Source organism: Beta vulgaris, chromosome 2, assembly GCF_026745355.1.
Source record: "Beta vulgaris subsp. vulgaris cultivar EL10 chromosome 2, EL10.2, whole genome shotgun sequence".
Classification (NCBI taxonomy): Eukaryota; Viridiplantae; Streptophyta; class Magnoliopsida; order Caryophyllales; family Amaranthaceae; genus Beta; species Beta vulgaris.
Window position 1 is genome coordinate 36,585,148 of NC_079203.1, and position 67,568 is coordinate 36,652,715.

At 34.9% G+C, this 67,568-nt stretch overlaps 4 protein-coding genes across 7 annotated transcripts; 2 read left to right on the top strand and 2 right to left on the bottom strand.

Moving 5' to 3' along the window:
- Window positions 1-19,516: 19,516 nt before the first annotated feature.
- LOC104886818 (serine carboxypeptidase-like 26) lies at window positions 19,517-27,218 on the top strand. Of its 2 annotated transcripts, XM_010671341.4 has the most exons (8): window positions 19,525-20,057; window positions 21,690-21,785; window positions 21,969-22,147; window positions 23,101-23,361; window positions 25,204-25,334; window positions 26,309-26,404; window positions 26,580-26,685; window positions 26,811-27,218. In XM_010671341.4, the coding sequence occupies exons 1-8, from the start codon at window positions 19,637-19,639 to the stop codon at window positions 26,973-26,975; spliced, it is 1,455 nt and encodes a 484-aa protein (XP_010669643.1). In that variant the 5' UTR covers window positions 19,525-19,636; the 3' UTR covers window positions 26,976-27,218. The 2 variants fall into 2 exon arrangements, with proteins under 2 accessions (XP_048494938.1, XP_010669643.1); XM_048638981.2 differs by lacking the exon at window positions 23,101-23,361 and having other exon boundaries at window positions 19,517-20,057.
- Window positions 27,203-31,869, bottom strand: LOC104886817 (serine/threonine-protein kinase RHS3). The gene is made up of 3 exons (XM_010671339.4): window positions 30,372-31,869; window positions 28,403-29,154; window positions 27,203-28,106 (listed from the first exon to the last, which is right to left on the bottom strand). Exons 1-3 carry the CDS (start codon window positions 30,468-30,470, stop codon window positions 27,230-27,232), a joined length of 1,728 nt encoding a protein of 575 aa, XP_010669641.1. The 5' UTR covers window positions 30,471-31,869; the 3' UTR covers window positions 27,203-27,229.
- A 1,976-nt stretch (window positions 31,870-33,845) lies between these two features.
- On the bottom strand, window positions 33,846-40,583 carry LOC104886816 (hypothetical protein). The gene is made up of 6 exons (XM_010671338.4): window positions 40,114-40,583; window positions 38,385-38,438; window positions 37,025-37,105; window positions 35,990-36,059; window positions 35,827-35,915; window positions 33,846-34,205 (listed from the first exon to the last, which is right to left on the bottom strand). The coding sequence occupies exons 1-6, from the start codon at window positions 40,267-40,269 to the stop codon at window positions 34,071-34,073; spliced, it is 585 nt and encodes a 194-aa protein (XP_010669640.1). The 5' UTR covers window positions 40,270-40,583; the 3' UTR covers window positions 33,846-34,070.
- Window positions 40,584-49,345: 8,762 nt separating this feature from the next.
- On the top strand, window positions 49,346-58,726 carry LOC104886815 (magnesium transporter MRS2-I). 3 transcript variants are annotated; one of them, XM_010671336.3, is made up of 12 exons: window positions 49,346-49,525; window positions 50,549-50,842; window positions 50,998-51,027; window positions 52,619-52,760; window positions 52,882-53,003; window positions 54,236-54,310; window positions 54,667-54,888; window positions 55,054-55,098; window positions 56,195-56,239; window positions 56,352-56,381; window positions 58,122-58,241; window positions 58,329-58,726. In XM_010671336.3, the coding sequence occupies exons 2-12, from the start codon at window positions 50,588-50,590 to the stop codon at window positions 58,413-58,415; spliced, it is 1,173 nt and encodes a 390-aa protein (XP_010669638.2). In that variant the 5' UTR covers window positions 49,346-49,525; window positions 50,549-50,587; the 3' UTR covers window positions 58,416-58,726. The 3 variants fall into 3 exon arrangements, with proteins under 3 accessions (XP_010669638.2, XP_057248583.1, XP_057248584.1); XM_057392600.1 differs by lacking the exon at window positions 49,346-49,525 and adding an exon at window positions 49,567-49,650; XM_057392601.1 differs by lacking the exon at window positions 49,346-49,525 and adding an exon at window positions 49,567-49,650 and having other exon boundaries at window positions 58,144-58,241.
- The last annotated feature ends 8,842 nt before the right edge of the window (window positions 58,727-67,568 follow it).

Genomic DNA, 67,568 nt, shown 5'->3' on the forward strand with positions numbered 1-67,568 from the left:
CTACCTCCCTCTTACAAGCACTTTAGAAATTATGTTAATGTTAATAATGGTACTTTATCTTGAAGATGAGTCTAATTTACTCTCAAAAGAAAAATTTGACCTTGAAGTGCATACTAATGATAAAGCCGAAGGTTTAAATGTAAGAGGGAGATCACAAGAAAGAGGAAGTACCCATAAAAAGAAATTTAGATCTAAATCAAAGGGAAAAATCGAATATAACCTGTCGTTATTGTAAGAAGTCAGGCATGAAATTTCTGAGTGTTATAAGTTGAAAAATAAAAAAGAGAAAGAAGAAATATCAAAACAACCTCAAAAATCCGCCGAAGCCAGTTTCATTGAAACTGACTTTGAAGGTGACTCAGTATTATTGGTAACTTCTGAAAAGAAGGGTCTTCATGAATGAATTCTTGATTCTGGTTGCACCTATCATATGTGCCCTGATAGGGACTGGTTTACCACTTATTAATCTGTTGATTATGGTACTGTCTTAATGGGAAATGATGCTCCCTGCAAGGCTATTGGAATAGGCTCAATCAAAAATCAAGACTCATGATGGCGTTGTCAGGACTTTAACTAAAGTTCGTCATATTCCTGACTTAAAACACAACTTAATTTCACTTAGCACTCTTGAGTCTCTTGGTTATAAATTCTTAGCACAAGGTGGAGTTTTGAAGGTTATTAAAGGTGCCCTGATTGCCATGAAAGCCTGTAGATATGGAAGTCTGTATGTCTTGCAGGGACATACAGTGACAGGTTCAGCAGCTGTTTCATCCTCACTCTCTGATTTCGATCTCACTCAGTTGTGGCATATGCGCCTTGGCCACATGAGTGAGAAAGGCATGAAAATCCTGAGCAAGCGTGGTCTTCTTACACCTGGTACTGGTAAGCTGGAATTCTGTGAGCATTGTGTTTATGGGAAACAGAAGAATGTACGTTTCTCTACAGCTACTCACAGTACCAAAGCTATTCTTGATTATATTCATTCTGATTTATGGGGACCTTCAAGGGTCACATCTTATTCTGGCAAACTTATATGATGACCATTATTGATGACTTTTCTCGTAAAGTCTGGACATATTTCTTAAGACAGAAAAATGATGCCTTCCCTACTTTCAAAAAGTGGAAGGCTCTTGTTGAGAACCAGACTGGCAGAAAAGTCAAGAAGCTCAGGACTGATCGGGCTTGGAGTTCTGTGATGGTGAATTTGAAGAATTTGCGCACAAGCCGGCATTGCTAGACACAAAACATTACCCGGCAAGCCTCAACAGAATGGTGTAGCAGAACGTATGAACAGAACTCTTCTTGAGAGAGCTCGTTGTATGCTCTCTAATGCTGGATTGTGGCATCGCCGTGATCTATGGACGGAAGCTATCTCCACGGCTGCTTATATTGTCAACCGATCTCCACACTCTTCTATCGACTTCAAAATTCCAGGAAGTATGGTCAGGTACAACTGTTGACTATTCTTCTCTAAAGTATTTGGTTGTACGCTTATGCTCATATCAATGATGGAAATTAGCTCCTAGAGCTGTGAAATGCATTTTCATTGGTTATTCTTCTGAATCTAAAGGTTATAGATTGTGGTGTCTTGAAACTAAGAAAATTATTCTTAGTAGAGATGTCACTTTCAATGAAAATGTTATGTTAAAATCTTCTGGATCGGAGTCTTCTATTTCTTCTCCTAGCACAGGTGATCAGGAAAGTGCAGGCGAAAAGGTGGAGTTGGAGACAAGTAGCCAGTCTCCCATAGTTGATGTTCACTCTTCCTCGACCCCACAATCCAGCCATGATGCACACGATGATGATCGTGCTCCAGGTACCACATACACTATCCAGCCACAACAATCGGATTATAATCTCGCACGAGATCGTCCGAGAAGGCAACAAGTTAGATCCACGAGATATCCTGAAGAGGAGTATGTGGTTGCTTATGCATTAACGGTAGGTGAAGAAACTCCAGTCGGGGTCGAGCCATCTACTTATTCTGAAGCCATCTCGACCAAATCATCTAATTGGCTCGTGGCTATGAATGAGGAGATTGAAAGTCTCCACAAGAATGGCACTTGGGATCTGGTAGAGCTACCTAAAGCCGAAGGCGCTTACATGTAGATGGATTTACAAGCAAAAGGAAGGAATTCCCGGGGTCGAACCTGCAAGATGGAAGGCACGCCTTGTTGTCAAAGGCTGCAATCAAAGAGAAGGTATTGACTTTAATGAAATTTTCTCTCCTGTTGTACGTCATACCTCTATTAGAGTCCTTCTTGCATTAGTTGCTATGTTTGACATGGAGTTAGAGCAACTCGATGTCAAAACTGCTTTTCTTCACGGAGATCTTGAAGAAGAGATATACATGAAGCAACCCGAGGGATTTGTTGTTCCTGGAAAGGAAAACCTTGTTTGTCGCTTGAAGAAATCCTTATCCCCAAACAAGCTCCCAGACAGTGGTACAAGAAATTTGACTCTTTCATGATTGGACATGGCTACACACGCAATCAATATGATCACTGTGTTTATTTCCAGCAGTTTGATGGAGTATATGTCTATCTATTGTTGTACGTGGATGACATGATGATCTTGTGATAGGTCTCTAATCAACAACTTAAAGTCTCAACTCAGTAAGGAGTTCGAGATGAAGGATCTTGGTGCAGTAAAGAAAATACTTGGCATGGAGATACGTCGAGATCGACAAGCCGGGAAATTATACTTATCACAGAAGAATTAGATAAAGAAAATTCTTGATAAATTAGGCATGAATAACTGTAAGTCTGTCTCTACTCATCTTGCTGCCCATTTTAAATTATCATCTACTTCATGTCCACAATCAAAGGAAGAAAAAGAAAAAAATGTCTAGCATTCCCTATGCAGTGCATTGGTAGTCTCATGTATGCCATGCATAGACCTGATCTTACATATGCGTTAGCATGGTGAGCCGGTATATGCACAACCCCGGAAAAAGATCATTGGAATCGTTAAATGGATATTCCGTTACCTAAAAGGTACCATAGATCTGGGGTTGGTCTTTGATAGGACCCTAACATCTTCAAGTGATGTTGTTGGGTTCGTTGACTCTGACTATGGTGGAGATCTTGACCGTCGAAGGTCACTCTCAAGTTATATCTTCACTTTATGTTCTGGTGCAATAAGTTGGAAGGCTTCGTTGCAATCTAAGGTTGCTCTCTCTACAACAGAATCAGAATATGTTGCAGCTACTGAGGGTATAAAGGAAGCTACATGGTTGCGAGGTCTTGTTACGGATCTTGGTGTTCCACAAGGTGTCACTACCGTCTTCTCTGACAGCCAAAGTGCTATCTTTCTCACCAAGAATGATGCATATCACTCCAAGACTAAGCATATTTCTATCAAATACCACTATGTCAGAGATACAATTGCTGAAGGTGAAATTATTGTCAAAAAGGTTCACACTTCAGATAATCCAGCAGATATGCTTACAAAGCCACTTCCTACCACTAAGTTCGATCATTGTTTGGACTTAGTGGGCATTCACTCTTTCTAGGCCTTGCGGGCTTATACGACGAGTACATAAAATTTGGTCCAAGGTGGAGATAGTTGGGTTAATTGTGGCCCAAATTCCTATGTTAGCCCAACTCATATGTCGGTTGCTCCTACACATATTATGGCTTAATTAAAAAAAAAAATCTTATCATGATTTATCTAGAAGTCTATGGATATTTGATGAATGAATGTTTCACAAAGTTTATGGCGGCAAAGTAAAGAAACTTCTACACTTTGATGGATTCTTCATCTTGACCGACATAATGCCACCATAAATAGGAGTGGGCATTGCATTTGGGAAATCATCCAAGAAATACACAAGCCTCCAAACTCTTAAAATCTTTCACTACATACAACTCCTCCTTGTAATCTCCTTAATCCACTACTCTTTCTAAACTTATCCTTAATAAGTTTATTTTTATTATTGTGAGAGTTGTAATATTATTTCCCTCTAGCAAGTTGGGGTACTTGTACTCTCATAATTTCATATAGTGGATTTTGGGTACTCGTCGTCCGTGGGTTTTTTACCTCATTTAAGAGGATTTTTCCCACCTTAAATTTTTTGTGTCCTTTATTGCTTTTCTTGCATTATTTTTCTTATTAATTTCTCGATCTTATTACGTTTCCGCTACGCTCTCATAATACCTAACAAGTGTATCGGAGCACCACCGACGACCACAACAACTGGCGGACGCGCGACTGAACCACCAGCAAGCACCACTCAACTTCGATGAACAGCGAACCACTGCACGACACAACTCCCACTCGAGCCACTCACGCCCAGCCTCGCGTGACACACCCACACGACTACGCGAAACTCAAAACCCGAACTGATGTGCAGCACCAGCAAGAACTCCGACGAGAACCTCCGACGAGCAAGCGCAACCTCTGGCAAGTGAGTTTCCCATACGCAGGGGAACAAGAAAGAGAAAATAGGGGAGAGAAGGAAATAAAAACCGCTGGAGAAGAAAAGAGGATGAGAGAGAAAATTTTCTCTTCAGGTAAAAACCACGCTGACTTGAGTAAAAGGAATAATATTATTATTATATTTTTTTCCTTTTCTTTTTTCTTATTTATAGCATGATAAACCTAGGTTTAATATGATTTGTTTCCAACTCAAATTATTATTTCTTATTTTATTTATTTGGAAAATAAAACAAAATCGAATTATAATATATTTAGGTACAAAAAGTAGGTTGTATAGTGAAATTAGAATTGTAGGCTTATCTAAACTATATTTTTCAGTAAATAATATTAAAAACACTTTCAATTGTATTCTAAATATTTTCTTATTTATAAAATTACTCCAAAAAATATGGAGTATTACAGTGGCACATATATAGCTTCGAAAAATTAGCCAAATGCTCAAGGGGGCACTTATGAGTCATACCCTCATATGACTCTTTTTTTATCATGCAAATAAAATGTGGAGAAAATTCAAAGTTGGCAGTCGTAGTTACATTGGGCGATGAATACCGCTTTTGAGTTTAAATGTATCGGGATGCCTAAAATCCTGTAATGCTCTAAAAGCCTCATCCCTCATAGTGCTAGAAGTAGTGGAGATAGATGACTCTTATTCAAAACACGGTTGTTCAACGATCGATGGTTGAGGCGTGGATTCTCTAAAGATTCTCCTTCATTGCGTAAAAGTACTTTCAAGGTTTTGATCGATGGGGATGGTTGAATCTCCCCTCAATCGTCTTGACATGCAACCAACAAAGCTAGGAGAATATTAGTAAAAACAACAAAGAGGTAAACACGCTACAAGAAGGAAAAAGAAAAAGACAATTTAGTTTTAAAACTAACAAATTAGCCAATGTTAACCACTACTTCTCGGGCAACGACACCAAAATTTGACGGGTTGTTGTATACACACCAAATATAACCTAAATGACCCTAGATATGGTAAGTATAGGGTTAAATCCATAAGGAAGTAAGGTTAATCAAGGGTTAATTATAAAGTTATCATAAGAACTAAACCATAATTATGAATCTGATTTCTTTTACTTGTTCTGTACTTTTTTTTATAATTACAAAACTTAATTAGAGGTACAAAAGAATAACAAAATCAGATTTTATAATCTAATTTGATGAAGAAATAAGAGAAATCTATATTTTTTATTAATGTATACTAGAGCACCACCGACGACCACCATAACTAGCGGACGTGCGAGTGAACCACCGGTAAGCATCACTGAACTCCGACGAACAGCGAACCACTACACAACGCAACTCCCACTCGAGCCACTCACACGTAGCCTCGTGTGACACACCCGCACGACTACGCGAAATTCGAACCTCAAACTGATGTGCATCACCAGCAAGAACTCGGACAAGAACCTCCGGCGAGCAAGCGCAACCTCTAGCAAGTGAGTTTCCCATACACAGGGGAACAAGAAAAAGAAAATGGAGGAGAAAGGAAATAAAAAAACGCTGGAGAAGAAAAGATGATGAGAGAGAAAATTTTCTCCTCGGGTAAAAACCACGGCTGACTTGAGTAAAAGGAATAGTGTTATTATTATATTTTTTTCTTTTTCTTTTTCTTATTTATAGGATAAAAAATCTAGGTTTAATATGATTTGTTTCTAACTCCAATCATGATTTCTTATTTTATTTATTTGGAAAATAAAACAAAATCGAATTAGAATATATTAAGGTACAAAAATTAGGTTGTATAGTGAAATAATAATTATAGGCTTACCTAAACTATATTTTTATGTAAATAATATTAAAAATACTTTTAATTTTATTCTTAATATCTTCTTATTTATAAAATTACTCCCAAAAATATGGAGTATTACAGTGGCACATATATAGCTCCGAAAAATTAGCCAAATGCTCAAGAGGGCACTCATGAGTCATACCCTCATATGATTCTTCATGCAAATAAAATGTGGAGAAAATTCAAAGTTGGTTGTCGTAGTTACATTGGGCGATGAATACCACTTTTGAGTTCAAATGTCTCGGGATGCCTAAAATCCTGTAATGCTCTAGAAGCCTCATCCCTCATAGTGCTAGAAGTAGTGGAGATAGACGACTCTTGTTCAAAACACGGTTGTTCAACGATTGATGGTTGAGGCGTGGGTTCTCTAAAGATTCTCCTTCATTGCGTAAATGTATTTTCAAGGTTATGATCGATGGGGATGGTTGGATCTCCTATCAATCGTCTTGACATGCAACCAACAAAGCTAAGGAGAATATTAGTAAAAACTTCCAAGAGGTAAACACACTACAAGAAGGAAAAAGAAAAAGGCAATTTAGTCTCAGAACTAACAAATTAGCCAATGTTAACCACTACTTCTCCGGCAACGGCACCAAAATTTGACGGGTCATTGCATTTTCACCAAATCTAACCTAAATTACCTTAGATATGGTAAGTATAGGGTCAAATCCACAAGGAAGTAGGGTTAATCAAGGGTTAATTAGCCAATTATAATGAGCTAAATCAATTTTGGGGGGTTTTATGAAGGTTTGACAATGATTCTAAAGTCTAAATAAACTAGGAAATCAACAAATTAAATCAAAAAGGAGATAAAATAAGGGTAAAATAACTAGGGGATTAAGGATTCACAACCATTCAATCCAATAATCCAATCATCAAAACCAATGGGAAACAAATGAGGGATCACAAGGGAAAAAAATCATGCACATGGGAAGTCTAATTACTCTATCGAGCTAATTAGAGGAGCTTGATTAGTCACTCATGACCTATTCTCATGGCATGAGCAACCAATTAGCCAAATCAAGTACAATATGATTAATCAAGCTTCCCTAAGCTAGAAAATGCCTATTTTCATGGATATCCTAGTCTAGAAACCAAACTTAGTTTATTCCTAGCTTCATCTCTCCTTCACTAGGAATTCCAAATATGCAAGTTAAGTGGTGATCAAGCACCCAAGAAACCAAATCAAGCAATTTTGATCAACAAGTTCAACCCCAAAAGTTAACCCACTAACTTAGATTTAGGAATCAAAGAGTAAATGAACACTAGTAGAATAATTGGTTATTGTTGCGCTGGTATTGCTGCGGTTTTACCCATACGCCGCAATATATCACGTAAAAAAATATATAAAATAAAGATATTGTTGTGGTTTCGGCCTAAAACCGCAGCAATATGATATCACAGAAAAATATTTTGAAAAAAAATTGACTATTTGACTAGACATATTGCTGCGATTTCTACAAAAACTGCAGCAATATATTAAAATAATATTAAAAAATAATATTTTAAATATTGTTGCGGTTTTTAATAGGAATCGCAGCAATATAATAAAAAAAAAAGATATAAAAGACATGAGTTAGGATTTTTTTTTTTTTTTGTTTCCTGGCTTTCCCTCCCACACGTCGTTCTCCCTCTTCTCCTCTCATCTCTCTCAACCTCTCTCTCGTCTCTCTTCAACCGTCGGTCATCTCTCTCTCAACCTCTCATCTCTCTTAACTTCTCTCATCTCTCTCAACCTCTCTCTCATCTCTCTTCAACAGGTTGGTCTCTTCTCAACCGTCGGTCGTTATCCTTCGTCGGCCCACCGGCCTCAACGCCTCCCGTCAATCTTCGAAGCCAACGAATCGAAGCGAAGCTGACGAAGCCGCCAGGCCCACCGGCCTCGACCGCAAGTCGCGAATCGCTTCGTCGTTGTCGCTCCTCTACTCTGCCGTGCAATTTAACTTTTCGTCGACCGCCAACGATTGAGATCTGGATCATGGGTCGAGTGGATTTGTCGCAGTCGAGTGGATTTGTCGCCATTGACGGAAGTTTTCCGGCGACTGTGTGGATGTGTGTGAATGTGTTGGACTTGGATCATTGGAAGTTTTACCGTTCGACCGTCAAGTTTCTATTTTCAGTTTCTTAGTTTTTTTTAGGACTTTTTTGATTTTCAGTTTGTTTTTTTTTAATATATTTTTTATTTTTATTATATTTTTTGGAATTTGTCATTTAGTTATTGTTTTTATTTTTGCTTTCCATTTTACTGTATTTTTTGTATTATATATTGAAGAAATTCAAGTCATTTTATTGAGTTATTGTTTTTTCATTTTTGCTTTTCATTTTACTGTATTTTTTGTATAATATATTAAAGAGATTCATGTCATTTTATTGAGTTCAATTTGGTGGATAATGGAAAATATTTAAAATTTGATTGCAAAATGCAAAAAAAAAAAAAAAAAAAAAAATTTACCTGTACCTCGACCTATTGCTGCGGTTTTAGGCAACAACCGCAACAATGGACCAAGATATTGCTGCGGTTTCAAGCCAAAACCGCAGCAATACGTTGTACCTTTTTAATAAATAATAAACGTATTGGAGCGGTTTTGGCTAGGAACCGCAGCAATATGTTGTAATGCTTCAACCTAAGTCTAGTTCCTTTAACTTATAAGTTTAGTGTCAATTCGTATGTTCCTTATCAAGGAACAAACTATCATTCTCCAACAAAACTGCCACAGTTCCTTACCATGTTTACTCGTTCCTTTACAATGGAACTAGAAATAAAAAGCCTCGCTTTATTATTCTTACTCCAATGCTGCTCCAGTATCAAATAGAGAAACATCTTCACTTATTCTTTCAAAATCCAAACTTGATTTCTTCCTCGACTTAGTATCCTCTTTGTTCCTTTCAATGATACCTTAAAATTCACGTACTTAAATAACTCGTTAGTCCAGTACTTAGTTTTCATCTTTGTTCCTTTGTCATCATCAAAACTAGGGTTCAAAATTTTCCCACTTTTTGATGATGACAACAAAGATATAAGGTTACATCCCTTCCCCTAGTAGGAAACTACTCGCACATTATGGAAATAAAGCAAAATAAAGGTTGAAACAATTTCAAACAATTTCATCACCATAGCCATGAAAATCAAAAACTAATAAACAATATCTAATCAACAAAACAATGAAAATAAAAAAAATTAAACAAAAAAAGGAGAATTAAACAAGAAATAACCATAAATGAAGGTGCACTTGAATTTCCTCCCTTCATTTACAACCTCTACTTCTGCATGAATAAGTTGGCTTGTACACTCTAACACATTCACATGAAAAGCACTAGGATGCCATCCTAATACAATCCTCCCCTTACCATGCCACTGATTATTTATAGTTATGCACCACCCAGGACACACATTAAGATAAAAGTCTCCTAGTGAAGGAGCTTTTATCTTTGTTTCAAGGAAACTAAACAACTTGATGTTGTGAGTCACTAGAAACTGCCTCACTTCTCCTTACTTCCTTCTGTTGTTTAGTCCCCTCACATTCCAACTAACTATATTATCCATCCATGGTAGGGGCACCCCCCTCCCCCACCATGTCCCACCTCCATGTGCGCTACCTCCATCTCCAATATCTCCCCACCTTCATTGATCTCCTACAACACTGCAAATGAGTTACCAATTGTAACCTGTTGTTGTGCAACCTGAACCTTAGTATTCTGTGTTGCCACCCTTTGGAAACCATCTGCCTCCACCTTATTTTTTTTTTTCACCCATTGCTTAACAACAACCTGTTGTTTCTGAGTCTTACACTCCTTCATTACATGCCCAATTCCTTTACACTGGCTTCCATTCATACTTCACATATTGTGTCATAATCATCCCTTTTTCATTCTCAAAAGTTATGCAATCAGGAAAATCTTGATTCATCCTTGCCTCCACCATTACCCTTGCAAACTGCAACCTATCTTTCTTACTTGTTGCCTGGTCTAACTTTAATGGCTTCCCAATCCCAGATACTAACTTGAACAAGGATTTTCCCCCCTAATACTTCAAGTCAAGAGATGACAATTGAATCCACATTGGCACTGTTTTAACATCTTCCTTTTGAACATTCAAATCAGAATTCCATTTCTTGACTATAAGAGGTTTTCTATCAAAAAACTGAAAATCATCATTCAAGATAGCATTCCGTTGTTCAATATCATGAAATCGAGCTAAAAAAAGTCCTTTCTGAACAGCCACAATTTTATCCACCCCCTTCTTTTCCCAAATTCTCCTCAAAAAACCATCCATTACCGGAAAAGGCGGATTAGCCCCCATCACATAACATATAAGGGATGAATTCCAGTAATCAATTTCTTCTTGAACATCTTCTAAATCAATTCTAATGGCAGGTTCATTGACAATTGAATCAATCGTTTCCATTTTTTCAAATTCCGTCGATAAATTGCGAGTTTGAAGATTACCTCCTTCAATGCAATTCAATCTAGTCTGTGTCTTCTTCATGATAGTTAACCACTTTGAAAGTTTCGTTTTCTCCCTAGACTGCATCTGCAACTCTTCCAATGATCTTTTAGGTGATAACGGTTCATCAAATTCGGGGGTTGAAATCACCATTGATGCAATTCCATGAAGTTCAACCACTGATTTGTGCTTCTGTCTTAAACTTGGACTCCTAGGGCCTTTCTGCTGCTTTTTATTACCAGAATTACCATGAGATTGCGTCGTTTTCACCTTCGATTTCCCTGCCATGCTACGGCGCATGGTACGAGAGAGGTCTCTTATCCTACGCCGAGAGAAAAACGGAAGGCGCGAAAAACTTTTCTTAGCTCAATACTATTGACTTAAGTTTCCCCTCATTCATTTCCTCATTGTAGCTACTCTGACCATTCTGATTACCATTACCTGCACAACCACCATCCTCAAAACCCTCATTCTTACACGTATTACCCTCCACACATTACCTCCGGCACCCTCCAAATTACCTCCATCATCCTTCACATTACCTCAAGCACCCTCCACATCACCTTCAACACCAACATGATCATTCTCCACATCACCCCAAGCAGCCTCAGCATTACTATCACATGGTCCCACATTCCGCAACATCCTATGTTGATATGGGTTTAACCTCGGGGCCCTTAGCCATACAACATTTGCTTCTCAATCCGGCTTTGAGTCGGCAACCACATTATCGGCATCAAACTCCCATTGCACACCATATCCAAGTTCAACACCCAATCCATTTAGGACTATCTTTGCAATTTGGACCCAATATATCCAAACAATATCAATAATAACCAACTACAAGGCTAAACCTCTATGCAACATCAATAACCAACTGTTATAAATAAGAAGTATAAGAGATTAAGCTATTACATCATATGCCAACGAATGAGGACCCAATGTATCCCTAGCCATCAGAGGATGTCGCTTCCTATACACAAAATCGATGCACTAATAGTGGTACATAACAATTACATACATAAATACATACCAAACTAAATAAAACAAATGACAAGTAGTTGACAAGTATATAAATAAATACATACCCCTATCTTTCCGTAGTCTCCATTTACATTTTCATCCTCACATTTTGCAACATTGACATCATGAACAGAGCATGCCTTACTCTTGGGAAAGATGCCCCATTTCATAGGAGGCCGATTTACCCTATCTAGATGTAATATCTACAAGAAAAATTTAGCTTCTCATTACCAAAACAATTTATATAAAACAATCAAATTCAAACTAAAACAACAACTAACAATTATATTTTAACCATTTCAACAAATAACAATAATTATTATAAACCAATCCACTAAAAACCAATACAACAAATAAAAATATTTCACCGCCAAAAAGTACGTGCACCCGTCACACCCCTTTGCATATCTACTCTTATAAAACTTCTCGACAAAGTGACTCCCATATACTATAAGCTTCTCAAGAACAAGGGACTACCAATTATAAGACGCTGCATCGCAATGGTGGCGGCAACTGCAAGATCACTATCAATCCTACGACATGTGGTAGGGCATAAAATGTCGCATAAAGCTAATATAAGAAAAGTCGTCTTAATCTCATATTCCTCATCGTAACCACATATTCCCTCTACTTTCTTATGGACTTTAACCATTGGAATTCCAACCTTCATTACATATTAAAACCTAATATCTTCCACTACCCTCTTAGAATCATCATTTTTGGCCATCTTGTGCACCCGTTTTGGATCATAAGAGACACCCAACACCCAGTGAAACCTGACTCCTGTCTAATGGGTATTCAACACCTCCTGGAAATATTTGTACCCTTCTCTCTGTGTCCAACCGCGTCACTGACAAATAATAAAGTGATGTGGGCAATCTTCTCTGATTCAACTCAAGAAGTCCACCCAAACCCACTTAACTTTGATTTCATCAAAACTAACAACAACCCTACCTAAAGTCACAGTCTACATTAGGATGCACACCTTTGCACATTTTTAGTTGAGTTTTACATACTTCACCACGAAGCTTCACACCACCCCCTTCAGTGATATCATTTACCTGAAACACACATACACCCAACAATAAATTAAACCAAAGATTAAGGAAATATAAATGTTTGAAACATGCACTAAGCAAGAAACCACAACTCGCCCTAAATATATCTCGATTTAATATAAATATATGCGTTTTACTTTGCTTTTGCTTCCCAACCTAAACACATTAATTCGGTCCACATTATTGAAAGTCATATAAACTGCAACACAAACATAAATATACTATAACCTTTTCAGTCACTCCCTTCAAACTCTTGCTCCTCTTACTTAGACGGCCCTTATTCAACTCATCCTACCCAAAATCAGGAACAAACAAAATTACAACTTACGTCATATACGTAACCTACTAAAAATATATTTGAGAACTCAAAATTATACCTCCAAACATTTAGCTTCTCCCTCGAATTCACTGAGTGAATTGTAATCACTGTGCTCACTCAACTCTTCCATATCGTTGTCATGTAATTGAAAATTGGTAGTTTTTTCGAATTCCCGTAATTTCAAATACCAAGTCTTCTAATTTGGGAAAACACCCACAAACAATAAACTAAATTTTCATATTCCAAATACAACACTAGACCTAAAGTTCGCTTTTTTTTTCCAAATACTCCCTCCGTTCTTTATTAGTTTTCCCCTTTTTAGGGTGTCTCTTATTAGTTTACCCCTTTCTTTTATTTCTATTTTTGGAATGGGACCACTAACTTTTCATCACACATATATTTAACTTTAATATAATATAATAATTTCTCTTTCTTTCTATGACCCACAACATTATTTCTCCTAAAACTTTGTGCAAAATAAAAGGGGTAAACTAATAAAGACCGGAGGGAGTAGAGCACTAGACCCTAAGTTTGCATTTTTTTTTCCCTCGAATTACACTTTCTAGAATTACATCTATTTCTCGAATTTAAACATCTTAACAAAACAAATCTAACTGTTATAACTTACCTGAATGAAATGAAGTTGGAATTTTGTTTACCGAAGATGATATTTGCAACTCCCAAATCCCAATTTAATTCTCAACCACAACGCTATTTCAACACAAAAATTCCCACCTGGTCTAAATCAAATGAAAGGAAATCAATACATCTAATTCACATACATTCAGACACAATAAAGATTTGCAATAAATTTTAAGCTAATTTTTTTTACCTTTGAGCTAATAGATGCAATTCCCCAAAATAAAAAGGGAGCTAGAACACTTGTTTTTCCCATTGTTTATGGGCCGGGAATAAAGGGTCGAGTAAAATAAAGATGTAAAATTACGTTCACACCCCTGATAGGGGAAATTGTCGCCTCATACCTAATATGGTCAAAACAACACTCAAGTAAAGTGATTTCTCATATCAACTCAAACCCAAATCATTTTTGCTATATTTAATTTCAGAGTCTCAAACTACTCACACAACACGGAACGACTTAGAATGATATTGAAATAGCAAGCATCAAATCCAGCTTTCTCTTGAAGAAATGACATTCCACGCACAATCTATCCATACTAAGGTGAGGACGTGAGGTGCTACATGTACTATACTTCTTCCGTCTTCTTTACTTGCATTTAAAAATAAATGCGGAAGTAGCTATCCAAAAGAAAATATTATGCAAAATAGATCTTAATGATCTAAACATTGAGATGAATCAAACAAGATCCCACGTGAGTATGTTTTTCTTTAGATATTTGGCATAATATTATTTCACAATAATGATTCAAAAGAGCACATGTGAAGAATGCCAATCACCGAAATAAGGCATGTGGAATCTTGTTTGAATTGTCACGACATATACTATCATAATATTAAACTCGTATATAATTTTTTTCCAAGTATAATTAAAGATATAAGTAATCAAAGACAAATCTTGAAGACTATGCCGAGTCCATTGTGATAATCTTAGTGGGATCTGGGACGGAGGGAGTTTGGGCGTGTTTGGTACAAGCTTTTTAAGTAGATTTTAGTGTCTTGACTCGGTCAAAATACTAATCAGAAAAATAATAGTGTTTGGCAATGTAATGGTGTAAGTAGCTTTTAGTGGTACAAGCAGTGTTTTAGTTGTGTTTGTCAAAGGGTAGTGTTTAGTGGTGTATAAATTATATATTCATGTTTTGTTTGAGTTTTTAACTAGTTATTTGTAAACAGCTACTTTGACAACTTCTTATACCAAACATCAATATCTTATATTGTTACTTGGATAGCTAACAGTATCACACCAACCATTAACAGCTACCAGCACAGCTAATAGCTACTCTCACAACTAAAAGCTGATAGATTTTTGGGAGCGCACGCGGAATTTGTAATGGACCCAAATTTTACAATTTGATAAATTGCAAAGTATTGATTACATCAAAAATTGTACAACAATATATTTTGGTGGGACACTTGTTCCACACCTTACAAAAAAACTCTCATATTCTTTTTTTTGTGTGTGAGCTCATGTCTCACATATCTCTCACTCTATTGTGTATGGTGAGCTCATGTCTCTCCAAACTTTCTTACTTTGGATTTCACCACCTTCTACAACAAATCCATACTTCTATTTATACTACTCCATATTGGTTCATGCCTTCTTTGGGTTTCTCTCCAAACTTCTGGAATATTCCATTGATTTGCTCCAATAGTAATAATCTGACAAATTCTAGACTTTTCTTCAAACTTGAAGAACATTTAATTAGTTTCTCTTCTCCAATATTTAACTTCTTCCATAAATGCTCTAGATTTTTCTAAAAATATCTCCAACACTCCCCCTAATTTTAAAAAATATACCTCCAAACTTTACTGGTTTACTCCCCCTAATTCCAACTTTTTCATGATTTTCTCCCAGAAAATTTCTTCTTGTTGCTTCTCAATCTCCCTTTTCTATTTTCTTTCAAATTATGTTGGTATTCATGTTACCAAGTAATACCAACTTTCTTACTGATGCTCGTCTTACTAGCCATCACCCAAAATATTTTTTCTACAAATTTTCTTTTGTTGTTGGTGCTCATGTCACCAACCCATCACTACTAATGCTCATGTCATTAGCAAATTCTAAAAATCTTTTTGTGATTTTTTTGTTTCTCTTTCCTAACTGTCGGTGTTATTGTCACCAACATACTTTGCTAATGCCCTTGTCATTATCATCCTTCAAACTCTTCCTTCTCCAAGATTTAATAAAATTTTTCCATTTTCAAATATTTTTCTTCAACATTCTTTTAGTAAAATTTCTCCAATTTTTTTCTTCTTGTTGATGCTCATGTCATCAACCTCCCCCAATTTTTTTTTTGTGCTCATGTCACTAACTAAACTATTTCTCAATTCTTTTTAATCTTTCTTTCACATATTTTAAATTTGACACTTAACTCAACTTCTTTTATCTTGCTTCAACCTTTTAACTTGATAATTTGCATCTTCTATCTTCTTCTTGCTACTCGGATGTTGGCGTTATCATGTTCCGGCTCTGATACCATGATAGATTTTTGGGAGCGCACGCGGAATTTTTAATGGACCCAAATTTTACAATTTGATAAATTGCAAAGTATTGATTACATCGAAAATTGTACAACAATATATTTTGGTGGGACACTTATTCCACACCTTACAAAAATAACTCTCATATTCTTTTTTTGTGTGTGAGCTCATATCTCACATATCTCTCACTCTATTATGTATCATGAGCTCATGTCTCTCCAAACTTTCTTACTTTGGATTTCACCACCTTCTACAACAAATCCATACTTCTATTTATACTACTCCATATTGGTTCATGCCTTCTTTGGGTTTCTCTCCAAACTTCTGGAATGTTCCATTGATTTGCTCCAATGGTAATAATCTAACAAATTCTAGACTTTCCTTCAAACTTGAAGAACATTTAATTAGTTTCTCTTCTCCAATATTTAACGTCTTCCATAAATGCTCTAGATTTTTCTAAAAATATCTCCAACAAAAACTACCACCACAACTAACGTTACCGAACATGTCCAAAATAAGTTCTGATAACAATTTAGTAAATAATATGGATTCCTAACGATATTAATATGGCTAGAATTTCATAACAAGAGAAACTAAACCACGTGTACTAACGCATTGCATCGATCATTACCTCAAATGAAAAAAGAGTTTGCAAAGAATGCACTAGCACTAACTACCTTTTTATTTTATTTTATTTTCCAATTCACACATTTTTCTATTTCTTATTATCCTTCTTTTACTTGAATTACTCCATCAATTTTTTTAAAATTCACTTTGTTACTATAGATTAGATACACATTATAAAGCAAATCAAACACATAGAGTGTAAAAAGTGGGTTCAATGGATTTCTTTACTTTTTTAAAATGAGAAGAGTGTGAATTTATTATATTTTATGGAAGATAAAGAGTATGGGCCAAGGGCGATCAAATGATTGTATATTAGTATTTTTGCACGCTATGCATGCGTATCATATTAACATCTTTTTCTCAATTAGTTTAATATTTAATTGATATTTCAAATTCAATTCCATTGTTAACTTGTTCAATATATATGGCGAATAGGATGAAGGAAAATATAATTTAATTTATATGACAATTTAAATTCATTGAGAGTATCTCAGACTTTTTATAAGGGGGACACCATATTACTCCCCCCTTCACTAATATAATATAGATCTTTTGTCAAATGAGCAGGCCCGGCCCTTAACATGTCCAAAGTGGTACATGTAACAGGGCCGCACTTTCAAATAGGCCTCTAAATTGGGAAAAAAATTCTTTAAACGTAAAAGACTTGAAATTAATAGTCAAAGTGTCTGCAAGTTTCTTAAATTCAGCTTTTCTTGGAATGTATCAAAAGATTTTGAGGAGAAAAGCTTATTTTGATGCATGTTTGCTATTTGGTTTACTTGCATATTTTGGTGGGTTTTTTTTTAATATTTTTATATAGAGGACTATTTTTCAATATTAGCATAGGGCCTCCATATTGTTCGGACCGGGACTGCAAATGAGAAATAAAGTAATGTGTAGATCTTTTTAAAAAACGGATGGAAAAGAAAAGCGGGTAGATGATTAAAGAACAAAGGAAGTATTTTGTTATATCATGAATCTGACATTTGTTTGAAATAAAAGATTAAGAACTAAGAAGTACTTGGAGTAATATAATGGAAAAATAACCTTCTTGCAAATGAGGAATAAAGTAAGACAACGTATTGTGTCGGACTCGTCCGACCATAATCTTTGGTCGGACGACTTTCAGGTGGTTCCAATTTTTTTTCAGTTAGTCTTAATTTTTTTTCAAGTAGTCTTCATTTTTTTTTCAGGTAGTCTTCATTTTATTTTCAGTTAGTCTTCTTTTTTTTTCAGTTGGTTTTTGTACTTCAGTTAGACTTACTTTGGGTTTCAGTTGGTCTTTATTCTTTTTCAGGTAGTCTTCATTTTTTTTCAGGTAGTCTTCATTCTTTTTCAGGTAGTCTTCATTTTTCAGGTAGTCCAACTGAAAAAAAAACAAAGTCCAACTGAAACAAAACAAAGTCCAACTGAAAGAAACACAAAGTCCAACTGAAAGAAAACAAAGTCCAACTGAAAGAAAACAAAGTCCAACTGAAAGAAAACAAAGTCCAACTGAAAAGAAAACAAAACACTAACCTCTACTTTCCTTCGATCACATCAGTGAAGTTCTTCTCTTTTAAAACGACGACGTCTTTCTCGTCAACCTCTGGCATCGAGTACTCGGCCGAGTCAGACTCGTCTCCTCCGAACTATGACTCGTCGAAATCATCGTAGTTTCCGAAATCGTCGTCGAATTCTTCAGTGTCGTCTAAATCGTCGGATTTAGAGGTAGAAACGACATCGTCGGAGTCGTCTTCGAGGAAGCTGAGGTCTTCGTCGTCGAGGTCAGAGGAGAGAGAGAGGGAGGAGAGAGAAAGGAGGAGGAGAGAGGAGAGGAAGAGAGTGAAGATGAGTCGACTCGGCATTGGAGAAGACAAGTTTAGAAGAGAGAAAATTGAGAATGAAAAAGTGTTGCTGCTTTTTCTTTAGAAGCGTGAAGATGTCCGCCGTCTGACCATAACATTGTGTCAGACGGTCTAACACAATACTTTCACATAAAGTAATGTGTAGATCTTTAAAAAACGGATGAAAAAGAAAAGCGAGTAGATGATTAAAGAACAAGGGGAATATTTGCTAATATCATGAATGTGACATTTGTTTAAAATAAAAAGATTAAGAACTAAGAAGTAGGACATGTTCTGTTCGACATAAAACAACTGAACTGAACTGGATTGAATTAAACTGAACTGAATTGAACTATATTGAACTGAACTGAATTGAACTAAATTGAACTGAACTAATTGCGCAACTGAACTGAATTGAATTGAACTAAATTGATTTATAATTAATAGAAATGATAGTTGGAGCTGAACTGAACTGAACTGAATTAAACTGAATTAATTGCAATTGAACAGAACTATTTGCAATTGAACTGAACTGAAAAGAAGTTGGGGAAAACAGGTCCGTACTTGGAGTAATATTACGGAAAACTTACCTTCTTTTCATATTCTATAAAGCCTACGGTTCTGTTTTGCCAGTAATCAAAGAACAATTGCCTTCTTTTCATGAGTATGTCTCGTGACAATTGGTACCAAATATATATAAAAGCCCGTTTCATTTGAGCATTTAGTGGCCCAAAAGAAGGAAACATTAACACTCATGTGAGCAATTACATAAACAACCCAAGTGACTAATAAACTATGTTAACCGTCCAAATTAGTTTATACTTCATTTCACAAAATTATAGTAGACGCAAACTATAAATATATATGTGATGACATTGTTACTTGCATGTGAAGAAGGCTTCTTGGCCTTTTTTATGACACCCTCTTGATCTTTAAAGACTTTTGACTTATGGTCATTTAGGATCCAAAACAAACACAACCATGACAACCACTAGAGAATTAAAATGTAACATCTCCTCATCATATTCACCCTTATACCTTACACTCCTTATGATCCTTTTTTTTTCCGGTGACGTGCTAGCGAAACATGGCCATAGCCACAAGAGGAGCCGCCACGAAAAAGATCGGATCGTCGGGCTACCGGGCCAGCCGGTAGGCAAGGTGAATTTTAGCCAATTTGCAGGTTATATAAGAGTAGATGACAAGACAAATAGAGACCTTTTTTACTGGCTAATTGAGTCACCATTAGTTAGTAAACCAAATTTGAAACCACTTGTATTATGGCTTAATGGTGGGCCTGGTTGCTCATCTATAGCCTATGGAGCTTCAGAGGAGGTGGGGCCCTTTAGGGTCCAATCTGATGGGAAGGCACTCACTTTAAGCCCATATGCTTGGAACAAAGGTATGTATAATTATTTTTGTTATGATATACTTACTCCGTTTTTTTAGATGTTACACTTTCTATATTAGGAAGTTTTAAATTAAATGTTACACTATTTTTATTTTGGGTAATAACTTTTCTCTATCTCTTTCCTATCACATGTTCACATGTGATCTTTTTGTTTTTCATTCTCTCTATCTCTCTCCTCTCCAAAAAGTACCTAGAAGTCCGTGATTTGAAATTTGTAACATTTAATAAAAAAATGGAGGAAGTATATATATACTTTGAAGATTTAAAGTTTACACATTTTGTTTGTTTTTATGTTTGGTCAAGTTGTGCTATTGTTATTATTGTCCTTTTGCTCTTTTGTGTGGGAATGTGGATGTCTGTAAACCATCTACTTATGTGAGTGGTTAGGTAGGGTATAGGTGTATCACACAAAGTGCTTCTATGTCCTTCCATTTTACACATGTTTTTTTTGGCTTCTTCTGCTAATAAGCTGCATGTCTTGTGCACTTCTTTATCGATCCTTCATGTAATTGTACATGTGGGAAGTGTGAATGTCACAAGCAACAATATTTTGTAGATCATAGTTGATGAAAGGAATATACATAGATATAAATTATTTTTAGAGACTTGTTATCAATTTGTACTTGATTATAAAGTAAAATTCGTTTTTGGCTTTTTGCCTATTGTAATCTTAGATATATAGAACTATTGCATTATTATTTACCAAATTAATGTCTAATCAATATTTGGGCTTATGCACGGGGATAGAGGAAGTTTAAAAGATAATATAATTGAGTTATAAGGGAGTCTAAATATGAATATATAATATGTAATGGGATGATCAGCATTACAAGTTTTGCTTTGAGTGATTTGAGCTGATTGAGTTAATCATTGACCTAGTTGACTTCAAGTTGCTCATGAGCAAACAATCTCGACTTAACACCCCCTCATTTAAACTATTGTGAATAGAGAATAATCGAAAAGGGTTGAAGAAACAACGAAAACTGAAATTTGAATATACATAATTCGTGTTTGTCCAACTTTATCCTTTTAAGAGGTATTATTCGTATTCCTAGTCTAGTAAAATTTCTCTCTTCATAAATGCTTTAACTTAAATTTAACTTACCTTTCATTTTAGAAACTAAATTTAGATAAGTTAAATTTAAGTTATAATTTAATGGATAACTTATCAAGTTGAGATAGGACTTGCACAACTGATCTTGTTTAAGTCTTGAGTCGCTTTCAATCTTGAGTTAACCAAGTCAAGGTTGAGTTGCTCACGAGTAAACATAATAGATTAGCATCTCTAGAAATAATCTATATTTTGTCACATCTGTGTAATTTGAACTCCAATTTGTGACTTTGGCTCGATTCCTACCAACTGCATGTTGTTTATGTGGAAATTCCTCATATCCTCCACCACTAAGACTGCATTCATCTTTATATTTCAAAATCCATAAATCATATATGCCACTATAAGAGAGAAAAATCATGCATATTTATATTAGGATTCATGACATAATGAAAGTTCTCAATAATTATTAGGTACTCTCTAATTCTTAATAAGATTTTGAATACATTGGTTCAATTGAACCATTTTTATGATAAACCTTGACATTTTTCTCCCTTTTGTGTTCTTTGTAGAGGCCAATTTGCTTTTTCTGGACTCACCAGCTGGAGTTGGATTTTCTTATTCAAATTATTCAGTTGATCAACTAGAAACTGGGGATAGGAAAACAGGTACTATCCCTTTTTTTTTTATCTCAACTTGACAAAGTCATACATTATAAATTGGTGATTTTAATTAATCTATTTGACCTCTAAAACAATTCTTAAGTAATGTAATTAGTTGGTTCCTAAAAAAGATTAATATATTGCTAAATTAGTTTGTTACTTATAAACGTTCTATATATGTGTATGCAGCTAGAGATACATATGCATTCTTAACAAGATGGTTTAAAAGGTTCCCTCAATACAAGCATAGACCTTTTTATATAGCCGGAGAAAGTTATGCAGGCCATTATATTCCTCAACTTTCTCTCATCTTAACCCGCCTCAACAAGAGAGCAAAGAATCCTGTCATCAACTTCAAAGGCTTCTTGGTATTTTTTTCTTATTAGTAATTAATGCATAATTAATTGAAAATAATAAAAGATAAGATCAAATAAGTTGAATCAAACGTATCCTTAACTCATTAATGCATTACTTGCTGTATGAAAATTTTATTATTGGTACTTTATATTAGTAATTAATGCATAACTAATTAAAGATGATATATTGACGTCTTTGTCTCGACTCTTGACTATTGTGAAAAGCAACTGCGAAATTTCTTGAAGTTTAATATAAATGTTGGGTAAAGTATTCAATCTATACAAATATAAAAAAAGGCGTGCGAAAACAAGAAATTGTGTCACGTGGCACTCTCTCTAGAGAGTTTTAGTTCATGTAATCCACGTGTACAATAACAAATTAAGAAATTGCATAAGTATAGGGTTAAATATCGAGACCTCAAGTACATATACTAAAGTTCTAACCACCAGGCTAAGTTGTATTTAGTGTTATTATCATAAAATATTATATTAATAAATGAAATTTTTTCTTACCCGGAACATAGCCCGAACCTAATAACTACTCCCTCTGTTTCAAAATATAAGTCATTTACGCTTTACGAAAATTTGCTTTGACCACAAATATCTCTCAAATACGATAAGTAAAAATTACAAAAATTATACCGTTGGATTCGTCTTGAAAAATACTATAATAATATTATTTTTTAAAATTTTATATCAACATAAATTGAGAGTAACTAACGGTCAAAGTTCGACCTCGAACATCGTGCGTGCCTTATATTGTGAAACGGAGGGAGTAGTTCATAAATAAAAGGAGTATGTATAATGTATCTACTAAACAATACTAAATAATAACGAAACGTGATCATATACATCATGAAAATATTTACCATTCATTCTTTTTTTTTTTTTGTGAAACTACAAAATATGAATTTATGGAATTCTAATAATTTTTGGTTTATGATCCATATATGTGTATATTGCAGCTGGGGAATCCTCTTATAGATAATTATCTAGACAATAAAGGATCATTTGAATATTGGTACAACCATGGATTGATATCAGATGCAACTTACAAATCACTCAACGAGTCCTGCTTAAATGACTCGTTTTTGTTCCCAAAGGGTGAATGCAATCATGCTCTTTTCAAAGCATACTCGGAATTTGGAGACATCAATCCCTATGATATTTATGGCCCTGTTTGCGCTGACTTATCTACCATGCACCATCACTTCAACAAACCTCTTGTACGTACAATATTAATACCCTCTTGTTTGATACTCCCTTTGTTTCAAATACTCCCTCTGTTTCAAAATATAATGCATTCATGCTTTACGAAAATTTATTTTGAATCATATCTCTCAAATACGATAAATAAAAATTATAAAAATTATACCATTGGATTCGTCTTGAAAAATACTATAATAATATCATTTTTAAAAATTTTCTACCAACATAAATTAAGAATAATTAACGGTCAAAGTTCAACCTCGAAAATCGTGCGAGCCTTGTATTGTGAAATCGGAGGTAGTATTTTTATTTTTTTACAAATTATGGGCATAAATTATTCGGAAGTTGTTGAATTGATGAAAATAGTTGACCTGTAATTTTATTGGATTGTGAAACTTCATTTGATCAACCAAATAAATCTTTTAAATTATTAAGGTTTAATTTATTCAAAGGAAAACTAAAGGGTTCTTCATTCCTAACTATTAATTAAAAAAATATTAGAAACGGACCACGAAAGGAACTTCTAGGGAGAATGTAATAGTTTAACCTTTACGCAAATAAGTACATGGACCCAAGTTCATGTAGAGCATGGTGCACCCTTTTCTAAATTACGTCCTTTTATCATTTTTAGAGTTTATATTTAAAAAATTATTGTTATTTGCTTCCTTAAATTTTGCAACTAAAGATTCCTTTTTTAAATTTGAATTTAAAAGGTATATGTTCTTTTACCTTAAGTGTAGATGCTCATTTATTATATATAACCTTCGTTCTTTTATCAATATAAAGTTACATGTTCTTTAATTGTAAATCATGTGTTCTTTTTTAACGTAGAAAAGTTGTTGAAAAAAATTCGTGTTCTTTTATATAAACGGTATGTTCTTTTTGGGTGCACAATGAGCATGGTGCACCCTAGTGCATAATCCACGCTTTGTAACCTTTATATAGGCGTATTTATAGTAGTTTGATATGCATATGCTGCTTACTCTTTATAACCGGTAAGCTTAGAAAAACTCTTTGGGGGGTATAGGGGTACTTGAAAATTAATGTAAAAGCTTTTTTTTTTTGGTGAAAATACATATCATAATTTAATTAGTTAGACATAAATATTTTACAATCCGCAAGGAAAGTGTTCAAAATATAGCTAGGGGGTGGGGGAAATCCTAGTTACATTCATACTATCCGCACTAGTCGGACATTCTTTTGCAAGCCCATCCGCGACCATGTTGAAGTTCCAACTGCAATGTTTAATCTTCACTCACGGAAGATCCTTCCACAGCTTTCTGCATTCACATAAATAACTCACATAATTGTCAGCATAACCAACATGATTACATAGGAGGTTAACAATTCTTAAGCAATCCGAAAATATAGGAGCCGTATGGATGTTTTGTTCTTTAGCAATTTGTAGACCTAATTTGATGGCCTTAATTCAGCAAGATTATTATCACAAGCAAACGTGCGCCGGCTAAAACCCAACACCCATGCATTCCCCTTCCCTATTCCGAATCACCCCCCAAGCCCAGTAGTTTCATGAATGTTCACAAACGAGGCATCGACTTAGACCGCTATATCTACGATTTCCCATACCCCCTTCGAATGGATACAGTCACGAATAATATGGGGGGAATCTTCAACTAGGTTGGAACATCAAGGACACAATATTTCTTGGAGTAAGCTCATGTGGGGGATACGGTCCTTCCAAAGGAGCCAGAAAAAGAACTTCAATTTGGGTTCCATGCATTATTACCCTGTTTAGTTATATACTTATATTGTTGATTATATCAAAAATCCACCCAAACAAATTTTATGATGTAGCATACATAGATAAAATTGACTGATAATTTGGACAAATTATGCAGCCATATACGTACAGAGGAAATGATGATTGTGTAGTAACGTACACAACAAAGTACATGAACAGACCAGATGTACAAAAGGCTCTTCATGCAAACATTAGTGGGTCTATTCCCCATCCTTGGAGAGCTTGCAGGTTTGCATATACAACAGATTAAATTATTACTTCGTATAATTCTCATATAGTGAAATTCTATTAAACAAAGACTGTTCCTGTTCTATTTTTATTTTTATTTTTATTTTTGTTGCGTGTTAAAATGGATAAATTTGTGCGGTTGGGTGTAGAAAAAGGCAACTTTGTGTTGTTTTTTTTTGTCAAATGTCAAGTTCATGTGAATGATCGTAGAGGTGAGGTTGTCCAAGGGTATTTTTCTCATTATTGCAATTTCTATCTATGATATTGCGTCCACAGTCATGTCAAAATATAACGAGCTAGGCCAAGTTCAAGTAAACAGTAGCTTGGCCTAACTTGCATTGTGGTACTTATACTTCCTCCGTTTCAGAATACTCGCTATACTTTTTATTGTGGGAAGTTTCACATTACTTGCTAAACTTTCTTTTTGAGCAATAAACTCTCTCTATCTCTCTCCTCTCACATAGGTCGCTTTTCTTTTTACTCTCTACCTCTCTCTTTTCCAAAAATTATCTAGGAGTCAGTAAATTTGAGAAGTGTAGCGAGTAATATGAAAGGAAGGAAGTATTTGAACTCGAGTCGAGCCTTGAGCTTTTCAAAAAGTACAACTAGCTAGATCATAACGTTGAACAGATATTTCTGTTTTGTTTTTTTCCTAATTTGTATAACTCTTCATAAGTTTGTGAAAATTCTTCGTAATTAATTTGCTAATTATTAACACATAAACATACAATAGTCAAGACAGCCCATGAGCTTTTCTAGTTGAGCTAGCCCTTTTGGGCTTAAAATATCATGCCTTAGTGCAGTGAAGACTACTTACATTATGCAATAATGATTAGACATCCTATCATTTCTGGAAAAGTATCTGAGGGTTTGTTCAATGATGTGTATGTAGAATAAAATTTGGAGTAAGTACATGTTTTCCCATGATAATGGATGTCTTGCAGCATTTACATATTGATTTTCATGCTATGCAGTGATGTTGTTAGAAGCAGTTGGACTGACTCCCCAAAATCCATGCTCCCTATCTTCAAAGAGCTCATAACTGCTGGTGTTCAGATTTGGGTATTCAGGTGATCTATGTCTTCTCTTTTTTTTTATGTTAAAAATGCACTACTATATAGGTTCAGAGATGTAGTGTGTCCTACTCCTATATAAATATGTCCTCATCAATGAGCTTATTATTTCTCCTTGGGCTTGTACCAAGAACGCAATTCATTCGTTGCTAAGATTTCTCCTTGATTACAGTGGGGACACAGACGCGATTCTACCTTTAACTTCAACACGATATTCCATCAATGCCCTCAAACTTGGGACAACCACAGAATGGTATCCCTGGTACGACGATGAAAAGGTCAGTATCAGCAGTTCATGATCACTAGTATCCTGATAACAGCAACAAGTTTGTGAAATTCTGATTTGACAATTTCTAAATATATACTTCATTTTCTAATTTTGTTTTGTTTGGAGGAGAATCAGGTGGGTGGATGGAGCCAAGTATATAAGGGACTGACATATGTGACAGTTAGAGGTGCAGGGCATGAGGTTCCATTGACTCGCCCTCGACTTGCACTGCTTCTATTTCAACATTTCTTAAGGAATCAGCCAATGCCACAGATAACAACTAAAGATTTGGCTCCATGATACTGCATCAAGATTGAATTAAACTAGTATATGATAGAATCTGTTTATCTTCTTTGATAGGTAATTAAGAAAGGTTGTATTTACACATATGAACTCAACCATTTTATGTCAAAAAAGGATTCTTGTTCCTCTAATAATAATACAATTTTCAAGTTCTTTGTACAAAAAAAATTAGTCACTTTTGCTAAGAACAAGTATAGGACTATAGAGAATTGGAAATATGATGATATTTCTTTTAGTGTATGTATGGTTTATCAGAAATACTCGAAATCAATGTATGTCGAATCATTGGAATTGCTCTGGTTGTCACTCCCTGTAGAACTTTCAGGGACTTTCTTGTCCATGCAAGGGGGAGGCGCTTCCTTACTAGCAAACCGGGAAAAATCTACAGGATCAGGAAGATGAGGAGGGGCAGCACTTCTAACAAGTGCCCAATTCACCCCTTCAAAAAAGGGGTGTTGCTTGATTTCAGTAGCACCTCTTTTGTAAGCAATCCTCTTATGAGGCTCCTTAATCAAAAGCCCACGTATGAGATCGCGTGCCACCATGCTGACATTTGGATTGTCCGGGAACCTCAAAGGCTGCCCGACAACATTGAATAGGGTAGCCCGGTTTCCTTGTCCTTTGAAAGGGGTGGTACCATGCAGGAGCTCATATAGGAAAATTCCAAAGGTCCACCAGTCTACAGCACTACCATGCCCCTCACCACGGATTATTTCAGGTGCAAGATACTCATGGGTTCCGACAAAGGACATGGACCGAACATTGGTGGGCTCTGCCATCAGCTCGGGGAGGGATCCATTTACAAAAAGCCCAAAATCTGATTTGGATTTTCGATTCTTTTTGCTGGGGAGGATGCGTGGGAAGAAGCTTGATGGTTGCATGCACCCCTGCACTGCCATTTCCTCATCAAGGATCCCACCACCGCCTCCACCAGCATTGTTAGGTACATGGGCCGAGGAAGACTTGACTAGAGTTGGGTTGACTGAACATCGGAGGGAGAGATCAAAATCTGAGAGCATGATGTGGCCTTCATCTCTCACTAGCACATTCTCTGGCTTTAGGTCTCTGTACACAATGCCAAGCATGTGTAGGTACTCCAATGCTAAGAGTACTTCTGATGCGTAAAATCTGCATTCCATATGAAGTCAAATTAAGTAAATTCATTCACGAATATACTAGCCATTTATAGGGAGCGTTCTCTTCACCTTAACAGTTTAATCTTCTGGAAAATTAGTCCAGATAAGTTATGAAACAATCTTCAATAAGTTTAAATAAGCTCCACTAAGTTCAAATACGTTCAGCAAAATTCAGGCGAAGAGAATGCACCCTCACTATTGTTACGTTGTAACAAGAAGTTGAGCAAGAAATTGACATAATAAGATCATAAAAAGGAGATATAACTATATCTAGGAAAATGTACTGACCGGGCAGCTTCCTCAGTGAAGAACTTGTTACATTGCTTCTGTCTAAGAGAATGAAGATTACCACCACTACAGAATTCCATGACCAAGCAGTAAAATTTATCAGTCTCAAAATGCGAGTATAAAGTAGGTAAGAAAGGATGATCAAGCAAGCCAAGAATCTCCCTCTCAGTTTGTGCTCGAAGCAACTTGTTCCTACTAGCGAGTGATGCCTTGTCCATAACTTTCATAGCGAAGTGGGTGTTAGTCCCTCTTAACTCAACAAGATACACACTACCAATATCTCCATAACCAAGTCTTTTAAGGAGTTTAAAATGACTAAGTCCTAAAGGAGCCTCTCTTGCATTTACCACATTTATAGCATCCCATCTTATATCCCCTCCTGTATGAGGCTTAAAGGGTGCACTACTTGTGCTCTCTATGCTGTCACTTCGGCTGCTTCCATTGTTGTTGTTCATTCCTTCTCGTCGTTGAACTATTGCCTCGTGATTTGGGACCGGCCTAGGATTGGGTAAGGGACGTTGAGTCCCACCCATTGGGTTATTGGACCCTGGCTTCCATACGGGGTCTAGTTGTTTTTTATGGTCCGGTGGCTTGCTTAAGGCAGGCATTGTGGGTTTAGCCTTTGATGTTGCATCTGTTGAGCCTAGTTCTTGAGGTGAAGTTTGGCCTGAGTCCATGCTAGTTTTGGATCCCGAGTCAGGACTTATTCTTTTTGATTCATATGAATCATCTTCTGATGATGGATAGCTCATCTGCAATGTTATTGTAACCAAAAAAGTTCTTTAGAAATTAGAGAGACTCAAACTTGTCCAACATAGAACTTTTTGTATATATTCTATTAGTTTAGAGAGAATCATTCATCTATTAATCCTTTCAATGGACACCAAATTAACACATAATTGCAATATTTGCTTCCTAATTAACAGGGAGGTTATACAGGGTAACATGTGCTTAGAATTTTTGACGCTCACTTATTGGCCATTCTCTATAATAGCCCTATACTATATTGCAAAACCATCTAGAAAAATTATCTATGGTAATTCTGTACAGATCTACTTATTGTGAAATAGGGTTATTTTGGAAAACAGCCTAAAATACAAGGTTATCATCTTAAACAAAAATGATCATGCTCAAAAAGTATCCTTATTTTTTTTGTGGGTGCTATCAACAACAAGTTAGGAAGTCATTGATCTGATACACTGATAATGAACGATACCCAGATCATTCATAATTACAACCTACATATTTGAATAGCGTCATTATTATTACTTCCTCACCAGTATTTTGTTTTTTACTCCTAGAATCTAAAGATTCAAAATGTCGATTGGATTTGCGAGTATATATATAAGGAAAAATATAGTCATGTATTATAACTTATTAAATTCGCACTGCTTTATATATTCAAGATATCAAAATTTTCAGGATTTTTATTGATATGCACACAAAGGCTTAAAGCTATCAGGACACTTCCATATAATTAACCGCAACTATGACCCATCCTCTCATAATAATCTCCAAAAACTTGTTAAAACATTATAAATTGTGTGGAACACCGAACATGTATTAAGTTTTTTTTTTTTCGGTGTGTTAGAGAGTGTTTGGATCCTCTAGAGTTGTAAAATAACTTTACAATGAAGAATTTGAACAATATCTACAATTGAGCAAAAAATTAATGACTCATATATTCTCTTTCCAAAATCCTCCTATTTTTCCTTATCAAAATCAACCTTATAATTTTTCCCTCCTATCAATATGAGCCCTTGATATTAAAATATATGGTTCAGATACCACTCTATCTTATAGAGTTTAATCAAAACTCTAGAGAATTCGGACTTGATCGTGGATATCACCCCCACAAAACTTTACCAACTAGGGTAGATCGCATCCACGCCAAAAATGTATTAAGTTACATTGACATAGACTGCCAATGAAATGTAAATAAAGAGGAAATGGCCTGAAGGAACCTAACCTCAGAAGTTTCAGCCTTCTCCACAGGCTTAAACGACGTCAATGGCGCAACACAGCAAGGCTGATTGATTCCCTGGTTTGGTTTATGAGGAAACCACATTAATAGCAGTTTTTGCAATATAATTGGTAAGCTATGTTGGACAAACAAAGAAATGAATAAACTCAAATCAATGGCACTTTTAAGACATGTTTGGTAATGCCATTTTTCTAAAAAATCAAAAAAGTTTGTAGTCCATAACACATTATATACACATCAAATTTTTTAGAATTGCAGGCCTTAAGTTGAAGATGTGCAAATCCTAAAAACATGACATCTAGCAATCCTATTGACCAGTTTTTGCTTATTATTGATGTGAAATCATGATCTCTTGTGTTATTATGACTGGTAAGTTAAAAGAAATGAAATTGTGCTTAGCACGTAGAATGAATCAAAACGGCCAAAGACCCTTTTGACCAAATCTTATTACCAACCAACCAACTGTATGTCAGGGTGTTCAAATTTGTATATATATATATTTAAATATATAAAAATTTGATTCTAAATTTTAATACTATCGGAAATTATATGGAGGGTAAAACTATCTTATCTCACCATATTTTCTATAAAATGTTCTTCAAACAATAAGACAACTAAATGTCAAAATTGAGTACATTATTTTCAAAAGGGTGAAGATTTTAACATAGAATATTGTAAACTATTAAAAAAAGGAGTAAATAATATTAAAGATAGAGCAATTTATTTTATAGGGAGAAGTAGAAAATAAAAGTTAATGAAACAACTTGATCAAAGAATAAAAAGTTAGCAACAAAAATGAAATGGTAAATCATGGATTACTAAACTTTAGGGGGGTTGGTTTCAAGGAATGAGTCAAGTAGTTTTTACTTGAGGTGATATTAAAAAAGACGGTTTTTAGGCGTAAAAAAATGTTAATTGATTGTTATGTACATGGTGATACATTATTGGATGTAATTATTAAAATTTATATTAATAGGTGCATAATAGTTAATCGAAAGACAAAATTTCAATAGTACAAGAAAAAACATAGGTTTTTTTAGGACACCTAAGTCTATCCATTTTGACTTGATCATGCACGCAAAAGATCTATAGCTGAAGCTTATTGTGGTCAAAGTTGACATATCAATAAACCATCTACAGCGACAATATTCCTAATCTATGGCACACCTGAGATCACCTATACTGTAAAGGCCTCATGTACGTATACCTAATGTAGCGGCTTATATGTATGACCCTTTTTTTGTTTTGATCCAAATATGTATGACCCATTTAATTGGTGCAACTCACATATCATTTATACACGTCATAGGTACACCTAAAATTATAATAGATGCGTTCTATACCAGTAATTCGACAAATACCATAAAACATGTTATTTAAAATAACTCTTTTAAAAACACCTATGTCTCAATCTTTATTTCTGAAATTCTCTAGATAGTGAAATAATCTGAATTTTTTCTTTCAAGTAACACATTTGGCATCCTACCCCATGAAATTGACCAAATAAAACACATATTAAAATTAGAGGACATGAAAACGAGCCACTTACACAAATGCAATAGCACAAGCAAAAATCTCAAAGCATCATGCCATCCCCTCTTCTTAAAAGTTCAATGGAAAACATCATTTCTTTATATTTTTCCCCTTTTTTCTTGTTTCCAATGCCCTTCAACTGTTAACAATTTTCCTATGCTCACAATTTTTCCTTTTAATAAAAAATTATGGATGATGTTTTTGTCGTGTTTGTTTAGAAATTTGGAAGAATAGACAAAAGAACAAATACAATAAAATAACAAAAATAAAAAGTTGACAAATGAAAGAAAAAAGAAAGGTAATAGAGGATGATTGTGGAGGGAAAATGAAAGAAATACAGTTTGTGGTATTGGCAGTATAGGGAGGAAAATTCCATAAAGATGGATGGATATCCGTTAAAAGCTGCCAAATCATGGAGGGTTTTGAGATTTTGTGGGAAGCCCACCTCTAAAATTCAATTTATTACTAGAGTGGATATTGATAATATTAGAAAGTTAAATATATATTTTGAGAAAATTTATTTACTAAAGATTTTTTTTTTTTACATTAATTAACGAAGAATTTTTTAGCTCGAATATAGTTGATAATGTTGTTGTTTAGATAATACATGCATCATCATTTACAATGACTATTGAGTACATTTAAATACAGATTAATAGTATTTCAAAATAGTAGGGGTAAACAAAAGATGCGACAATATAACTAGTTAACTTTATATTGACTAACTTGTTTATAAAAAAAAAAAGAAAATTATCTGAAATGTAAACCTAATACTTAACCCTGCTACTTCCTAAACCTAAATTAGAAGCATCATCTCAAAGTGATAGAACAAGAAAGAATCATAAATGGTTTATCATAAAAGTTATTATCAAACTCGTCCTTTTTATGCTTCTCTTCCCTCTTCCATTTGAGTTGAAGCCCCTCATATGGTCACATTTTCATGGAGTACTTGGGGTTCTTCATGATGTTCTTGCCACTCTAATTTTATACAATAAATACTTGTCAAGAATCATCTCCACATTTGGTTTCTAGTTTCTACTAACCTCACCAATCACCGCTAATACTAAGCACAATTGAGTCATCATGTCGATCCTTGCAAATTTTCTTACGTTTCCTAGCAATCATCATGGATAACATAGTCCCAATAACTCAACAAATAAAATATAAAATAGTTTGACGACATGTTACTTTCAACAATACATTCCCTTACTCGTCCTGTTTCATGCAACTTCTAACCATTAATTTTTTGTCGTTTTTCTTTTCATTCATAAGTTGTTTACAAAATTTTATCATGCACCCAGATGATTGTGAGCATATGGTGCATCTGGGGGTATGACGAAAACTGAACTCTATGTTTGATACAATCAGCTTACAATCATTCATCATTTACTCGGGAATTAGCAAAGTGAAAAATGAAAGAATTTTTCCGCCAAATATGACCATTTAAAGTAGTGACTCTGTTAATTACAACCTTTTTATTTCAATCTCTTCAATTACTAACTCAAATAAATCACACACTTTTAAATTGCAATGCAAAAGGCATAAAAACATATTAGATTTAGAATGTAATTTAAAAGTATTTGATTTATTTGATACTTCAATTGAAAATATTGATATGAGAGAGCTACAATTAACAAACTAACCACTTTAAAATATTATATTTGATTAAAAAAATGAAAATAGAAATATTTTTGTAAAACAAAAGAAATACTTTTAACATAATACATCTTTCGAGGCATATTACTATTGACGTTATGTTGTTTTATAAATTTTAAGTGACATCGACTCAGTCTCTCTTCCTATAGTCCAAAAGTTTAGTAAAGTCTGTTTTCTTTCATCCATGTCTTGATCATAATTTTTCCTAATCCTTTTTAGCATTTACACCTAAACTTCATTATTTACAAATTGAGAAGAGCAACGCCTAAATATCCGAAAATCAAAGCAAATTTTTGCTTTCATGCAAGCATTTTGCATACAAATGAACGATCGAAAAGCACAGAGGAACCCGAGTCCACAGATTCCTGAAAAACTAAGCTTCCAACCTTACATTTTGGTTGAGGCATCTTGCAACCAATTCTAATATTACATAATTTCTGAAACTAGTGAGAACAACAAATTAGTATGAGTACATATAGAGGTACGCTGATCGTTCTACCTCTCCTTGAGTTCCTGTTCAAACTGCAATAGTTTTTCACGGAGGGGTTGCAAAAATGACTTCAAATCCTGGATAATACTCTGCTTATCTTGGTGCGGCAAATCCTTGCCTTCATTTATCTTCACAGTAACCTGCAAATATAAGAGTTTCAAAAACCTTCAGAAGCTACCATGAACTATAGAACAGGTGCTACCAAATACAAATCAGTGGGTGCTGGGTGGTGTCTAATATCAAGTTCTACTCAACCAGACATCAATAGTGCTACCATCAACTATAGAGGGGGCGGAATTTTGGTTGGGCAACTTCAGCTTTACAGGCGGAGGCAATTGCATCCCTCTATGCAATGGTTTGGGCTTTGTCAAACCACATACAAGTTTCATTGTTAATGGACTCAACTAATCTTGTTTCTATTTTGCAGGGTACTATTCCTCCTCCTATCTCACTCACTCACTTGGACCATAAACAAAATTAAGGACCAAGCCAAACTCTTCACTTGGTGTATGGTTACTAAGGTTACAAGGCACCAGGTTGCAGATGCAGATTACATAGCAAAGCGTTGAATGAAGTCCATGACAACTTTTGCAAATTTGCTTCTGTTTTTTTAGTTTTTCAAGTCTTTGTTTCTTTCATCCAGTGTCAAAAAAAAATCCTTCAGAAGCTGGACACTAACCCTCCACCAGAAATGGCTCCAAGAGAAAACGCTTACTCTCTCACACAGAATCAGTTGTTTCGATAATGCAAAAATCGGACATATTTTACGGAAGAGCGGATGGTGTGCCCACTAACATTTACTTGTAAACCACCAGAAAGTCATGGTAGAGTATAATTATCAACAGTTGCAGAAAACTTGATGGAAGAACAGGCTTTCTCTTCCATGAGTATAGACACCCATTACACCCACCAGCACCAATCTCCAACCTCAACAACATTACCCCGATGCCTCTAAAGATACTTTGACCCATGGCAGGGTATGGGGGCCGGCCTTACTCTAGCAATCGGACAGTAGAGAGGCTAATGTCCAAGGTCTAAAAGGCAAAACTCATCTCCACCTCCACAATTTCAAACCGGGGAAAAAAAAAGAGACGTTGCAAGTTCTATGAACCATTGGATTTCGTCAAGTATACTGCAAAGCCAATGGATAGCGTATTTTCAGCTCTATTATTTGGCATTCCACCATGCTCCAATTACAAGTCCTCAACTCTAACACCTTACATCTAGGATCTTCTCCTCTCGAATCCCCTTCCTATTAGCGTCCACCAGCAGGCATCACCGCATCGGTTACGCTTTGGCAGTTTCACTGTCAGTCCTATAGTGAAGAAATTGTGTGGAAGACACTATAATGAATCAAGCAATGGAAGAGAAATATGCAGAAGCAGAGGACAGTTGACTTGTGAAGTATTCTTTACCAACAGAAAATACTGAAAAGAAGAGGTTTGAATCCTACTTTCTAAGTCATCCTTTTCACAAGGCTTATTACCCTTTCCCCAGCCGCCCAGAGCGTAAAAGAAGTACATGTACATAGATTGGTCATTCACATAGCAAAAGCCACCAATTAACAACTTATTTCTCAACTGACCTACTTCGAATTGAGAGAGAAATACACCCATATAACTGTGACAAAGCTAGTACAACAAAGCAAAAAAAACCACTGATTACATCACATGAACAGGCAACATCAGATCTGGTCAACATTGCTAGATACCATCCAGATAAACCAACCACAGGGGCAGAGAAGTAGACAAAAAAACATACCTCCAAGTCATCTACTTCACCATATGAAAACTCTGGGATGTCTAGACACCCTTTGACCTTCTTCTTCTCCCCATCAACTAGCCATTCACCTGTTCCAAGTTGTCAGGTAATGAGCAAGCCAGGGTAAAAATTGAAAAAAATCTGCATAACCGTAGATACCAACCTTTGACATCAATGGTTAGCTCGTAAGTATAGCCAACACGTTTCTTGTTACGAACAGTCACCAAGAAGGCCTGTGCAGCATATTTGAGACAAAACGTCATCTTTGTATTGCCAAGAAAATTATACGCAGAATATTAACTTCATTGTAGTCCATCTGCTTACTGAAATGTACAAGCATCTATTGAGTTCCTATATATCTTAATTCCTTCATTTCACATAAAAGGTTCCAGTTTGGCCTGGCATGCTAAGAGTTAAGTAAGCATAATAAATGTGTACCAGAAAATTGAGTTGAAAACACTTGCAGCCTTAGATTGTGAAAGAGCATTCATCTAGGACTTTTAATATCTGAAGGGAGTACTAGTTACACAATTGTGTTAAGGAATCAATATTCTCAACAGATCACTTTCATTCACATCTGACCAACAGGGGTTAAAGAATTAGCATATACAAATGCAGATCCAAATCCAAAATCCAAATACATAAAAATTCTGAAGGCAATCATATCCAATTCAAAAGCATTTGTTCAAGGAGTCAAGGATTCTTTAGCCAAGTGCAGAAGCTAAAGAGCAACTACATCAAAAGTTACTGGAAACTATTGCAGCTAACAGGGTTTCCTACAAATGGACTAGTATTTCAAATCCAAATCTTAAACTAGAACCCAAAGCTAAATCTGATTGTTGTAAAATCGAGTGTCAGATCCATTGTGAAAGCCATGTTTCATCTGGATCAAGAAAACTCAGGTCCAGAGAAAAAAAAAATTGATAAAACTGTAAACCAGTAAAACCACATCAAAATTACAATGTTATCAATTCACCTACAACCCTACAACTTATCATTTTAAAAGACCAATTCAGATATATCATAGAATACCATGTCTCCCCTTATATTTCAAAGTAAAGGAGTTGACAAAAGCTGTCAATTCAACAGATTAAAGAAATGTAAACCATCTTCAACAGGCTCTCAATTATTTTTTAAACACAAAAATTAGGAAGCAAGAAATCTATGCAGCAAAGTGATGTGTGAACGCAAGACTCACATCGCCTGTGCAGCTTGATACTTTAGTCACTTCTGCTGTGCCATTAGTAAACTCCAGGGAGCCAATAGATCTGAGCAAGTCCTACAATTCATACGCAGGAGCACTGAGCAACTAAATTGCAAAAACTAGAACAAAAATGGATACAACTGCATGCAACTCGTTCAACCAATAGCCACCACTCACCACAACTACTTAGGTCATACTCTGAGACGAATCAATAAATATACTCTAAAAAGAAGTGAGGGTAAGAACAGATGGGGGGAAAGATGGCAGAGATGATTCTCGGGTAACTTCAAGATAGAGAGAAAGGTTACTGAACTGCTTTACAACACTGTAACAGTCACACTTGCAATGCAACTGGAAAGATACTTACACTTTCCCAGCCAACCTAAAACACCCCCCTTTTAAATATGACAAAAAAAAGAGAAAAATTAAGAATGAATACAAGGCAATTGCTCTTAATCCTTCACATAGAAAAGGTACACAAATGGTATATGAAAAAAAAAAACTTTATTATTCAATTTTCCATTGGAAGGACTAGTAAAAAGAATATAATGGAATAAGTCACATTCGATTCTTATGCTTGGTTGAATTTTTTAGAGGTGTAAGTATTATACGGGTGTTTAGTAGGCTATTAATAGGGGCATTCAATTCCCAATTTATATCCTTCCATCCCATTTTTATAACCCCACTAGATGTCATGGTGAACAGATACATGAACCCAACTCACTACCGAGTTTCTTATATTAGTCCAAGCGTGAATCACTATACCACGTAATAACTTGCATTTCCAGATCCCTGGGAAATTAGCAGGTTACTGTAACACACAACCAACTCTAATTGAAGTTCTCAACCTCCATGATTAAATGCACACAATCCTAGATTGAACCAAATATATAACGACAACTATGGAAATCTTATCCCACTACTCTTATTATAGAATTCTCATTTCATTAAATCCTAACTTAGTTAGCTTCCTAATAAGATACTTTACGAGGGAACACCCATGTAAATAAAAAAGGGCAAGACCCAAAAATATACAATTTCCTCAAGCCAACATGTAAACTCTCATCAAAAGAAGCCAACAGAAGTTCCATGAAAATACCTATCTACAAAATCATGAAAGGACACTTGGAAGTTGGAACGTAATACAAGACAGCATTCACATATAAATAAGAAAGGGAAAAGGGGAAAGGCATTGTTCGCTACAAATTAGTTTTCCTATTTTTTTTCTATCAGCATCAAAACCTATACATTCACTAAATAGAATCAGAGTAATTGTACAGGCCACATAGAGAGGGAGGGGAGTCACACATAAGCAACAGATGTGGAAGTATATATTTTGAACGTGGAGACAAACCTTAATCCTATCAGTTGCCCATTTGTTAAGGTTCTTCTCTTCCCATGTTCCAGCCTAAGACATGCACAGAATATGGAAGTCAGCCAATTTCAACAAATACAAAGAGCTATGACGCTAATGTAGTCAACAACAACAGTGAAGAGAACAACTATACCAAAATTCATGATTTTGACAACAGGAATTTGAAATATGATTTTGTTGCTTTAAATGATGACTAGTGTCTGAGTTTTCACAAGTATTGTTCCCAGTTAAATTATAAATTTTCATTTAAATTCTATAATATGGATAATAATATAATTCAAACATATTTCGAGCCTGCTCACGAACTTTTCAGGTCAAACTTTAATAATGACCAGCTCTAGAAAATTTCGAGCCAAGCTACGCTCGTTAACACCCCTAGTCACTTCTCAATTATTTAAATTTTTTACAAAGATAAATGCAAAGTTCTTTGTTCATAATGTTTTCCCTGGCATCTTTTTTACCTTTATTTTAAAAACAATTCCTCATCAATAGCTAGCATTTCATTGGCTGAGTGACAGATTAACTTCGCCTACTTCGGTAAAAACATCATCATCTTCATAATATGCGTGAAGAATACAGAATTCTCCTAGCCCATTTTTGTGTATAAACCTCTAGCATTCCACTAAATATGACATAAAAAGGTTCATCCCACTTTCAACCAACGTGTATATGTGATACAAGTTAGTAGGTATTATCTATTGGATGAGAGCCAAAGTTGAGTATTTTATTAAAAAGGATAAAACTTGGATAACCCATTCGGTAGATTATCCACTACTAATAGAATATAGTAATATAAACTGAAATCTAACTTAACATTAAAATTATTTTTTAATGATCAATTAAGAGTGAGTGATCTCAGTGTGTAGTAGTTATGTTCGCAAGAGACCATGTACTTTTCATTTTGGCATAAAAAGGTGTCAGACTACTAATACTTACTCCACTTCTATATATTTTTTTTAATTAGGGTAAGAAAAAAAAGGGGGGAGTATTAGGAGACCCTCCGCACGAGGGGTGGTCTTAATACATCGTCTACAAGTATGGAGTGTAGGGCCGAATTTGTACAATCCGTAATGGGGAAAGGGTCGTCAATCAAATGACCTACATTAGCGATCCAGTCTACTTAAATAGATGCAAGATGTTGACTTTTTTTCGATTAATAAAAAATATAAAAAGTTGATATTTTGAAAATACATTCTTAGACTAGTCCAACAATATATTTTATATAATAGCATTTGTATTTATATATTAGCTTCAAAGTTAGTTTTTGAATAGTGCAAATTTCTAATGGTGTAGGTATTTAGGAAATGAATTCAAATAAGCTAATCGTTTAGTATGAGTGTTAAAAGTAATAAATACCGTTTCAAGAGGAATTCACAATCCCCATTTGTTATCCTTATATTCACAATCCCCCATTTGTTATCCTTATCAAACTAGTAGAAACAAATCACGTTTTCTTCCTCAATCATAAACCACTCAATTCTTTCCATTCTACTAGATACCAAACTATTGAAGGAAACAATTATTATTTCCATTTCTCCTCTTTATTCAAATCTTTTCCATTCCGTTTCCATTAAGCATACTAAACGCCCCCTTAGAAAGGGAGAAAGTTTAACAAAAGTGAGCCCATACAAAAAAAAAAACGAAAGTGTTCAAATTAATCTCAGACAAACAGAAAAAAAAAATGAAATTTGAAAGAAAAAAAAGTTACCGAATTCCATAGAGAACCAAGAACAGGGGGTTGAGGAGGCTGATTGGACAAATCCTGAACAGAAAGCTTCTTGGGAACCGGCAATGGCGCAGCCTCCGCTGTGGATTCCCTGACCCAATACGTGTAGGAAGATGTTTGTTCAGCTCCTCCCTCCATTTTCTATTTAACAGTCTCTCTCCTCTTTTCTTAATCTGAATAAATTACAAATTAAGAAACCCTAATTTGGAATGGGGAGAACAATGCAGATCGAGAGAGAAAGTTAATGATGGAATTAGATTTTAGGGATTTCAGGAGATGGAATTTGCAGATCCAAAGGAAAAGAGGAGAGAGAATGGAGGAGAGGAAGAAAGTTTATGGGGCGGAGGAAGTTCGGGAAGTTTCAGAGAGAGTGTAGTGGTGACTGCTTGAGGTTGACGTTGGAAATTGGGGTTAGGGATTCTGGAACCTTCTTTCCTGCTTCTTTGGGAGAACATGACAATCTTAGTCAACTTAGCCTGCCTCCTCTTTTTGTTTTTGTTTAATCAAAATTTTGGTAAAATTATCTCCAAAATATACAATTTCTTCCTTAGATAATGTAAATCGAGTATTAATTCCTCCTATGCGCCAAACTTTAAATTATTTCATAGGTACCATCTATGTAGGACAGCATAATAGAGATTCTAGTCTTATTATACGTAAGTAAAACCGCTACTTAAATTATCGGCTAATCCAAATTAGCCGGTACTTAAATTAGCGGCTTATCCACGCACATAAACGCTACTCAAAATAGCAGCTAAATTAAAAACAAACCGCTACGCGGTTAAATATCATTGACCGCTATTCAGAATAAAGGTTTACGAGGTGCTCCTTCACATCCAAGGCACAGAACTTGGCTTATGTAAACTACTATTCGGAGTAGTGTTTCATTGAAGTTGATCACTACTCGTACTAGTGGTTTACTTAAGATCACCAAATTCGATTTAGGGATCCAATTTCGCATTTCGCTCTTTCAATCTCTCAATTTTTTCTTTTCCCTCTCTTTCTGACAATTCACTTGATCATCGCCCAGCCACACTGATCATCGCCTAGCTGCCGACGACCATTGTCGCCCACCATCACATCAGCCACCCACACTAACCCTTCTCAATTTGTTTGGTTAGTTTATTTTTCATTGAATTTTTTAATTTAATTTGCTTAGCATGTCATATTTGTTACATATTTTAGCTTTTATAGTGTTGTTAGATGGCAATCTTTGATTTAATTAGTTTAATCTAGCATTTGCATGATTTGGTTGATTTTGCATGAATTGGAAGTGTAATTGTGATATATAGATTGATGAGATTGCTTGGCTAATTGTTTGATGAATGGTTGTGTTTAAGTTGCAAATGCGATTAGCGTGAACAATGGTTTGATATTGCTTCTTGTTATGGGAAAGCAAAATTCATTAATGTGGCTACGCTTATAAACCGCTACTCCAAATAGCAGTTTATACAAATTCTTAGCTATGGGAAATAGTTGATTCCCATAGGAAACCACTAGTCCAAGTGGCGATTTAGGTTCAAAACAATTTTCTCACGTACTGTCCTACGTGGACGGTACCCGTGGAATTAATTTGAAGTTTGGTGCATAGGAGGAATTAATACTCTCTTTAACATTATCTAAGGAAAAATTATTAGAATTAGGCGGTAAAATGCGCAAGTTTATATACTCTCCTAATAAATCCATCCTATCTCATTTTAACCCATCACTATTCTTAGACATTTTTACTCGATTTCTTTCCATTTCTCACCATTCGGAATGGACCAAGGATGATCATATATACTAATAAAACAAGAAATTTTCATCCTATATGGTAAGACAATGAAACTTCCTCAGCTCTCCTTCATTCTGATTTTTTTGGGCCATTTCTTTGCTTATGCCATGTGGCATTGACATTCTTCTAATCGCCTTCATTTCGACCTATTGATTGCTTATTCCACGTGGTAATGTAAATGCAAGGATTTGCTTTGCTTGCCTTAAATCATGCTCAAATTATAAATAGTGATTGGTTTCACTTATAACAACAATTGTTTGCATGTAAATCATATCACAGTTTATGGTTAGCAAATCATACAAAAGGAAATATGGACACAGATTATGCATGTAACTTAAAGTTCATGAATTTTCTATATAGCCAAGTATGAGAATTATATATTATTATTTATAAATTCAGTTAGTTAGTTACTTTCTATTATAAGTTTGTTACAATAACTTCTTTCTCTCTCGCTCTTCCCCCCTCTCTTTCTCCCTCTTGTATATATATCATCTAGAGGTGAGTTTTGTAATCATATTAGACATTTGATAAATTTCAGCTTTCTTCAATTCTAAGATTGATGAGAATTTCTCTCTAAAATCATAACATTATTCATGTTCTTCTTATGGTATCAGAGCTCCAGTATTATCGATCTGGATTTAGCTCGATCTTCATAAATCTTCATTTTCTTCTTCCTTCGATTTCAGTAATCACTCACTTGATCATTGATCTTCCTCAAAATCTTCTCAAAATTCAAATTATATTTTCGATTTGTTGTATATATCAAACCTTGAAAATTCTTGAAACTCTTAGCATTTTTCAAATTCTGAAAAGGCAGAAAGAGATTCAAATTTCGAAATTCTAGTTCACAGAATAATGTGATCAACTATAATGATCCCTATTTCATTTCCAATGGTGAAAGAGTCAAAGTGAAAATCAAGGCTATATGTGAGATCTTGAATTAAGATTAGTGTTAGTACTAGTTTGGGGGAGTATTTACCCCTAGTTTGTACTCCACTTATCCTTTTTGCACCACATTCCTAAACTATCATCCACACCCTTAACCTAGCCCCGTTACAACCTTAATAAAGTCCCCTTTGACTTCTAGATTGGACCTGGTCGATTTAGTAGTGGCGAGCGAGATTTTGTGCAAGTCACGATGAGGGTCATCAAAATGTGGTAGAGGCGAGCTATTATGGTTGAGCATCCCTAGGGAGGAGTCAAACTCGAGATTTTGAAATGGAGAAGAGTGAGAAATCACTCTTGGAAAGCTTTTTTTTTCAAAAAGACTGGGTTGATCGGTGGATTGAGTCCTTATAGTCACTCTTGTGCTTCCTAATCATCTCCCCCCTTGTGTTTGGTTGGTCCCCTAAATCTTGTTATGAACTCATTTAGCTTGCATGTCATGTTTGTAACCTTGCATTTAGAGCATGTAGGTTAGTTTGTTGAATGATTTCTTTTTCTTTTTACTCCCTTTTCCCTCTTCTTTACTTCTTTCTCTCTCTTTGATTTACTTGAGAACAAGCAAAACGCTAAGCTTGGGGGAGTTTGATAAGTGCTTTAGACCTCCTTTTGGTTTATTTTGGTCTTCTTTATTCTCTTTTCTCCCCTCTTTTCTCCTCATTTCCCTTTCTACTTCTTCACTTGATCATAGTGACATTTTGCTAGATTTTCGATCCATTTTGGTCGAATTTCTAGTACATATGCTTTAACCATGTTTTCTCGTGTTTTCATTGCAGGTATGACCCTTTTCGGGGCCGAGTATTGCTAGATATGGCTTAAGGGGGCGAGTTAGAGAAATCGAGGGAGCTTGAGTTGCACTTGGAGTCACCCGCACACAATGGTGCGCCTACACATGCAAATGGTGCGCCCGTACCTTCAGCGTTTTCAGAGACAAATTAGAAAACACATTGGTGAGTCCGCACCAAGTATAAGGTCGCCCGCACCTGATTGTGGTGCACCCGCACCTATTGACGAAGAAATCTCACCTTGAGGCAGAAGGGTGAGGTGCGCCCGCACCCCTTGTTTCTGGAAACAAAATTCGTGACCTCATTAAAAATGAGAGTTATGTTTTGATTGAGAACTATGCTTTATTCGAGTTTTTAAAGAGTATTTTGTTAGGGATCATACAAGAGAGAAAAACACTTGAGTTTTATTGAGATTTAGTAATCATAGTTTGTGATTCTGATAACATTGAAGGTACTTTTCATTGAATTTAATTTGAAGTTTCAGTTTTTATTTCTTTCTCTTTGTGTTTGTTCTTGTTCTTAGTTATTCTTAGATCTTCATCCTCGTAGTTTCATAATTGTGATTTCTACTAGTTTAATTATCTCTTAATCATGTTTATCCTTAGATTAGTCATAGATTTTATGTTTAATTGCTTAGAATCCATGATTAGTGAGTAGTTTCATATCTAAGTGAGTAGCTTATTGTTGCGGTGGTATTGCTGCGGTTTTACCCATACGCAGCAATATATCGCGTAAAAAGAAAAGATAAAATATAAAATAAAGATATTGCTGCGGTTTCGGCCTAAAACCGCAGCAATATGGTATCGACAGAAATTTTTTTGAAAAAAAGTTAACTATTTGACCAGACATATTGCTGGGGTTTTTGTCAAAAACCCCAGCAATATATTAAAAAAATAATACTTTAATATATTGCTGGGAGTTTTGTCAAAAACTGCAGCAATATCATTAAAATATTTTTTTTAAAAAAAGTATAAAACAAGCGTGTATCAGTTACGATTTTTTTCTATCACTTTTTCCCTCTCACACGCCGTGTCCTCATCTCTCAACTCACCTGTCACTCTGCTCTCATCCCCTCATCTCTCCTCTCACCTTATCTCTCCTCTCACCTCATTCCTTGCCACTCATATCTCTCATCTCGTCATGGTTATTCGTCGGCCCACCGCAAGTCGGCCCATTCGCAAGTCGGCTCTCGCCTATCGCCGCGTCGTTATTGTCGCCTATCACCGCAAGTCGGCCGTTCTTCACCACCACCTTCAAAACTCCACGCCTCCCACGTACAACATGACAGCACAGTCGCCGTTGATGATCGGTTTTATTTACTTATTTAATTATATATAGGTCTCTTTCATTGATTTCATGATTTTTTGTATTTTTTTTCTTTCCGTCTTATATATCCACCGTTTTTATTTTCTTCCTCTTATAAATCTTTCTCTGGTCTTCATGAAAGGTACATTTTCTTTTCTTGGATAATATAAGAATGATGTCATGATTGTGAAAAGTAAACTATAAATCAGACGGAGTAATAACCGGAGTAATTGCCGCCACCGCTTCAATGCCAGAACTCCAAGTCCAGACTTCTTCGCTCCTCCTCCAGTCCGTCGACTTTTTTATTCAATTCTCAAATGTTTTTTAATTCAGCAAACAGATGTTTTTTTTAATTCAATTCTTTTTGTTAGGTTAGTGTTGTAGTCATTGTTTCAGATTTGTTTGTTCAGTGTAGTTATCTCATTTTCGTTTGTTCAGTGTAGTATAATTCTCCTTTCTTGTAATTCTTCTATATTTCAGATTTTTTTCTTCACTAGTTTCATTTTCGTTTTCTTTTTGTCAGTTTTCTTGTATTCTTATTGTTGTTTTTGTTATGTTAGTTTTATTTCATTTTCTGGTGGAAGTTTATGATTTTTGGCTATTTTTTTTTTGCTCACACCTGTACCTATTGCTGCGGGTTTTACAAGAAACCGCAACAATATGCCTATTTTTTTAAAAATAAAACAGCATATTGCTGCGATTTTCCCTAGAAACCACAACAATATACTTTATGAATCTTATATAAATTATATATATTGCTGCGGTTTTACTCAAAAATCGCAGCAATATGTTCAAATATTGCTGTGGTTTAAAACCGCAACAATATTTTAATTACCTATTGCTGCCCCCTTAATTGTTGCGCGCCCAAAACCGCAACAATAGGACACTTTTTAACCGCAACAAATAGCATTTATTCTACTAGTGTAGGGTTTGAAATGTTTTGTTGATGAGATTGTGATGTTTTAAAGAAGTTTATGAATTGATCTTGGTGTTTTGAAACCTTAGGATATATATTGATCACATTTATACTTTGGTATTTTGAATTCAAATATTCTTAAATCGAATTTTTAACTCTTTTATCATCCACAAGAATTAACTTAATTTTTAGGCCAAGATATTGGGTAGAAGTTAAGGGGGTCCTTTATTAGGGGTTTTTCGACTTTATCGAATCTCTTAATCAATTGACTAAAGACCATTCGAGAGAGGATTTAGTTGATTGATTAAGTGATTATTCTTGAGGACCATTCGAGAGAGGACTCGAGTATTTTAGAGGAAACTAAACCTTGCACAATCATCTCCGTACATCACAATCGCATTAACATTCATTGTCCATTCTTATTCATTCTAGTAACCTTAACTCTAGTGTCTTCCTATTTGATAAATTAACTCGTTTTATTTGCTATTAGTTCTAGTTTTGAGCTAGTCATAGTTGTTACCAAATCTTTTCAAACCCCCAAATACCCTTCAAATAGGAATTTTAGACTTGGTAGATTTTAATTAATCCCATTTTCCCTGTGGATCGACCCTTGACTTTCCCTTACTATTTTCTTAGTAATTGCTTGTTAGGATTTATAAATATTGTTTGGAAAGTGATTTTTGGTATTTTAACGACACACTAAAAATCTCTTATCAGTGCCCTCGGGCCTATTAATACTTCTACTGTTTTTTTTATAATAACTCTAGTTAATTTCCTGTAGTATTTATAGTTTAAAACATAATTTTGATTAAACATAAAAAAAGTTGATCATCAACCTTAAGATAAAGAGAAAGTTAAAGTTCGTAACAAAAATGTTAGAGGACGAAAAATTATTAACAAATGAGGTTGTAAAGGTAAGAATAAAGATAATTATAAGTTACCAAAGCAATATTAGTGCAAATAAACTATATATTCCAAAAGATAAATCAACACTAAATTAGTAAGATTAAAAAATTAAATTTCATAGAAACTAAATTTTATGATTAACTGATCGGGCGTGCTTACCCGTGGTATATTTGAGGTTGTACATAACCGCCCAGTAATATTAGCGGGATGGGCTTGGCTGCCCATTTACAAAAAAAAATTCAAACCTTATTGTCCAAGCTCGCAACTTTTAGCGAGCCGGGCTGGAAAGCTTAGCGGGTCGTCCGTCCCGTCCATGAACATCTCTATTCTTAACTTCAAACAACCGAAATTGATCAAGAGTGTTTTTTATATTTCTAGAAAGAAAATTGTGATATGAAGTTGAAAAATAATAATTTTGGATCCCATATTGAAATTTATGGATCCGCCATTAGTAAATGCATATAGCATTATTTTCTAAAGTAGATGAACTTTCAACAGGTGTAATGAAATTGATAATTTCCCTTTTCTTATTGTTATTTTTAGAATAAAAAATAGTGTAATCAATAAAACATTAAAACTACACACCAGAATCCTTTCAAAAAAAAAAAAAAATACACACCAGAAGCTACCAAAACGGACCTAAAATGCCAAATAGGAGCATAAAAACTGAGCAATGATATTCCCATACCGGGTATGTGTCAATATCATGGCATTTTATGTAACTTTTATGACAAAAGTGATATTAAAAAATTATATAAAAAAAAATTTCATTTTTTTTTGGGGCTTGTTAGTTGAAATCGTAAATTATATCTGAGCTACATCAAATCATATCAGTTCTCTATTAAATCATATCTGAGCTACATTTAATCATATCAAGTAACTGATATGGATAAAGTTGTCCCATACCGGGTATGGGACTATACTTTCTCTAAAAAACTTGAGCTTTTTCCTTAAATAATGCAAAAGTGGGTTTTAATTCCCAAAATATACCCAAAAAAAAAAAGTCCCTGGGTACCGTCCACGTAGGACGGCACGCGAGAAACTGATTTCTTTTTTTGTTTTTGCCCACAAAAACCGTTACTCTGAGTAGCGGTTTACTTGGGCAAAATATTGCAAGCACAAATCAAACTCTGCTACTTGAGTAATGAACCGCTACTCGAAGTAGCGGTTTACACAACACACACAAAAAAAAAAATTTGTTTTTTTTTTTGTAAACCGCTACTTCTAGTAGTAGTTTTGCTTAAGTTGAAAAAAAAAAAAATTTCTCGCATGCTGTCCTACGTGGATGGTACGCAAGGAATTTTTTTTTTTTTGGGGCATATTTTGGGAATTAAGGGCCTGTTCTCTTCGGCATAAAACAGCTGAACTGAACTGAACTGAACTGAACTTATCAAAGCTGAACTGAACTGAACTGAACTGAACTTATCGGAACTGAACTGAACTGAACTTATCAGAGCTGAACTGAACTGAACTGAACTGAACTGAACTGAACTGAACTGAATTGAACTGAACTGAATCGAATTGAATTAAATTGAATTGAATTATTACATTGAAATAAATTAATGTAATAAATATAAATAATATTTTAAACAATAATAATATGAATATTAAATAATAATTATAATGATAAGTAATAATAATGAATAATAATAATAGTAGTATTTTGAATATTTTTAAATGACAGTTATAAATAAATAATATTAATAATCATAAATTAATAATAATAATAATAATTAATGATAGTAATGATAATTAATAATAATTATTTTATATTATTTGTATTAATATATTAATACTTGACGATGATATATAATAACAATAATATCTAAGAAGTAAATTAATATTACTATTTTAATAATTAGATTTAATAATTTAAAAATATTTAGTAATAAAAATAATGATTGGGTTGGACCGCGAAAATTACATCATAAACCGTCTTGACGCGATTTGATTGGTTTATGGGCTAAAAAAAGTGGGTTTATTTGTGCTTTGACCTAAACCATGTTCCTCCTAATAATAATAGTAATAATAATTAGTAAAGCTACAATAAAAAAATATATAGAAACAACAATAATAATAATAATAATAATAATAATAATAAAATAATAATAATATAATAATATAATAACTTAATAGTAAGATATATATTTAAATAATAATAATAATATAGTAATTAGTAAAATAAATTATACCAACATAATAATAATAATATTTAACAAAATGGTTATAAAAGAATAGAGCTGAACTGAACTGAACTGAACTGAACTGATCTGAACTGAACTGAACTGAACTTATTGGAGCTGAACTGAACTGAACTGAACTTATTGGAGCTGAACTGAACTGAACTGAACTTATTAGAGCTGAACTGAACTGAACTGAACTGAACTGAACTGAAAATAAGCTGGGGAGAACAGGCCCTAAAACCCACTTTTGCATTATGTAAGGAAAAAATTCTAAAAAACTTCAATGCCAAAAAAGGACCCAACAGTCAGAAAATTAGAAATTGTACAATTGTACTTGTATGTTGACTGTTGTATCCGAATCCAATTCTTTTTTTTGACAAAAGTCAAAAAGGTTGGTTTCGTCACACAGTCACACTCATAAGTCATAAATCATAAATCATAAATCATACTACTACTCCTAAAAGGATTCGATGCACTTTAAATTTGGGTACAGAGTCATGTAACCTCACTCACCCCCTTAATTGATTTCTCGGAAATCGGCGACGCTGTCATTGCTGAGTTTTTTCTACCTTCACTGTTACAGGTTATTAGCTTTCTCTTCCCTCTCTTAACTTCATTATAAAAGTTCTTGTAAAAAAAAACTTCACTACAAAAGTTTAAACTTTAATTGTTTATAGTCTGATTGGATTTTGGTTTTAAAGCTTAATGGTTAGTTTCATTGAACATTATGATATTTGTGCTTTTCCTTTCTTTCTTATAATTACTTACAATTGTGATGTAGACTTATCATATACAATTTAAATTGTTAATTGTGTTAAATTTATAGACTTTTAATTACAGTCTTGAAATCTTCAGTTGGTCAATTGTTACCTGTTAGTGAATTGTTTGATTGTGTATTGTTAGTAAATCACAACTTGTTTGAATTGGTAGTGAATTATAAAATTGTGTAAATCACAAACTTATGTGAATTGTTTAATAATAGTTTAGTTACTTGAGATAACATTTACTGATTTAAGTCTTGATGCGCTTATAAACAATAGTTTAGTTACAAACTCATGTGATGTGAGATATCTTGAGACAATAATAGTTATTTGTTAGTGAATTTATAGCTTTTTAAACGTATACTTATTCTTATCACTCGCAAAAATCACCGAAAATTTTATGGAGAAGACAGATTAATATCACCAAGTTAAGTCAATCATAAGATTAATTTCTTTGATGAGAAAAATTAATAGATAGGTATAATAGTTTAGGATGATGGTTCTAATTTGATGAGATACCCATTTTGCTAAATAAACACATAAATTGAAGAGAGAGAGATAAAGAGGGAGATGAAGATTGAAAAATCAATTGATTCAAATCCAAATCTTCCGAACTCAACCAAGCGAACAAATTCTTCGCAACCAAGTAGTATTTGGATTGTAAATAGGTTCCAAAATTTGAGATATCATCATGAACAATTCTAATTTTCTTTTAATGAAGTAATTCAATGTTGTATATGGATTTTGTAACATTTTGAATTTATTAGTTGTGGTTTCTTTTGGTACTTGATTGTATCACAAAATTACGCTACCCCTAATCTAAAGTCCTATATCTGCAACTGCAGTTCTTCATCGAAGATAGAGAAAAGAGAGAAATTATAGTGATGGGAAAAGAAGGATACATAGTTCCAGTGGACCCTCAAATGGGGTTGAGTGTGGGCCTGAAGAAGAAACTTGTCGGATCGCGCAATTGGGTTTTACTTGATTCGTCGCGTCAGGGTACAGTTCTTAATCTTGATAAATACGCTATTATGCATCGTGTTCATATCCATGCCCGTGATCTTCGAATTTTGGATCCTCTTCTCTCCTACCCTTCCACTATTTTGGGACGTGAGAAAGCCATTGTTCTCAATTTGGAGGTTTTTTTTCTAATTTTTTGTCTTTGAATTTCTTTAAGTGTTTGTAATATATATATATATATATATATATATATATATATATATATATATATATATAATTATATATATATATATATATATATATTAATCCCTCTTATCTTTGTTTGGGTGTGCAGCATATTAAGGCCATTATTACAGCTGATGAGGTACTGCCAATATTTACTCTTTCTTTTATTTATTTTTTTGCAAATAATTTTTTATGTTATTTGTTTTTAATTTATTTTACACTTTGTTAGGACACCAACATAGAAGCAAAGGAGGGAGGGGGGGGAGAAAGAAAGGGGGTTTTATTAGTGTCTAATAGTTGGAGTCTTTTGAAAACTCCAACCTAGGTTGCACGTAGTCGGATACGGGGACGGGTACTGAGATGGAAAACGGCAACATCAAAATTGCAAAAAAAATGAATGCGGCACGGATTTGGTAAATTAAAAACAAGAATTTAACTAAATTAAATATCCTTACATAAGTAGTTCAAAGATCAAAATACCAAAAAAGAACAACTAAATATAATGTCTTGAAGTAGATAAAGCTTAACAAAGCACATCAATTTTCACGAATCGGAGCAACTCATTTTCGAAATTCGGCTTATCTAGTGAGACTTCTGCAAACCCTGGGAACTCAACATCCTCAAAGAATCAAATGTATCTCCACCAATATCCCACATCTTTGTATAAAGCTCCCAATATTCTTTTGAATTCCTTGATAAAAGACGAAGATTGTTGTGGATGAAAACCAAATCTTGGTCATGACTTGGATTTAGCTTGTTCCTATAAGCGAGTGAATGAAGGAATATGTACTCCAATTTCGCTCACTACAAGATGATGAAGTAGGTTGCCCAAGCACTTTAAATGCCAAAGGTTGGAGGAGAGGAGTTTGAGCTCCAAATGTCCACCAACTCTTAGGATCCATAGAATGCATCCTTGAAATACAAGTTAAATCCTCAAAATGTCCACTCTTCATAGATATAGTGCATATTCATCATCACTTTACCAACATCATCACTAAGTGCAAAATAATCTACGAGAGCAATTCATTCTCTCTCGAGATACTTCACTATCTATATGAGGAGTAACTCTAGATGGAGCTCCAAGTAGCCATTCGTCACTATAGAACTTTCAATATTTTAAAACAAGAGTTATAGACTTGTATATAAATATAATAAAATAAAAAAATGTCAAAGAATATATACCTCGGGTTCAAGGAGATGGCTAGACAATGGAGAGGATATTGCTTTTTGCCAACGAGCTACCAAGATTTCATAAACCACATGAAACAATGGACTACACTCCGGATGAGGACGATATTCTTTCTTGTAAATCTACCGAGATCTATTTGAGATTTTAACAATGTAATTTTCGTATGTTATTGCATTACTTATTAGGTTAGTTTTGTTATTGTTTTGTTGTCACTTTTTCTTTGACAGCTAAGGCCTAAGGGTGAGGAACTAGGAAGTAGTTGGGGAAAGATTGTCTAAGCTACCCTTTATAGTCACACTGGAAGTGATTGTTTATGGTGCTTAACTGACGGATGACACTAAAATTGAACTATTCTAGCATATTAAATTTGCTAGTTTTAGGTTTATATTGGCGGGTAATTTTGGGAGGGTAGCAGGTTTAGCAACCATAAAAATGACCATGTATAGTTCCATGCCACTATTGCCCACTTATTATTTCTAAACATTGTTGTATGTGTGAAAGAGTGAAATTTATAGTTTGTGAACTGTTTGTATATGAATAGGTCTTACTTCGAGACCCTACGGAAGAAAATGTAATTCCTGTTATTCAGGAACTTCAGAGGCGGTTATGTCCTCCAGTGCATAGGATTCAAGGAGATGGGAAAGAGTCAGGCAAACATGATGTTGAAGCTAATGATGAAGATGGTGAGCTACTTTATTTTCACTCAGGACTGGAATGGTGGCTTTTACAATACTTCATATTCAAGTGATTCATTGTTTTTTTATTTGGTTCTATTTTAGCTAACCATCTCTATCAATGTGGTAGATTCCCCTTTTGAATTTCGTGCTCTTGAGGTGGCTTTGGATTCAATATGTAGCTTTCTTGCTGCACGCACTACTGAACTTGAAACTGCTGCTTACCCTGCACTAGATGAGTTGACGTCCAAGGTGATTGTGCTGAACTTATGACAACTTTAACTAAAGTCGTTTAGATTTTGATACCTACGCCTACTGCTCGGATTCATGTGTCAAAGATATTTGGGATTAACTTATATGGAATTTTATTTTGCATTCCATGTATGTTCGACATATTGGTAGTAGAATTTCTATGTTTTATCTCTTGTCTTGGATCACCTGTGACGACATCTAATTTGCATAATGTACATTTTAGTCTTATGTTAGTTATCATAATCCTGGTTTTTGGTGTATGGAAATTGACAACCATTTTGATTGAGATAGCTAAGTTTTAACATTTATTTAGTATACATGTACTAGTCACTAGGTTTTATATGTGGTCTGCCATACCGTTAGTCAACGGTGCGACTAGTCCACATATAAGCCTAATTATTGTATCTTGATGTTAGTAATTAATATATTAGGGGTTACTTATTAATGTAGTATGACTTATCTATCATTTTTGGGGTTACTTATACTTCTTTTGGGTTCTTACAATTATTAGTGCTTACATATGTAAATTGAAGGGATTAATTATGTCTTAATATATTCAGTTTGTCTTTCACGCCCGTGGCCACATAGTTCTTGATCGTGCTGTGAGCCGCGCAAAAGACTTGTTGTGTATTGAATTATTAATATCCTAGTGAAGTTATTGACTCATCTGTTTCATTTAGAAAAAATGATAATACATATAACAAATGTGGCTTTCTTAATTGAATGTGGGTGGACCCTATGAAAAATTTGATCACATTTCCACCGTGTATTCACATTGAGAAAAACATCACTTCATACAAGGACCTACCAACTTGAACGAGCCATTTTTTAGTTGTAAATCTTTAATATTTTTAAGTTATTTAACTTTTCATGCAATTGGTCATTGGAGAGTTGCAGTATGAGTTTCTGCTTTATTGGTCCACTCTTGGTACGATATTCCTTCTATATTTTCAGTAGCATTGATGAAGCTACATACTTTGTTGTACTTAATGTCTTAATTATACACAAATCTAATGTAAGCTATCATATTTTTGCTCGCTTAAGTGGTACAATTTTGTAACTAATTTACGGGTTAATGATAATGATTTTTATCGGGCTAGTGCATTTTTCCCAAGTGATGTGTTGTATGATTTTTTTTGTCCTTCATATAAGATTTAACGATGTTGAATGTTGTCATTCTTCAATCTTTATGCTATCTTTGCCCATTTCATAATGTCTTGTTTAATTTGCAGATAAGCAGCCGAAACTTGGACAGAGTAAGGAAATTAAAGAGTGCAATGACAAGATTGACAGCTCGTGTTCAAAAGGTACTACTTTCTTTTTTATCGTTACATTGTACGCTAAATACAACTTTTGGTGTTTGCTTACTGACCAATTATAAGGTGATTGGAGATTGGTATTTTGAGTTTTCTGGTCTTTTTGTGCTATTATGGCATTATAAATGTTATTTGTGTTCTAGAATGATGATTTGCTAATGCGTAAAATCCTTGCACGTAGGGGTAGTTTCTAATCTTGTGCAAAAAGGGACTTTGTTTTCACTTTTATTATGTTCATCGTCTGAGTTTTGAGGCCATAAGTTTTATTCTTTCATTACCCAGTAGATTGTAGTAAAAGTTGTGTATTAGTTTTTTTTTTTTGAGTATTATTATTTGATTTATTGTAGGTGAAAGATGAGCTTGAACAACTTTTGGATGATGATGATGATATGGCTGACCTTTATTTGTCCAGAAAGGCTGCACCTACTTCACCAGTTAGCGGATCAGGAGCTTCTTGGTTCCCGAGCTCACCTACCTTTGGTTATAAGATATCAAGAGCAAGCAGAGCAAGTGTGATCACAGGTCGTGGTGATGAGAATGATGTTGAAGAACTTGAAATGTTGCTTGAGGTTTTAACAATGTCTTTTTTAGTTTATGTTTAAAGAGATGACTTACTTAGTTATGCCTCTTTGCATGCAGTATTTCTCAGTTTAAAACTTTGTTAGAGTCTCAATCTGCAAAATCATTTGGTATGAAAAACTATAATCTTGATCCTATGTGAACTTGACTTGCAGGCTTACTTCATGCAAATTGACGGGACATTGAATAAATTAACTACGGTATGTATTTATTTTGTAATGTCATTCTTTAGTTACCCTGCTTGTATCAATGTGAACGTATGCTCTTTTTTTCATGTTAGAGTTACTTGAACATTAACAGTAGATGTGAGATTGATTAGAACTCTAAGAAATTGAGAAATGGCAGCTGACCTGAAAGTAAGACAAGTTTGAATGCCATAAAAAATAAGGGGATATAGAAGGAAATAGAGTGAAGATATGAGAAACAGGCAAAGAAAAGAATATTCTCGATCAGTTTATCATAGTATCATACAAGGCATCATCTTTATCTCAGTTCCTATTAACTTAGTTTTTGGCTTACACTGTCTTTTCACTCAAGTTGTCTTGGAAGCTTATCTAACTTATTATAGTAAACCCCAGTAATATAGTAAGCTTGTTATAATACTCCTAGGAGTTGTTCCCTAAGTGTGAACTCGTAACAGAAACTCCATAATATGGTGCCATGCTTGCTTTATTTACTATGAGCTGATTTCTGTTGTCTTTCTGAGTTGCAGCTAATTTCCTAATGTTAGTAGAGCGATAATAGAATTTGCTAGTAATAGTGAGCCCTAAAAAACTATTATAGTAAGGAGAACTATGGCTTTGTTTGCTAGGAGTTTCATTGTTTATCACAAATTATGCCCTGGTTCTAGTGGGAATGGAATTTCTGAAGTATCAGCTGTGCAACTCACCTTCCAACCATATTTTGCCGATAAATGTCGCTATGGCCATTTCCGTTTCTGTTGCCTATGGTGCAGGAAAAGAATTCCTGCTCTGCACGCGGTTTCTAGCATCTTAGTGACTGAATCAACAACTTTTTGGTAGATGATCATATTAACCTCATGGGAAATGGTTCACTGTTCCATCTTTTAGATAGCTTATGTACTAGAAATATAATCTACAATGTTTCTCTTTACGGGGCTAGGGAAGAAGATGGTGTGTAACTTAAAATTGATTGGATTTAGGCATATCATTGTTGGTTATTGGTCATTTTAGTAAAGGAGTGAAAGAAGTTGGTTATGGGTCATGATGTTTTTGCGTTCTGCATATTGCAATCTTTTTTGAATATTAGTTGATGATCTTGAACTGGAACTTGCAGCTTCGTGAATACATAGATGACACGGAGGATTACATTAACATTCAGGTGTGTCAATCTCTTGAAATTGCTTCAACCTAGAAAATAATGTGTTTTAAGTGTAATATTCTGAAATATGAATACATTTTTGGAGGTACTGATTCTGATCTTGTTTGTGCAGCTCGACAATCATCGAAATCAGTTAATTCAGGTGTGGTCTCCCCCCCCAAAAAAAAAATGGTTTTCCTTTACAAGCTTACATGCTCTGAGAGTCAGTAATCTGGAGGGTGTTTACTTATCCCTGTTCTCTACCTTGTGTATTAGGAGTGTAATTTGATTTGAGGTACTGACTTCCAGTCTTTTACCTGACTATATAGTTTGAGATGTTACCCGTTGGTGTTACCACCCATGATATGGCTATTGGACTTGGATATTGATTAGTACGACATTAGGACATGGCAATTATACTGATACACATACATCCATACGCGAGAATAGCACTCTCGGTTTACTCCACTTTAAGGATCAAAGCTCCTTATATTTTCTTTTTTATATTTGCTGTTCAATTGGTCATTTTTTTTATCTAAGGTCTTTGAATGTAAACCCTAGACCTTTGGCCTCTAACATGAGCAGATGGCAGTGGTTGTGCTAAGCCGAGTGCGCTCCGTATTCCTTGCTTTTTTCTTTTTTCTGTTTTTTAATTCTAGTCATGTTGTAACCATGTGGGCGTGACATTCCTATCCAGAGGGGTAGATGAGGGTGTGCAAGGAAGCCAACAGCACAGGGCCCCAAAATTATAAAGGCTCCAAAATATATTATTTTGAAAATTTTACTTCATATTTGAAGAAATCACCCTTGTTTCCCATCTTTAATAAATTTGTCAATGATTTATCTTTAGATTTTCAACTTCCTATCTTTAGAACTCTAACCTTCCATCTTTATTTTCTATAAATTTAGGGGCCCAATTTTCATGTTAGAACCGGGGCCCCAAAATCTCCAAGACGGCCCTGTTCCTATCCTAGTGTGCCAACTGATGCCAACTATACTTGCAAATGCCAGTTGATAATGACCACTATGCATGTCAAGTTTGCTTCACAGTTCTATGAGTATCATAATTTGCAATGTCAAAAGGTGCAAACTTGATGCACATAGTTGAAGTTAGAGGAGTAGGAAAATGATTATTGTATTCTCTACATTTTGAGCTGAAACCACTGGGAGAAAAGAGTCGTGGTCAACAAGTTTTTAGTGGTCATAAGGTCAATTTGTCGGTTTAATAAGTTTGCAAAAGTGCTTGGTAATTTAACAAAGTGCAGTGGAGTGAGACATTATAAAGAGCTCCATTGTCAACTTTCTACTATCATTGCCTACCTTTTTTAAAGATGAATACACCACGATATTAAAGTTGGGATCAAGAGCTTTCAGGAGTGGTCATATGAGTTATGTGGCCAAGATAAAAGATTTATGTGCGTCTTTAAGGCCCATAAATACGCCACTAGGGATCTTGGCACTAGACTGAACTTATGGAAACTTAACTACCATATTGTGATTATGATTGAAGTGAGGTAGCTCTTTTTCGCCACGAACTTAATCTACTTGTGGTCTCTTGATAAAGGAAAATTAGGTGAGTGTGCGCAAGGTCCAACTCTTGTGTGATTCAATCTCAAGTGGACACTTATAGATTTTTAGCGAGAAAATCAACGACTTATGAATTTCATAGGGAGTTATTGGAGTGTCGGTTCCTGGTCTTTAATGGTACTATCTACTATGGGAGAGAAAATGAATGGTTTTGGGAGGTTGCAACATACCTGTTAGTGGAAACTTGATTTGGAATTTAATTAATTTGGATTTTATTTGCAAGTCAAGAAGTTCCATATAATAATATTGTTATTCTTATGTACATATCTCATTCTTCGCGTCAGCTAATGACTTTGTGATTGACCTTATAATGCAGCTAGAGCTCTTCTTGAGTGCAGGAACGGTTTGCTTATCTGTGTACTCTTTGGTGGCTGGAATTTTTGGAATGAATATACCATTTACTTGGATGGAGAATTATGATTACCTCTTTAAATGGGTAAATATAATAGTAGCATATATATCTTGAGTTAGTAATTGTTGCCCAATTAAACTCTACTAATCGAGATTTCATTTTGTTTTGTAGGTAGTCATCCTTACAGGATTTTTTTGTGTTGTACTCTTTTTATTTATAATATCATATGCTCGTAATAAAGGTCTTGTGGGATCGTGAGATAAAATTAGCACTATCTTTTTTCATAGAGGAACAAGATCAACATGCGATCTTGTCGGGGTAACCTCAGACTTACACTAAATCTTCTTTGATCGTGGAGTTGTTCATACTAATTATGGAACATAGTGAGCACAACCCAAATTTCTTAGGTGATTATCACACATTCTTTGTGGTATCGATATACTCAATAGAATTTCTAGAGGCTTTTTTTCTAAAAATTTTCTCTTGTAAATTTATATAACCTCAGTAATAAGTTTTATCTTGTAAGTAGCAATTTTTTTCAATTGATTAAACAAAAGATGCATCTGAAATTTTGAATTGTGTGTGCTATTGGATGCTTATTATAGTTGTCAAATTTATGTGTTATGTGATAGAGTATAACTTCACTGCTTATTGATCGGTTTCATAGCTTGGGATCAGTGACAGATCTAGGAATTCAACCATATGGGTTCATAGCAGGCCAAAAAATAAGCTGCAATCATCAACTTAAAAGATTCGATATATTTTGCATAAGAAAAAAGATTCAATAGATTAATTAAAAAATTACATTACAATAGCTAAATAAGATGGTATTGCCTTCTTGTATTTGATTTGGAAGGAATTTAACCATATGGGTTCATAGCAGGCCAAAAAAATAAGCTACAATCATCTACTTATATGATTGAATATACTATTTCAAAAGTTATATTACAATAGCTGAATAAGATGGTATTGCCTTCTTGTATTTGATTTGGAAGTTCTCTTAAAGGAGAGGGAGAACAAGTGCATGATTTTTTAGACTTTAATGCACGGACTTTCGAAAAAGACATCGAATCCTTCATAGCTAAAAAAACAACTCTATAATTTACACAAGCAGCAACAATAAATTGGGCACCCAAATGGCCAAAAAAACTAATGCATTCGACATTTCCACTATTTATTTATTACCATATAAATAAAAAGAATCAACACATAACTCAAACGATGTAATCTAATATTCCAACTATTTCCATAATTAAAGAATTTCAGACAACAAGCAACAACATTAAGTTTTCACCCATAGACCCAATTACGAGTTTGATTGTTAGCAGGAGTCGACCCCGCGATAATGAGTACAAAGCAAGCGGCTAAAGTACCAAACAAAACCATCTTGATGCGCTTAGTTTCGTGTTTAGTGTTACACGCGAATTATATATATATCTGTTTATTACTTTTCTTTCTTTTAAAAAAACTGCATAATTTTTTTTCCAAAATTCATTGTTTTCAGATGAATCTAGTGAATCCATTCTGGATCCACCCAACATGGCATAAGCATAACTATCGAAACCCACATGGAGAAGGTTATTACCAAAGGCCAAATCATGCCTAAGGCATCTCACTCAAGCCCTCATGCTGGCTTGTCTAGGTTGTTATTAATGAACAATAATAATAAAGAAAAACTTCATTAAAAAGAAACACTAAACAAGAAGCTAACTTAGTAAATTTAGCAGCATTAAACACTAAACTATACTCGTTTGTCACCAAACAAACATCATATAGAAACCCTACAAGCCATGACACCCCTGGAGCATAAATCGTGCAATAAAACACCTATACGGGTAAGAGGGGAAAGCGAGGCGACAAATTCCTTGCGACATAGCCGTGGGTGTAATCTCTGGGGTTTATAGTTGACGTTTCTCCATAGGTGGTCCTCCGTGATGAACGGGATAGTCGAGATCGTAGTAGATCGACTTTGGGGTGTCCCCTCTGGATGAACTGAAAATCCAGAACGAAAGATCTAAACTGGAGGAGTGGAGGTCGGTCATTCTAACAAAAGACCGAAATTCCGTTATTCCAACAGATCGAAGACCGAAATTCCTTCACGGTCCCTCTCTCTATAAACTAAACATCGCACCGAATCGGAGCCCTAAGAGTCGAGTGCGGAGACAAGTTGATGTTCATCTTGATCATGCTCCTTAGTACCGACCTTCTACCTTATAGGAAGGGTTGTGCAAGAGGAAAGCTTAGAAGCAACCAAGACCAAACACTACAAAATAGCTAAATCGCCTTAGCTAAACACCAAATATTCCCTCATAACATCAGCCCAAATATTGTTGTCTTAATATAGCTCATATATGTTTGTATTATGTTGGTATTTAAATACTAACATTATTATAGACATTGTAGCATTTATAGTGAGTTAAGGGTACAAAGAGGACCCAAACTATCAGGTTTTTCACCATTCAGGACCTACAACTATTTTTTTCACCCTTTGGGACCTGATGACAAGAATTCGGCAAGTTAACTCAACGTTAACTGAACTGAGGTTAACTAGAGCAAAATTAAAATGAAAAAGTAACCGTTGGAATTTTTGGAACTTTAGTTCCTGAAATACAGTTGAACACCTCCCACTATAAAAACAAACCCAAAAAAAAGCAGGGGAATGTTCTTATGTCCCAAAAAAATATATTTACAAGCCAAAAAATCAGAAAATCGCAAACTCCATTGGTGAGGCTCTTGAATCTTCAAAACTCCATCTGCAAAGAAAATGTATTTCAGTGAGGTGCTTTGTGATTGTGGCAGAGTAGCAAAGAAAAAGTTTCTAAGACTATGAGAAATCCTTTATGAGGTTTTTATATGTGAAAATTATAGAACAAGAAGGGTTGTCAATTCTTTGAGTGGATTGACAGTCCTCATCCTCTTGAAATAAGGGATGAGATGGTAGGTTTCATTAGAAGCAAGATGGAAGTAGAAGATGAAGTGGAAGATATAAAGAAGAAGCTAAGGAAATGTAGGATTGTTGTGGCAGTGTTAGTCTTTGTAATTTTCTTTTTGCTACTGAAAATGTAATTTTATGTAATTAAGGGAAAGAAAATGCTTACATTGTATTAGAATAATTGTGTTGCTCCATAGTACAATGATCCAATTTCAGCCATATTGGTTGTTGTACTTGTGTTGCTTAACCTTGTCTGACTTTCATTGAACTGCAAGATATAAAACATTAGATTCTAGAATTTGCAACTGTAATGAAAAAAATGTAGTTAAAGAAATTGCATTACATTTGCTTGCTTTGAATCTTAACTGAATGTGATTGTACATTTGGTGGAGTTGCAGTTGCTTGGAGGGTGCCTTAGGTGCTGTAGGAACAGGACACCTTCTCTTGTTGTGTCCCTCCTCTCTACAATTGCGCACCTCATTGTAACCCCCTTCTTGGACAATCTGTTACCAACTACCTCCCCAACAGATGGCTTCTCTTCACAGTAGGTCTGTTATGTAGTTTTTTGACAGAGGTGCAAGTATTGGGTTATGGATGATTGAGGCCACTGTTGTGGTCCATTCAATGGCTCTAATGGAAACAAGTATGCCTTGAGATATGTGTCTTTTGAGAAGTAATGTGACACATAGTGCTCAGGGGCTTCCTTTGCTTTCCATATTGCAGCTACTGCATGGTTGCAAGGCACTCCACTGAGTTGCCAAGCATTGCAGCTGCATGTTTTGTCAAGCAAACTTACCACAAACCTAGTTTGTGTTAACCCTCCCTAACCCCATATGAAAAGTGACCATCCCAAAAGGCTAGCCAACCCCTTGCATCCATCTTTGACTTCTCCAGTTTACTTTTGATCCTAGGGCAAATCTGAATTTCTTTATTAGCTATGTAATCCCTTTTTTTGTGAAGCCTCTCCATCAACCCTTCTCTAATATCCTCAAGCATTGTGATTATTGGTTTATGCCTAGATGGTAGAATATATGAATTGAAAACCTCATTCATATTGTTGTCAATACAATACAATGAGGAGTGGTTGTGAAGTAAGCTCTCACCCATTTTTTTTGGTTTCTCTTCCTTAAATCAGCTTCTGCCTCCTTGAAATGTCAGCAAATAGTGACATATTCTTCTCAAACTCAGCTTCAGTTGTGCTTTTGGCTATTTTCCAAAAGGCTCTTCTGTATTGCACACCCCCACCAAATACCTGCCTAAAGTTGCAGTACACATGTCTAGCACAACATCTAGTATCTGCTCTAGGCCATACAAGAGAAACAGCTTTTAAAAGACCTTTTTGTTGATCAGACATTATAGTGTAGCCTAAACCATCTACTGTTTCAAGATCATCAGCCAATGTTTGCAAAAACCAGCTCCAACTTTCAGTGTCCTCAACTTCAACACAAGCCCAAGCTATTGGAAACATTTGATTGTTTCCATCTCTACCAACTGCAAAGAAGCTGCCCACCAAAAGGTCCTTTTAAGAAGCAGCCATCAATACCAAAGAAGGGCCTACATCCAGCCAGAAATCCCTTCTTAATGGCATCAAAGCAAATGTACAATCTCTCAAAGACACCACTATTCATCTTAAACTTAATAGTGTTTCTAGGGTTGGACCTCTTAATCTCTAGCATATCTGTAGAGTAAGCCATATTGTTCCTTGTACTCACCAAGTATTAGGGCTTGGGCCTTCCTCCTTGCCTTCAATGCAAGCCATAATGATGCCTTCACTCCTTTTTCAGCCCATAGTGTGTCAACTATTTCTTGGCACTTCATATAAGGGTTGATCTTGAACTTCTGTTGATATAGTTTAGCAATCCATGAAGCCTAATTTCTTTAAACTGCTAACCTACCACAGTTATGTTGAGGGACCAATGTCTTCACAACTAACTGAGCCTTCCCTTTAACAAAGATGCATAAACATAGAATGGACACTTATCTGCTTTGCATCTCACTCCAATTTTCTTTGCATCATTCTTTGGATAATAAGTGTCCCTCCCAATGTTCATGCAGTAGTTAGTAATTGCACCCCTGAACTCAATTGCATCTTCAAATTCTTGTCCTAAGTAGAATGGACACTCTTGCTCAACAGTAAAACTTCAGAGAGGACAGTTGCTTTCCTCTTGTTAATCTTCCTATCATGACCTGGTTGTGGCAAAAGGTAACCACAATCACCTTCACCATCTGAGTTATGGGGGCTGTCAAAGTCAGAACTCTCACCCTCATAATCTGAGTCTCCTTATGAACACATTTCCTAGCTGCTAACCTACTCAGTGAATCAATCTCTTCTTCATAGGATTTTTCTCTCCTTTTGTCTTCTTGCAATTGTTCTCTTGCTTCTCTAACTTCATCATCTTCATTATCAGAACCCTCTTCATCATAGTCAATGTCATCACTACCATTACTATAATGTGACAGAGGCTCATAAACCATATTGCCAACAATTACATCCTTACAAGTATTGCTAACTGTTTCTTGAGTTAAACATTCTACTTCACCCTCATCATGTTCTGTGAATATATCAAGCATCTTGAACTCATATAACAAGCTTATAAACATCCCAAATGTGGTGCCATCATAACCTAGGAACCTAATGCCTTTATGGAGTTCTTTTAATGGATCACAATAGTGCAGCTTACAATGTTGTTATACCCTAATGAGTTAATCAAACCCTTAAGGTAACTTGGATCAAATCAGTAGGCAGATCATTAATCAACTTACATTACCCCCATATAACAGAAGCTTGGCTTTTCAACCCACTTTCCACCATGGTGGATGACAAGACACATTGGTATATCCATATTTTGTAATGGGTATTTAAAAATTGACAATCAATACACATTGAAAAACATGTGCATAACTTAATAATAAAAACACACCATCAGATTTCCAATAAACTTCCAATAAACTCATTCCATTCAAAAAGAAGTCAGATTACATATCAATTCACTTACTCTTGGAAATGGATTCTTACAATTACAAAAGGATTCCATTTCCATCATTAAGTGCAAATCAACAAGAAATCAACATTACATACACTAAATCAGGGCTATCTATCACCAAAAAACAACAAGAAGCCATATACTACCAACCCAAATCCCTACTACAACAACCAAATAACCCAAAAAAAACCTAAATGTACTACTTGCAAGCAGGGGACTTGAACCAATCACTCATAATCTTCATCCATGAAAAAATCACCATCATAATCAGCCAACCAATCATACAAATAAGCAGAATTGTTGTGAATTATGTCCCAGCATATCCAATTGCGGAAACGGTTAGCCCAAATTACAGCCCTTTCAGGGATCCACCACTTCCAATCCCACATATCCCTCCAATCCCTACATACAAGTGACACTACCCCCTTGTCACGTCTGTTGAGCTTTGGGAACACATGCATAGTCATAATCTCAGGCATGAACAACACTGGGTGGGGACTTCAGTTTCTTCACCATTTTTTCCTTTAAAAAATAACATCTAAAGTTAAATAATGACTGCATAAAAATAAACCTAATACCCTCTGTTGTAGTTAGTTCATTTCATAACAAAAATCAAACAAACCCTAAGTGTTCATCATAATTTATAGCAGATACACATACAAAACAAAATAAATCCACCACACAAAGTATAATCTGAACCCAAAAACAAAAAACATGAACAAAAAAAATTCAGAATTTTGAATTTCCAAAGTTAAAACATCCAAAACCCCTCCAACTGACCCAACAAAAACACTGAATTATGCTAAAAAAGACAAAAAAATAGAGAGTTTAGATGATTACCAGAAAGATATAAGCAATTTTAAACCGAGATTTTTGGAGATGAAGCTTCTTCTACCAAGCCCTTCTTTTCGCCTTTGAGAGAAAATGAAAGAGAGTTCTGAGAACAGGGGAGTGGAGTGTAGTGGAGTGGAAGATAGAATGGCGCCAAGTACAGGTAAAAGCTTTCTTTAGCGTTTTTTTTCTCTCTCAACTCACATAATTTTTTTTTTGGGAAAAACAACAAATGATAGCTTTTTGGGGGTTTTAATTGTCAACTGGGCCCACAAGTTAACCAAGGTTAACATTAATGCTCAGAATCCCGTTTTAGGTCCCAAACGGTGTACAAAAAAAGATCAGGTCCCAAACGGTGAAAAATCTGATAGTTTGGGTCCTTAATGTACCCTTAACTCTATCTATAGTGAATTTTAAGTCGAAATTTCTCCATAATAATGCACTCATAATGAACAAAAAGATGTTGTGTATGCTTACCTCTAATCTTGTTTCAACAAGTTGATTTGTTTGAGATTTTGATTATTTAATTCCCTATGTTATTGCATTACCTTTATTAGGTTAGTTTTGTTACTGTTGTTGTTTCTATTATCACTTTTCCTTTGAGAGTTTAGGGTGAGGGACTAGAGAGTGCTTAGGGGAAGATTATCTAAGTCGCCCTTTATAGTTGCATTGGAAGTGATTGTGTATGGTGCTTAGATGATGGATGTCACTATAAATTGAACAATTCTAACAAATTAAATTTACTAGTTTTGGGTTTATATTATTGGTGGGTATTTTTGGGAGGGTAGCAAGAGCAGCAATCTTAAAAACGACCACTTATAGCTCCATTTGGCTGATGCCTACTTATTGTTTCTCATTTTCAAACATTGTTGTATGTTTGTGAAATAGTGAAGCTTATGGTTTGTGAACTGTTTGTATATATATATATAGGTCTTACTCCGAGACCCATCAAAAGAAAATGTAATTCCTATTGTTCAGGAACTTCAAAGGCGATTATGTCTTGCTTTGCATAGAATTTCAAGGAGATGGGAAAGAGTCGGGGATAAGATGATGAAGCTAATAGTGAAGATGGTGAACTATTTTATTTTCACTCAAGTCATGAAGCTGGAATGGTGGCTTTTATGATACTTCGTATTCAAGTGATTCATTGTCTTTTAATTTGGTTCTATTTTATCTGACCATCTCTATCAATGTTATAGAATCTCCTTTCAGAAAATTATGCTCTTGAAGTGGCTTTGGATTTAATATGTAGCTTTCTTGCTGCACGCACTACTGAACTCGAAATTGCTGCTTATCCTGCACTAGATGAGCTGACTTCCAATGTGATTGTTCTAAACTTATGACAACTTTACCTAAAGTAGTTTAGATTTTGATGTCTACTCCTAATCTTCGGATTCATGTGTCAAAGATATTTGGGATTAACCAGCCTCGTTTCTGAGATTTTGGAGGCCCAAGGGTGAGCCTACATATTAGCGCCCTGATTAAGTTCAAGTTTTTTGAATGTTTTATTTTTCGATTTAGACCGAAAAATAAACATTTTTTTGGTCCGAAATTTTTGAAAGAGACATTAAAATAAGGATGTGAGTAGTTGATCAATTAATATGTCAATCAGAAAACCAAAAAAAAAGAAATTGAAAAGATGCTTGTGTATGGTGCTTAGATGACGGATGTCACTATAAATTGAACTATTCTACTCCCTCTGTCCCAATTTATTTGGTACATTTTGCCATTTACGTGTGTCCCAATTTATTTGCTACATTTGCAAATATTTCCATATATACTACATAGGTCCACACTTTATTTACAAATTTGCCATCATTCCCTCCTTAGTTTTTGTAAATATTTTCATATATGGTACATAGGTCCCACAATTTACCTATTTGCTTTTTTGTTAATTCTTGTTAGGGCAATGGTCCCCCCTCCCTCCTTGGTCTTTGTGATAGAGCAAATGTAGCAAATAAATTGGGACAGAGGGAGTAACAAACTAAATTTGTTAGTTTTGGGTTTATATTATTGGCGGGTATTTTTGGGAGGGTAGCAAGAGCAACAATCTTAAAAACGACCACTTATAGCTCCATTCGGCTGATGCCTACTTATTGTTTCTCATTTTCAAACATTGTTGTGTGTTTGTGAAAGAGTGAAGCTTATGGTTTGTGAACTGAAGTTGCTAAACCGAGAGAACCAGGCCCTAGGAGCATGTTTCAAACCATAAATGGACTTTCTGAGACGACAAATATGAGTAGGTTTAGAGGGATGAATAAAACCCGGAGGTTGACGCATATAAACCTCTTCATTAAGAAAACCATGAAGAAATGCATTTTTGACATCTAACTGACGAATAGACCATTTAAGAGAAACTGCAATAGTAAGAACCAAGCGAACAGTAGTAGGTTTAACAACAGGACTAAAGGTTTCAAAGTAATCAATACCTGCCTGCTGATGATTGCCAAAAACAACAAGTCTGGCTTTGAACCGCTCCACAGAACCGTCAGAATGATATTTAATCTTGTAAACCCACTTACAACCAAGTAAATTCTTATCATAGTTGCGAGGTACCAACTCCCATGTGTCATTTTTAATCAAAGCATTATATTCATCTAACATAGCTTGACGCCAACGTGAGTCTTTAGACGCTTGTTTAAAATTAGTAGGTTCAGACTCTAC

What these genes read in the sequence shown, in the direction of transcription:
- LOC104886818 (XM_010671341.4), top strand. Translation starts at nt 19,637, where the DNA reads ATGACAACCACTAGAGAATTAAAATGTAACATCTCCTCATCATATTCA. An exon ending in TCAACTTCAAAGGCTTCTTG is followed by an intron (nt 22,148 to 23,100) that starts GTATTTTTTTCT and finishes TGTATATTGCAG; the next exon opens with CTGGGGAATCCTCTTATAGA. An exon ending in CATCCTTGGAGAGCTTGCAG is followed by an intron (nt 25,335 to 26,308) that starts GTTTGCATATAC and finishes CATGCTATGCAG; the next exon opens with TGATGTTGTTAGAAGCAGTT.
- LOC104886817 (XM_010671339.4), bottom strand. Translation starts at nt 30,470, where the DNA reads ATGTGGTTTCCTCATAAACCAAACCAGGGAATCAATCAGCCTTGCTGT. An exon ending in AGAAGGCTGAAACTTCTGAG is followed by an intron (nt 29,155 to 30,371) that starts GTTAGGTTCCTT and finishes ATAACATTGCAG; the next exon opens with ATGAGCTATCCATCATCAGA. An exon ending in TTCACTGAGGAAGCTGCCCG is followed by an intron (nt 28,107 to 28,402) that starts GTCAGTACATTT and finishes TATGGAATGCAG; the next exon opens with ATTTTACGCATCAGAAGTAC.
- LOC104886816 (XM_010671338.4), bottom strand. Translation starts at nt 40,269, where the DNA reads ATGGAGGGAGGAGCTGAACAAACATCTTCCTACACGTATTGGGTCAGG. An exon ending in GCTAACCATTGATGTCAAAG is followed by an intron (nt 35,916 to 35,989) that starts GTTGGTATCTAC and finishes AACTTGGAACAG; the next exon opens with GTGAATGGCTAGTTGATGGG. An exon ending in GTGAAGTAGATGACTTGGAG is followed by an intron (nt 34,206 to 35,826) that starts GTATGTTTTTTT and finishes TTATATTTGCAG; the next exon opens with GTTACTGTGAAGATAAATGA.
- LOC104886815 (XM_057392600.1), top strand. An exon ending in ATCGAAATCAGTTAATTCAG is followed by an intron (nt 56,382 to 58,121) that starts GTGTGGTCTCCC and finishes CTTATAATGCAG; the next exon opens with CTAGAGCTCTTCTTGAGTGC. An exon ending in ATGATTACCTCTTTAAATGG is followed by an intron (nt 58,242 to 58,328) that starts GTAAATATAATA and finishes TTTGTTTTGTAG; the next exon opens with GTAGTCATCCTTACAGGATT.